Below are 72,089 nucleotides of genomic sequence, written 5' to 3'. Positions count from 1 at the left end.
GTCTGGGATATGCTCTTAAGTGGAAAGCAATTATCATTGATTTTATGTTTCAATTATCTCAGAATCATTTGCTCCTTTATGCTTTTAAAATAAATATATTAGGTGAAAGTCCTTTGGGATTTTATGCAACTTGAGATCAACTAATGTCTGTAACAAACCTTTTCCCTTCAGAACTGCTACCATGAGCAAAACTCAAAGACCTGAAGAGGAGAAAATTAGTTTTGTTAGAGGAACTGGTCAAAGACCATAACCCCTCACTTGTGAAAATAAGCAATTTGGAAATTAAATAAATTAATGGTATGTGGAAATTAAAGCAGTGATCCAGGTTCAAAATTAACCACCTTCTGCATATGCTGCAAATGACATTTCTTTAGACGTATTTAGAGGGGCTGGTAGAAAAGTACTGAGGCAGTGACTAAGAATAAAGGCAGATTGCAGAAGTGTTAATGTCAGCACCTTACCTTGGTCATCCTGGTGATTTCTATTAGAGAGCCAAGTAAGCCAAACCTGTGGATGGTCCCATTCTTGGTTGCTGAAATCAAACTCTGTGCCCAACTCTTGTGCTGTGTGGCCGTGTTTGTTGAAGGGTGTAACCCATCCCTGTGAACTGTGCTTGATTAGGGTTTGTGATTCTCTCTTGAAAATGACCAAATGAGAAAAGAACACAAAACAAAGTCTCATGAATCATCACAGTATACATTCCTATTTTTTTATCAGTCAAGAATTTATGTCTTGTGACACCCTTCAAAAAGCTGTGAGTAGGGCTTTTAATCAAGTTCTAGGAAACCTTCAAGGTTTCTTTGTCATAATATGTTTCTCTTTCTTGAATTAGGTGCTTTGTGGGGAAAAGGAGACAACGACTCTCTAAAATGTACTTTTCAAAACAGGTAAGGAATGACATCTTGTCCCTGACTAGGCAGAATCTTCTCTTGAGTTAAAAATTCACTCACGGTCAGCAGTGAAGCAATGAAGCTGGTGAAGGGACTGGACAGCAAGAGTTATGAGGAGTGGCTGAGGGATTTGGGTTTGTTTAGTCAGAAGAGGAGGCTGAGGGGAGACCTCTTTGCTCCCTACAACTACCTGAAAGGCGGTTGCAGCGAGGAGAGCGTCAGTCTCTTTTCTCAGGTGACAGGTGATAGGATGTGAAGAAATTGTCTCAAGTTACACCAAAAGAGTCTTAGACTGGATATTAGGAAGAATTTCCTCATGGAGAGAGTGGTTAATCATTGGAATGGACTGCACTGGACTGCATAGGGAAATATTGGAGCCCTCATTCCTGGTAGTATTTAAGAAATGTATGGACATGGCACTAAGGAATCTGGTTTAGTGACGGGATTTGATATGTCAGGTTGATGTCTGGACTTGATGGGAAGTCTGCTTTTTAAATTGTCTTCTACTCTACTCTGGCCTTCATACAGTAAGGTACTTCATGATACTTCATCAAGTTCTTACAGTTAAGTATGTCTTAAAGGTAGTTGTGGTGAAACAAGCTTATGTTCATACACTATTGAAATGTATCTTTGACTATCCATTCAGAAATGAAAACAAAACTTTCGTTTTACAGAGTGCAGAATGGTTAATTATTGGGAGAAGGAGATTATTGGGTAAGGGAGGAGATCTGTTATAAATTATTAGTAATATGAAATAATATCGCTTTAAAATGTTGGGCTCCAAGGCATTTCCAGCTCCTATGTTTCTAAGAACCTAAAAAGGCAAAAACCTACTTTAAAAACAACAGCAGAAAAAAATATATATCTCTTTTTAGATTATTAATATTAGCAGGATAGAAAAATGTTTGGAGACATGGTTTGAAAAGCTATTTTATTACCTGCACTGCAATCCAATCCATGTACTTATTTATCGGGATTTGAAAGAAGCTGACAAATTCAAGGCAATATGCAACAACACTCCAATTAGCCTTGACAGCATTAATAACTATAATGTGCCACTTGTATCTGCTAAATGTTTCACCATCTTAGATTAAGTTAATTGAAATTAATCAGCAGCATAGTGAGAAAAACAAAAGCTGAGAGAAATTTTTAAAAGATATGATGGATTCATACACTCATAGCCTTTACCTAATGTTAGGGAACAAAACACACATCTACATATACATGGAGTGATCAAAACCAATTAAAAACCAGGAAAATGGTTTGTCATTTGTTTTATTAGGATATAGAGAGAAACATGGAGAAAATGTGCAAGCGGCTTCATTCTTTCCATGCAGTTTCCCCAAGGAACAGGCTGTAATTTCTACCCATCCTCCTGCATAAAGATAAATATCCAAGAAATAAAAAGTATTTGTGTCATCACTTAATTAATATCAACCCTGGATAGCAAAATATCTTGCTTTGTTTTCCAGACTTTTAATGAGCTGTACATTTTGAATAGGGATTAACTCTTCCATCTTTCTACTTGGCTGAAATCTGCCATATATACATGTCTTACGTTTCAATCAGATAGATCTCTTTTTCTGTCTTTCCACAGTAGGAATAGTTATAGTGGGGTTTAAAAGCTCTCTGTAGTTACCTGGGAATTTATGGTGTGGAACAGAAAGTCTAGTGGATCTGTAGGTGACTCTGAACTGACAGGAAGACAGATGCATAAGTAGAATCTACCATTCTCACCATCTTGTATTTTGGGGCTTGATGCTCTTCCGGAAACTTCATTCATTTGACTATTTTTTCTTAATCACCTCTAAAGGGAGAAGCCGCAAGACAGACACAAGTCATATGTCACTGACAGAAATCCTATTTTCAATGCTGAGAAAATGCCTCAGCACCTGGTAATTAAAGCTAGAGACAAGACTACTTTCTATTTTTATCTTAAACTCCTGTTGCTAGAACTCTTTCAGTCCCCTTGTCAAACATTTCAGTGACAAAGAACTGGAAAGGTCATTGTATCCATCCCTTTGCTATCAGAAGCAATAATATAATCCCAGGTGGGAACAGATCAAGTTCTACCTAAAAAATGTAAACTTTCTTTCCCAACACTGTTTTCTTCCCCTCATATATTACCTAAAAGCCTGAGTGACTTTGTTCCTTCTGAAATCCTTGCTGGCCTCCAGGTAAACCAAAAGCTACCCCAAGAACTGAGAGCCTGCTGAAGTGCTCATCTCTGCCACCCATATGGGGATGTAGTTGTTGTTCTACTTTGCATGTGGAAATTTCTAGACTTGGTAATTACATGGCTTCAACCAATGTTATCTAAGAAGCCAGAGCAAAACCTATGCAGTTGACACTGGATCATTTAAACCTCTTTTAACCTGTTAAATCAATATTGGTCTAACCTAAAAATACCAGTCCAAAAAAGTCTAGTGGGTGACTCAGTGAAACAGACAAATTAGAATTGCAGTAACATTTTCATTTATCAGGCTTCTTCCTGATATCTCCCTTTCTTCTGCTCTCACTATTACTTATTTTAAAAAATACACATGAACTTTGCTCCTGTCTATTTTAAGCAAACACACTCATTCCAGCAGTGTGGGTGCTGAGGTCAGCAGAGAAACCTTTCAAAGCTGATGTAGTGAACTCTAATGAGACCATCAGCGGTAGCCTCATCCTCTCCTGCTCCTATACAGCGTGTTTAGTTGAACTTGACATGTATTATCAGTCTGTAATTCTTTTAGTCAAGGGATAATTTTCAACATTTAGAGGAATTAGTCTTCAGGAATCTGATGAGGATACAAAATTGAAACAGCATGTATTGAGCTCCATCATTCTTGTGGGTCCCTTCAAATTCAGGATATTCTATGATTCTACTGTTAAGCATGGGATGAAGGGCTATAAAGGCATGTGTGAGTGGAAGTGAATATTGTTTAATCATGGTCGAGATATGGAGAGGTATATACCAAACTTTTTTTTTTTTTTTTTTTTTTTTTTTTTGCCTCAAGAAACAGCAATTCTCTTTAACGTGGAGAGATTTTAAGGTAAAGAGGGAGAGAAAAAAAATCAGTTTGCTTTTGAATAAGTCCTGCAAAAGGTTTTCTTGCAGCTTCACTCCTCAGCACACTTTTCCACAAATAGATTCAGATATTGGGATATCACTTGTTTGTATCTGAAGAGCAATATGTTCTTGAGCTAAAAATGTAGCATTGAGCAGATGCTGACTTGAAGAGGCACATTCCTGAAAGCAGGAGAGTTGGATGCTGTCAACAATCAATAGACAAATGGAAACTAAAAAAAAAAAAAAAAAGAACAAAAAGAAAAGTCAGAAATTAGACATCACACATTTTTCATCACCGCCTTTTGACAGGGGATTGAGGAACAGGATGAATTAAACAGGTATTATTAACCCTACACACCAACTTATTTCTAATTTAGAGATGGACAAACTAAGTCACAAGTCAGTGTAACCACATACCTCACTGAGGGCATGGAGATGTTTATCTTCAGCTCCTTCCTCTGTGCAGATGTTCTACTGTGGGGCTTTTCTGCTCTGCAGAAGGCAACTTCTCCACTGAACAATGTCCAGATTTATGGTGCCATGGGGGTTGCAAGCCTTTGATAGTGGCATGCCAAGAAGTCTGAGAGATGACACTGTGAGTCTAAAATTCAACCAGAGTACATCATAGAGACAGATATAGGAGAGAAGTGGAAAAGGAAAAGAAAAAAAAAAAGAAAAAAAAAAAAGAAAAAAGAAAGAAAGAAAAAAAAAGAAAAAAAAGACAAAAGGAAAAAAAGGAAACGAAAAAAGAAAAGAAAGATAAAAAGAAATAAAAATGTAAAAAAATGGAAAAAAAAAAAAGATAGAGAGTGGGATTGCTCACGGTCTACCTGCTGGGTTTTCTTTTCATCCCTACCCCAATGGGATGACATTCTTTTGGAAAAAAAAAAAAAAAAAAGACCTCTCTCCTCCGTTACTCAGTAAACTCTACAGAGACAGGTTCTCATTGCATGGCCACAGGGTATTGAGAACCAAGTGACATGAAAACAGCAAACTGAGCTGGATAGGGCACAAAAGCCACAATCTCCTGTGTGAGAGTTTGGAAAAGTTAGAACCATGGGGACCATAAGCAGCAAGTCTTGTATGCAGATGTCATAAAAGAATCTAGTCTAACAAAATTTTAACCTTACAGATACCTAAAGGACATCTTGAATCTGAAGATCTGCTGCTCTTTCTCTGTATATTTTTGCAAATTTTTCAGATGGTATAATTTCAGATTAAGATGTTTTATCTGTGTGAAATTCACCTGTCATCTCACCTCCATGTGAGCTTCTGAAGAGATTTTCTTCCAGGCACTTGCCATTACTTATTTGCAAGATTAGATTTCCTCTTTTTTAGAAGGAGGTTTCTAAAAACATTTCTGTATTTTCTTATTTTCATGGTATAGTTTTTGACATTGCACCTTCAAGGACATGAAAATTTTTGTGGGTTTCAGTGATTTTGTTGTTGTTGTTGTTTTAAATCTACCTTCACTGCACTTCTTCCATTCTTTATCTATGTCTTTGCAGGTGATTGAGTAGAGGAACACTGTTTAACCTGAAATTTGATTATTCATTGTATTTCATGACCATACTATCTTTTTATTATTATTTATTTGTTTGTTTATTTATTTATTTATTTATAAGTAAATATGTCAATGTAGAGTAGTTTTGTCTTTCTTTATTGATGCTTTTTAATTACTTTGACATTGTTATTGTTCTGTGTCATTACGACATCCTGTAACACCACTAGAGAAATTTTATTTCATTTTCCTTTTTGAAAGGAGATAATTATATAATTTAAAACAATGTCCATCCTTACTTGAAACAAGAACCCTCTGTAATGACCAACTGTTTTTCTTAAGTTGTTGTTATAACTCCTGTCATTAGCTGTTAATATAATTCCAATATGTTGGATTTTGAATTCTTCTGCAAGAAAAGGTAAATTAGGTTTCAAAGCAAAGATGACATTTTCTACAAACTGGTAGGAAATAATTACCCATTTCTTTTGAATTCTTTGTCAAAAGCAAAAGCTCAAAGGAAAACAAACAAACAAACAACAACAAAAAACAAACTAACAAACAAAAAAAAACACAATATTTTGGACAGTTTCAGGGAAAAAGAAAAAAGAATCTGTGGGATAAACAAGTAGAAGGAGAACACGTTCTGATCAGACAGTTATTTTTCCTGTATAAAAATCCTTTTGCTTTCATCAATACTCACTCACTCAGGAATGTTTCAGTCTTCAGTGAGTATAGGTTGAGCAGTTTTATGTCTTTCTTTACTACAGCACACAGCACACTTTCAAGGACTGCACATATATCTGACTGGTCTATCACAGTCAGTCATTCTCTACTCTTCTGTAAATAAATGTTCATTCTCTCTACCCACAGAAACAGTCACATCACCAGTTCTGACTCCCTGATTAAATATGACAAGCAATTATTGAAGTGCCATTACAAACAAAGATATCCCATCCTGGTACATCCCCAGATAATGTTATTACAGCTCTGCAGCTTGAATGTAGCTCAGCTTTACAGTAAGTGGCACATTACAGCATAAAGCAAATATTCATGAGTAACATCAATGGATAGAGAAGTCATGCTCTACAGTATATAGTTTAATGAATTTGCATATGATGGAAAAGTGGAAAGATGCAATTTATGTTTTTGAATTAGAACTGATTTTTAAAAATGTAATCTCAATCTTTAAGGAAAACTGTTGCATTGCTATGTATTACGTTTACCACAAGCTGAAATGTAAAGTCGATATGTTGAAAGTTTCAATGGAATGGAAAAGTCTGACAAAACAGATTGAAAACAAAATTTTCCATCATCTCAGAGATATTTGTGCTCTGCTATGAAATTCATAGGAGCTGTTGTGCTGGTCAGTCATTCTTCTCTCAAGACGGGCCAAACTATAACTTTATGAATCACTGTCTTCAATGGGCTCCCCCAAAACCTTTGTGGTATATTTGAGGAGGCATGTCAGGTTTCCCAATAGAACATTTTGCTAGAAATCACTTTTTCTCTCTAGAACATTCATATTTCAATACAACATTTCCAGCAGGAAATTTCTAAGAGTTTCCATCAAGCTGTAATGACTCTTACAGTAATGGCCAGTGCCCTCCATCAGATTCAGGACAGTATTGGACCAATGACGCCTGAAGGAGCTCCCAATCTGAAGTCCTGATAAGTGCCTTAAATTCGTGTATAAAAATATTTGGTTTTCTATTAACCCATGCATCATGACTTTTAGGAGGCGGGTGACAGGAGGGAGGAAAAAGAGATGGCAGGAGGGAGGTGAAGTCAGGAGACAGGCAGACAGTAAGGAAGACAGGGTTATACTGATGTGGCAGCAGAGAGTTAGTGAATTGAAAGAAATGGCATTAAGCATGGATTGATTAATGGCAATGACAACACAGACAAACAGCTTACAGGCTAAATCCTCTGCTCTGTGCATTTCACTGTTCCTCTGCTGCATGGCACAGAGCTGTCACATCTGCCTGGTGGCTGTTTGCCTCATTTTTCAGCTGAAGTGATGAGCAGTTGTGGGCGCAGATGAGATGGCAGCAGTCATTCAGGAGAAGCTCAAGTGGGTGATCTCTTTCCTTCCCCCACTACTGTGTCCAAAGCAATGGTGAAAGAAGGTAAACAAAGTCACTGAAAAGGAAGATCACATAGCAGCTTCTAACATTCCTTTAGTCATTTATTTTATATTTATATATTATATTCCTCTTTTTATTATTCTGGTGTTTTGTCTATTTTCTTATTTGAGGATGCAAAGACATGACCAAAAGAGAAGAAACTGATCCAAGTAAAAGGTAATAACAACTGGAGTTGTCCTCATTGTCTTAGCCACCTGCAAAGTAGCAAGTTCTCTGGTTTCTCGCCTTGTACAGCGTGCTCTAGCTGTAAGGGTGAGCCTTCCAGACATTCCCTAACCTTAAGTCTTCTGCCTCTAGTCAGTGTGATAGTTGCATGCAGGGTTTCATCAGCTTGGGCACACTGAGTCCACATAATGCAGTTTTCCATGGACAAATGGAAAAATGAAAAAACATTTTGGATAATGTCTGTTTTGTTAGACGGGCAGGGAACTGTTGTTAAGGATGAATGAGATCCATATGCAAGCTGGCTCTGCAGTCTGACTATTTACACTTTTCTTCAATACACTTTTGTTGGTGACATCAATGGAAAAACAAGTGACTGCATAGCAATGTACTTCACATCCTTCCTTTTTCAAGGAAAAGCATTTAGTCTTAGAAGAATTCATAGAATCACAGAATATCCTAAGCTGGAGGGACCCACAGGGGTCACTGAGTCCAACTCCTGGCTCCACACAGGACCACGCAAAAAATCAGACCTTGTGTCTGAGTGCACTGTCCAAACACTTCCTGAACTCCATCAGACTCAGTGCTATCACCACTGCCCTGGGGAGCCTGTCCCAGTGCCCGACCACCTCTGGGTGCAGAACCTTTCCCTAACCCCCAGCCTGACCCTCCCCTGTCCCAGCTCCATGCCGTTCCCTCGGGTCCTGTCGCTGTCCCCAGAGAGCAGAGCTCAGCGCCTGCCCCTCCGCTCCCCTCGTGAGGGAGCTGCAGGCCGCCATGAGGCCTGCCCTGGGCCTGCGGTGCTCTGGGCTGAACAAACCAAGGCACCTCAGCTGCTCTTCGTATGTCTTGCCCTCTAGACACCTACAGAAAGCTCTGCTGAACTGTGTTGGGAAGCCTGTAGATGGGAAAACAAAACAAACATACAGAAACCCTTGACACTCGAGAGGATAATTTGAAGTAATGAAGCCCCTCCTCCCCCCCCCCAACATTTAAGTTCCCATAGTAATAAAACCTTGACTCATGAGCTGTATTTAAACACCATAAACTATTTCACCTATGGTTAGAATCATTAAAAACCAGATTTTTAGTCTGTCAAAGTCATATTTTTCAAAGATGGGGCTATTAAATTTTATAAAGATCATGGAAGGAGTATTGGAATGGACTGGTCCTTTCAGGACCAGTCTGTGGCCTTTCAGGCCACAGAAAACCATTAAAGTAATAGTTCAGTATCTAATCTTACACTAGCTAGTCATTTATATCCGCTTGCATCAGATATGTACATGTTAATATTTATATTCATAGCTGAATTAGATATTTATAAGTGCTATAACTGTATGTAATACGCTGCATAATGTAGAGGTTTATACAAACTTAATGCAGTTGTCAAAATTAATATATATCTTAACGTATAAAGAATTTCCTTATTCTTGAGATGCTGCACCTGTAATGTATTTCACTTATGTTAAATTTAGCTAGAGTACAATGTATTTTTCATTCTAAAAAGTGGTTATACTAATATCAAATCAGGAACAGTATGTCATAAGGTAGTCAGTGTAGATGTAACTGTCTGTTTTTTATATTTGTGGTACTGTGGCTCATTTAAGAAAATAGAGTTAGTTAAAATCAAGCCAAGATAATGTTTAGAGATTAGGCTATTCATTAAAAAAATACTGGAATGTTTTAAAACCCTAAGAATGTTCATTCTGGACCAGAGCTTGCACCAGGATTCATGTTACCTCACACTGGCTACTGAAACATCAGTTGGCTTCTTGCTGCTACTGGTCCACACGTGATCTCTACAGAGACGCAGAGACCCAGATGCACATTCTGCTGCAACTTTCTGTGCTGAAAACATCAGTTAGTTAACTTGCATGGCTCCATTAGATCAGATACCTCACTTTCAGAGAGATAAATTCAGGTCAGAAAAATCCTGCCCACAGATCAGTAAAAAGCCCCATCCATTATGACTTCTCTATTTAAAGAAATGTCTTACTTTGTTTAAAAGGTCCCTTCATTTGCTGTTAAAAAAAAAAAAAATGAATTTAGGTATCTAGAATTCAGTTTTCCAAATACTGAACTGAGCCTGTATTTAATATGTACCTGCTGCAGTTTATAGAACTACAAGTTTCAATGGGCATTAATGGAAATATATGGAGATTTTCTTAAAAATAAATATTTTTGTTAGAAAAGGAAGGAAAAAAATAAAAACACCTAATTTTACTCCTTCCTGGACTGCTTGAGAGCTGAGAATCATTTCTGTTTTGTTTGGGAGTGTTAGACCTGAAATATTAAAAGGTCTAGTCAAACAGGTACAAGAAAAAAGGACAACAGAGCAAGATGAATGCCAAAGTAGAGTAAAAATGTTTTAGTATTGAAAACACTATAAAAATGCAATTATGCTAAGGGAAAAAAAAATATAAACATATTTCTGAACATTCTAAATATTTTAAATATCTATAAATATTCATTATGTATCAATCCTCCATACATATTTAAAACCCAGAGTCTCTGCTTTCATTAAGTGAATGCTACTGGAGACAAAAGTATGTTTAAAAGAAATAGAACAGCTATTGCTGGAACAGCCATAGTGATAAATCACAGACAGGCATGGAGGTTAGGTTCCAAGAATGGAAACAAATGCACGTTCACAGTGGAGTTCCAGCAGTGAAGGAAAGCAAGACAGAACGGAGGCTTGAAAGCCAGTGTTATATAGCTAAAGACCTGCAAACAGAATATTGCAAAATGACAGACAAATTTTACCTCAGGATGCTTTGGACTTTGACATTTTTGAAAACAGAAATGGAAGGATACCAGTTTAAATTAATTAGCCCTTTAAATTACAACAGCAATGCAAGCCTGCAGGCTATGCACAGTGAATCCTTTTCTTGCACCATTGTTTCTTTGCTTTCCTGCCATCCTATCATGTGATATGTGAAAGCAATGTGGTGTCAAAGCCTTTTGTTCTGTGTTAGAAGAGGCAATTTCCTAAGCCAGAGCTGTGTTTATGAGCAGTCACCACTTTGCAAACTTTGCACCACTTTTACAGTACTAAGTAATAGTATTACATTTGTATGTAGAAATAAAACAGATACCTGATATGAACAGCAATGAGGCTTGTAGACATGGTTGGAAACCGTGGGAGTTTGTCTTAGAATCAACGTTTTTCCTAACTTCCTTCTTCTCTGGCAAAGGTCTTACTATCCCTGAACTCCCGTAGCCTCTCTCATGGTGATTCTCTAAGTTAATTTGGCTGCAGACTATCTGAAGTGTGTATTATGTACACCAAGCTATGACCATGATTGTATAGCAACAGTTCCCTGAAGAATAGCTACCACTACAACAAAGACAAGAAAGGGTCAGAAAAGAAATGGAGATAGGGAATTTATGGATTTAATCCACTAGGCCATTTAAAACTTCCCTTTTGTTCAGACTGAAACAGTAGTGAGTCCACTATTTGTTTTCTAGTAATGTCCAATAGTAGATGATTATGGAGAAATATTTACATAGAGCAGCCATAAAGTAATATTTCCCTCCATACTCATCCAGTCTCTGGACAACTACTGCTAGGATTGCTTGAACTGTGATAACATTGTTTATTTTGGTGAGATTTGGATGGCAGAATTTCCTTAAATCCGGGCCTAATTAGTTTGCAGAGGAAGGAATCATTCTGTCTCAGCGTGACACCACACTAGAAAGCAACTGATAAAAGTGAGAAATTCCAGAGAAGTACATTAATATGAAGAAAAAACTCAGCTGGAAAAGTAATGTTAAAACTCTGGTAGTATCCAGATTTCAACTTTATTAAGGTACAGTGAAATATTTTCACAGATAATGAAAAATAAATTGCACTTCTCATCAGTGTAGTTCTCTGATTCAGAAGTTATGAATTGAATGGACTGATGTTCCTTTTCCAGCTGGTTACAGCATCTAGTAACTCTATGGTCATTAACACTAATGGTGATAATTATTGAGTAAATGTTGCATATATCTATTAACAGATCTTTCGCTGTTTTCGGAACTACTGTGAAAAATCAGTCTAAATCTTTAAAAACAGATATGACATGCTTGAAACTTAAAATACCATCAGGCATTTGTTTAATCAGAGTAGTCTGGATTTTTGTCCTGGTGAGATTCTTTAAAACACTTGATAGTATTAAGGGCTTATGGTAAGAGCTTTAAAAGTTGTTGTGGTAAGGTGGACTGGATTCTGAATATTATATTGGGTATGTGATAGGTCAATAGATAAATACGTTGAAGAACATAATCAAGAAAATGTTACTGTAAGAAAAGGAAAAAAAAAAAAAGAGGTAGAAAGCATATTAGACCACTAGTCTCCCTATAAAGGAAACAAGCAAAACAAACAAACAAACAACAACAAAAAAATGGTTTTGAAGCAAAAAGTAAATTATCAGCCTCCAATTCCAGTGAGCTTCATGTTCTCATGTCAAGAATGGTGTGAACTCTACAATGTTAGTAATGCTTGAGTTACTTTTCTATTTTCTTGCTATGACAAGAATCCTTCGTTTTCCATATTTTAATATCTTTCCCTTCAGAGATTTGTTACTGACATACATAATGCAGTCCTCATGAATTGCTCTAATGGAAAATGGGGTTAAAAATGAAACAAGGTGTCTATCTATACAGTGCAAGAAAATGAACAAATCTGAATTCCCTTAATGAAAATGTTCATTTTGTGCAACAAAATCAGAGCCTGCTGCCAGGTGTGGTGCTGAGATCATCACAATGACATAGAAAAAGAGCAATGCCACCCAAAGCACCTTGCGGGCTGCAAGGTGTCACCATGATGGTCATGATAGGTCATATAGGACCCAAGAAAACATGTATGAGAGTGTATAGCCCTGCAACATGGTATTGCTACTGCTAGTCATGTACCATAAGCTTTGAACTGAGATGGCAAGGCTGTGTCAGGTTTGTTCAGTCTGTATTTTTCTTGAGCTGCTGCTGCTTTGTTTTACGTGGTTTAGGTAAAACAGCTGTGTTTATGGCTAACTTGTTTTGCTTGTGTTTTGCTTTGTATGGTGCAACAGTTTTGCATAGACAGAGATAAGAAGGAATTGTTCTAATTAGAATGAGATATTTATGACTGTAACATAGTGATGTAGTATAGAGAAATCCAGGCTTCTCAGGGCAGCAGAGGTCTTGAGAACTGAAGACACAGGATGTGGCACAAAGAAGTAATGGTATGGAGTGATAAAAGATGGGACATAAGCTTGGCACTGGAGAGCCCCAAATGCTACAGTTTCCCAGTAGTCTCTTAAAGAAATATAAAACCCGGAGAAACTGTGTATAAGGTTAACAAAGATTATAAAGAATAGTACCTAACTTACAAAGTGGTACTGTATATAGCAAATTTGACTATAAATTTTTTTTGGAGCCATGAAGAAAGATAATGGCAAATGTATAAAAATGACACCAAGCAAATCCTAGAGTGAGGGAGAAGAAACTGTCAATATTATATTCCTCCCAGTGAATTATATTCCTCCAGACTTGCCAGAAGAATGAATCCACCACCAGCAGTCTGAAGCTACCAATTTTAAGACCCAGAGGAGCAGTGAAAGGATGAGCATAACACCAGAAAAAAGGCATTGTATATGCCCACACTAAGAAGTGGGTGTATTAAATTTTTAATTGTATTATTACTATTATTGAGACATTTTCTGTATAGAAATACTTGTTCTTTTTTTTTCTATAATAAGTATAAACAAATAACAGTCCTTGAATTACACTGTTATGATTTTAATTATACTTACAATAAATTCTTGGCTTTTTATGTAAGATGTTTCCTCATTTTCCATAAGTAAGATTGTTTGTGGTGCCTTCTATCTCTTTTACGGAGAAAGAAGAAAATGGAGGGGTCTCTGTAAAGCAAAAAGCTTTTGGTGGTGACCCCTAATTGTTTCTCACATATATATCTGAGGCATATTGCCATCTTAGTCTGAAAATGAATCTTGCTTTTATGGAAATGTGATCTCTTTTGGCAAAGTCATCAGCTCACACTGATTAACATCTTTTATGGCTGATCTTATTTCAAGGAAGATGAGCTGAAAAGAAAACACCACTGATCACATCCAGATAGAGGAGATGATGAAGATGATGAGGCCTCTTTTCTCTGTTGCCCAGGAATTGCTGCTTCAGGACCAGAGGACAAGGCTACCAGTTGACTTGGTTCTCCAACCACTTGGCAATGCCATAAAATGTTGGGCTTACGCACAACAAACAGAAATTTGTGGTCCCGTTTTGTGGGTTCCCTGGAGAAATTTCTGTATGACTGGCCGCATATTTTTTGGGAGTTGTGTCATTTTGGTCTATGCTGATGTGAGCCCCCAGGGAGGACCTTGTGAGATATTCCTGAGACCAGCCACCAAGAGACAGAGATTCTCCTTTACTAAGCGTAAGAAACCAAGCACTGAGAAGAAAGCAGACTTAGAGAATTCACTGCAGAAGCAAAAGCAAAGCTCACCCATGTAACAACTATACTGCAGCAGACAGAGCCAATCCTGGACTGTTAGCAGCAATGACAACACAAAATCTGCTGCACCCTTACTGAATTTTCCCATCCCCAAATATATTTCTGTCATTTTTGGGGGTACATTTTAATTTACACATCTGTTCTCTCTCAGACATACTTTTGCAGCTCACAGAAGTTGGCTCCTTCTAATGATCTATGGCTGTACCTTGGGAAAATACGTTTTCAATTTGGCTCCTGAAACATGGATCAAGTGATACTGCCAACACAAATATTCTTTGCTGTCAAACATTTTTCTCCTCTGTAGAGTGGAACACCTGCACAGCAGCTCAGAAAAAAAAATAAAAGAAAAAATGATGTTGTATAGTGGTGTTTCCTCTTGCTTCCAATTTTTCACTTGCATTGCATTTAGAAATTAGTTGAGGCAGCCGTGAAATACTTTTACATATTGTTGTTACATATTGACTTACACACACAGAGCCAGACTCCCAGATAGTGACTTACACCTGCTGGATGACTGGCCTTGGGCATTGCCTTGCTAAAAAACTCTTACAGCCATATCACCTCTTTTTAGACTATTGGACTTGTCTGCAGTCCTCTGATATTAGGCAGCCTGGCAGCGTGCCTCCTTCTGCTTCTGTATTGAATCAGAGACCCAGATCAGTTAGTGGAATCCAGAAATGCTGAGAAATACCATAAGAATTCTAAGTGGTACTTGAGGATTCCCATTTTTTCAGAATTAAACCTTAGGACAAGCATATGTAAAATCCTGATATGTAGGCTGTCACTAAGGCACTCCTTATCTTTCAGAGTAGAAGTGTTCTTCAGTTTCCCCAAGAAAGGCACATTAAAGCAGATCAAAAGTAGGAACTATAAAATGCTATTGATCAGAAGCCACTGAGATGCAAAAATACTGGCCATCCTCCCAGAAAATTCTTTTCTTGAAGTTTTATGTATTCATCAACACTATTTCAAGCAGTATGTTTTAAGTGTGTGTGTATATATATATATACACATACACACACACACAGAGGCACTATATGAAAGCAACGTTATATAAAATTATGTATATAATAATACATACAATATGTTATTGTGTATGTATGTGTATATATAAATATAGAAAACATATTGCTTGGTCTGCTCAGATCTCATCAAGAACGGAAGCATCTCAGTTTCCCAGCCGTTCCACAACACCAACACCAGCAGGTTAATTCAAGAATATCAATTCCTGCTCTTGGACTAAAGATAACAAATACACAGCTGTTGGTGAAACTGGAGACAGTATCCAAATGGGACCTGGAATCTGGGGGGATTATCCATAAGGATCTACAGAATGCTATTTTCCTTCTGTAAGCTCTACAAAGCTGGACAGGATGGTGCAGACCAGAGGGACAGAATAATTCATGTCTTTAAATAACATGGTAGCAAGGCTGTGCACACATAATCAAAACGTAGAAGTTGGGGGAGAGGGGCTCCCACCCCCTTAGTTTCTTAGAAATTAGATGTTTGGAAAGTCTGGTTTGTCATAAGAAAAACTGAAATATCACTTTGCTGTAGGTATTGTATTGTAAATATAAGGACTTTGCTCTCGCACATGCACTTTTCACCAGGTTTTCTTCTCCAACTGCAAGTTATTTGTGGCAAAGTGTGTTTAAGTGGTTTCCATCTTTTCCGGCTCCCAGACATTTGTTCCTGTCCAGGACTGTATTTTACTAACTCCTTACCTATGTCAATGCGGCTATAAAGCAAGTCAATGAAATAAGCTAGCTCTAAAAATAAAAGATAGTCGAGTTTAAGGGAATTGTGTTATTTTGTTTGTTTTTCATCACTAGCAGTTGTTTTGTTAATTCAGTTTACATCATGACTCCATGAAGAGAAAGGAGCTCTATGATTCTATGAGTTAAACTGATGCCTGGGGCTGAAGGAAAACAGGAGTTTCCAACACTGCCGAAAATGGGCTCATGTGGACAGTGCCCTCAGCCCTGCAGGGATGGGATTCTGGGAACATCTGCTTGCCCAGGACTCCGGCTGGGAGCCTTACATCCCCCTATATACATGTGCAGAGATTGGCTCGGCGGTCAGGGAAAGATAGTTAACTGGATACAGACTGCTGACAATAACCTCTAAGGCATGGTTAATGTCTGTTATAGGATGGTTTGGGGCCTCACCAAGTGCACCAACTGAATTACCCTGCCATCATGCTCCTTTGTGCAGAGACAATGGTTTTTTGTTTGTTTGTTTTTAGACAACATTAATGGCTCCTTTCCGCACTTTGCTTCCCCCCCACCCCCCCTTTTTTTTTTTTTTGGGGGTGGGAACAAAGTTACAGTTTTGCTCCAGCAACAATGCTGCATTACGCAATGGATAAGTGCATTTATAAAGCTTGGGACCAGATTTTTAGCTTGTCCTCTGATTTTCAGTGGTGGAAGATCTCTTTCAGTAACACTGGGCATCCAAACTCAGTAATGATGGTCTCTTCTTAGAGGAATCGGAAGCTGTAGCTTTCATGTCCCCACTAAATCCACTTTGATTTGATTATCTGCATCCGATTTCCAATCTCTTGTTGCGACAGCATAAGAACATTCCTCAGTTCCTATCCAAGCTATGCTGTGACATTACTAACTACTATAAAACATCATCCCTGGAAGGAGTTTCAATTCTGTAGAGTCTAATAGAAAAAAAAATCATACTGAAGGTATTCGTGCTGGAGGAAAAAGAAAACAAAACAAAAGCATAATAAAAATTGCAAGAGACCACTGGATCCTATCCTTTAGCATCCTGTCCCAGAGGCTGAACAGTTGCAAACAGGCAGAAATGGAAGAGGTCAAATGCTATTTCCCCATAAGAGCCTCTAAGTCTCCAACAACTTGTGGATCTTAGCAGATCTTGCAGATCTTGGTGGATTTTTCTTTTTGACAGTTAGTCCTGCTTTTGGAGGGCAGACATTAATGATGGCAAAATGTATAGTTAGCTGTGTACACTGCAGAAGCTTTCATATAATGGAAAGTGACTGAAGTTTAAAATGTATTTTTTCAAGTTTTTCCCTATGTTCACTGGATGTCATTTGCTTGCTTACCGAAGAGCCAATTGCCTTTCACAGACAGGGCTTAACTGTCACAAAGGCATCATCCTGATAGCTCTGAGTATTCAAGTTAACCTAGAGCACTGGCAGAGTTTGCCCTTCTCCAGAGAAAGTGGATTTCAGGGTAAAATGGGGAGAAGGTTAGCCTTTTATGCTTGTTAAACCTCCCCCAGACTTCTAGGTCTGACACAAAATCCCATTAAGAGGCACCCTATACACAGCAACCCAGGAAAACAGCATCACCACTCCCTTCTGCGAGGAGGTGTCCTTGAGGAAGGTCATGGGAGACACGCAGAAAGCTTTGACGTGTGTTCAAGCAGCACCAAGCCCAGGCTGCTCCTGCTGATGAGGAAAGCTATATCGTTTCTGCTCTTCCCAGCACTTCCCAGTGGTGAGGAGCATTTTGTTGTCACCATAAATAAACACTGAGGCTGTATTCATTTTAAACAGCAAAGACCGTTTCAAGTACAAGAGATCAAACGCAGCTTCTTCAGCTCATGACTGGATACAGACTGATAAGTGCGAATAGTAAGGAGAAATATTCTTATTTGCAATAGATTTCTGCTTCATTTTCCCCCATAGCTTAGAGATATATTTAAAAACAATAAAACTTTTTTTTTTGTTTTGTTTTTAATTACATTGATTCCCGGGGCTGGTACTGGAGGGCAGCCGTTTTGCTGAAAAATAATCCCACTTTGACAATGGAAACTTGAGAGACTGCTGGAACAGATTGCAAACCATTTTCATGCCTGGTTTAACTGCTTGACTGCCAGTCTGTATAACTAATTTTCAGAAGGCGTTTCCTTACATATACAGCTATGGGGCTGCAAGTAGATCAAAAAAAGTCTATCATCCTGGACTGTGCAGGCACAGGAAGAGGTTTGGGATATGCAAAGAGATGGCGAGCAAACGTGGAGAGAAGGTTCCTGTACTCCCATGAGAGAACAACAATAAAAAGCATAAAAAGATAGGGATTTGGACTAAAACAATGAAACAAACAAACAAATAAAACCAAAAACAATAACAAAAAAAAACGGAATCTGTAGTAGGTGATCTTAATGATTGCTCACGTATCTCCACTGACCAAGGGAGCTTGTGAAAGGGGAATATCATAGAATATCCTAAATTGGAAGGGACCCACAGGGGTTATTGATTTCTGACTCCTGGCTCCACAACAGGACCACACAAAAATCAGACCCTGTGCCTGAGAGCATTGTGCAAACACTTGTGGAACTCTGGCGGGCTTGGTGCTATCACCACTGCCGTGGGGAGCCTGTCGCAGTGCTCAACCACCCTCTGGGTGCAGAACCTTTCCCTCACACCCACCCTGACCCTCCCCTGTCCCAGCTCCATGCCGTTCCCTCGGGTCCTGTCGCTGTCCCCAGAGAGCAGAGCTCAGCGCCTGCCCCTCCGCTCCCCTCGTGAGGGAGCTGCAGGCCGCCATGAGGCCTCCCCTCGGCCTGCTCTGCTCTGGGCTGAACAAACCAAGGGCCATCAGCCACTCCTCATGTCTCTTCCCCTCCAGATCCTTCACCATCTTGGTAGCCCTCCTTTGGACACTCTGTAACAGTTTTATGTCCTTCTTATATTGTGGTGCCCAAAACTGCACACAGTGCTCTAGGTGAGGCCATACCAGCGCAGAGCAGAGCAGGACAATCCCATCCCTTGACTGGCTAGTAACACCATACTTGATGTGCCCCAGGGTACCATCGACCATTTTGGATGCCAGGGCATGCTGCTGACTCATACTCAACTTGCTGTTGACCAGAATACCCAGATCCCTTTCCATGGGGCAGATCTCCATAGATACAGGAAGTGTACTGAATTTCAGGCTGATCTCTTAAATTTACGTTCATTGCACTGAATTTTGTCCAGGAAGAAGTTAGGCAGCTGCTCTAATCTAGACATTAACTCAGTCCTCATCAGCAGTAAGAAAGAAAGTAGCCCATAAGGCAAATCATCTGGTTGCTGCTTATTCTCTACTCCAGATGTGACTGTCTCTCTCCACAGATGTTTGTGGGGGTCTAGTTGCCCAAACACAATATATGACTAATTTTTTGACTGTTTAATTGAAAGGAGATGAAACTTTCTGTAAGTAACTTGTAAGTATTTCTGTAAGTATTCTGTAAGTATTGAACATGACCTGGCTGTTTGTCCAGGTGGCCAAGAAGGCCAATGGCATCCTGGCTTGTATCAGGACTGGTGTAGCCATAAGGACCAGGGAGGTGATTGTCCCCCTGTACTCTGCTCTGGTGAGCCTGCACCTCGAGTACTGTCTTCAGTTTTTGGGTTCCTCACTTCAAGAAAGATGTCAAGGCCCTAGAGCATGTCCAGAGAAGGGCTGCAAAGCTGGTGAAGGGCCTGAAACACAATTCCTATGAGGCTGAGGGAACTGGAGTTGTTTAGTCTGGAGAGGAGGAGGCTCAGGGGAGACCTTATTACTCTCTACAACTCACTGAAAGGAAGGTGTGGGGAGCTGGGGGTCAGCCTCTTCTCACAGGTAACTAGTGATAGGACTAGAGGGAATGGCCTCAAGTTGTGCCAGGGAAGGTTCAGGTTGGAGATTAGGAGACATTTCTTCTCAGAAAGAGCAGTCAGGTATTGGAAGAGGTTGCCCAGTGAGGTGGTGGAGTCACCATCCCTGGGGGTGTTCAAGGAAAGGTTGGACATAACACTTAGTGTCATGGTTTGGTAGGTAATATTAGTGGTAGGGTGATGGTTGGACCAGATGTTCTTGGAGGTCTTTTCCAACTGTTTTGGTTCTACGATTCTATCTACAGCAAGCTTATGCACCTGTGTAGGGAAAGTGAATTTGGCAGTAACAGCCAACAGAGGAGCATCAGACTTCATGCTCACCACGTGTAGAATGTATGCACGTGGAGTACAGAGTGAGAAGTAATATGTCTACATGGTGTTGAAGAAGTGATTCTGGCTGTGGTAGATAGAGCATGAATTGGTATGCATTGTATTGCTGTGGGACATAAGCCACACTCTGCGAAACCTTTAACAATGTTAAAGTAACTCTGTGCAAGACAAGAGAGAAAAGCATCTTATCCCTTTTGAAGAGGAAAAATAAAGATCCTCATGGGTTTGTGATCTTTCAGATCTGTCTCTCTCACTCTCCTCCAGATCTTGATCCAGGCTAGTAGGGCTAATGTTCTTGACCTTCTCTTCTCCCACCATGGACACAGAAAGATGAAGTCAGGGCAGGCAAGAAAATCTGACTGCTGTGCTGAGTGAATGATGTGGTGTTAATGCTGATATAGGTTGATTTTCAAACATTAAAAAAAAAAAAGGCAAAAAAAGACATTCTCAGTCCATTCTACTTTCGTCTTCACCACAACACCATTGGACCTTCATCTAGTTGATGGGCCATTGTAGCAGAATGCTGGTCTCTGAGCAGACATCACAAAAGGATGAAATTGTGGTTTCCCTGGCAGGGAGAAAAGTAAATTTTGAACCCCATAGGGTATTGAGTGCTTTGGCAATTTGCTTCAAACTTTCCATCATCTAAAGTGTGAGCACATGAAGGAGAAAGAACAATTATTTCTAGTGCGAAATTACTCAGAGAAAAAGGGTGAAAATTAACAGAGCAATGCTGTTGTGTGCAAAGCAAAAAAACGTGCCAAGGGAAATTTCTGCCTTCTGATACCAGCCCCCAGACAACCCTTTCATTAGTTGTAAACACTCTCCAGCTTCAACAATTCTCAGCCTGTATTTACTTTTTACTTTTTTTTTTTTTTTCCTTCTTCTTTTCATTCTGCCTTGTAACTTAGAAGTAAGAAACAAAATACAAATGTAGCAAGTCCCTTCCTTTGCTGGGGGCTTCCCTAATGTGATGGGACATTCTGTGATATTGTCTTATGAAACTATTTTTAGCTTATAGTTACGCACTTTCTAGAAACTGCACAAATTGCCAAAACAGGACTTATGTCAAGGCTGTTTAAGAGTGTTGAAAACTTACTCTGAACTCTCCTCTGTTCTGCTTATCACAAAATTACTTATTTTTACGAGGATGCTGACCCAAAATGAAACGGGTGTATTTTAGAAATGAATCTGTTTGAGCTGGAAATCAGAAGAAGGTTCCTAACTACTAAAGAAATGAGGTTTTAGAGGAACAAGATGCAGCTTTGCAAAGCAAAATACTTAAATGCTCTAATATGGAACTTGACGTGATTTTAAAAGGAGTATATCACACTTGACTTAGGTCTGATTGTCCCTCGAAGTTGCTGGTCTGTTCAAAGAGAAAATGTCAGAAGGCTCTGTGTCTGGACCATATAGGACTGGATTGAACAGAAAACTTACAACAGTGCTGGAGAAAATTCAGAACTCCCTGAGCAATAGGAAAATCATCAGTTTCCGATATTTTGATACATCCCTGACTGCAGGATTCAGGTGGATGCCTTCAGTTCTCCCAGTTTGTACACACAAAGCTTCAGAAAGCTACTCCCTCAACTTATAACTTTTTAAACTTTCAAGAAATTATAAATGAAGATGACAAAATCTCTTCCTTGAAGGATTATATATTCCTCGTTAAACTTTAACTTCATTTAAAATCCATCCTTGATCCTCTTAAAGTATTTGCGTAAGTGAATGAGTGCTGTAAAGCACGACTGAAGCTTTCCTCCTTGGGGAAGCAGCTTGACCAATTTACATATTTATTAAATATTTTATATTTTACCCGATTGTATGCTCTTCAAAACGTCACATCTTATTTTTGGTCTGAGCACCATATAACAGTAATGGCTGTTTCCAATCCTAGGAAGAGAAAAAAAAAAAAAAAAAAGATTGCATTTCCTGAATTGGTCACTTCTCAAGAATCTGAGGTTTTTTTTTATTCATTTATTTATTCTATCTTTTACTCTGTTCTGCAAAATTTTAGCTTTCAGTGTTTTGAAGTTATGATAGTCCATAGTGCAAATGAGTCTCTTGTAGGGCAACACAACCAGTCTCACACTTTTCCTCTGGAATGAAATTCAGCTTTCTAAGCAGCCAGACTGAACTTCTGATCCTGTTTGATGGTAAGTTTGCCTTAAAATAAAGAAAACCAAAGCTGTTGCAAGGCAGAAAAGCTTATGAAGATATGCTTTCCCCAGAGGTACAGGGAACTATCAAGAAAGTGTTGATATTTCATTTTTTTTTCATGGGCCTTGGTTCCTGTGTAGTGCATAACAGTTTTGTAAATATTTTCCCTTACTGTTCATCTGTCAGGGCCTGGAACAGACTTTATTTCTTTGTTAATAGTGTATAGGATTAGTGCCTGCATGAGAGATCCTAACTAGGGCTTCCTATGAGCAGCCTGGAGTCTGGAGACAGAATGAAGTAAAGATCCATATCTATATCAGGATGCCCAAAATGGGGTCAAAATCCCGTTTTGGTTGCTGGCCTCTTGAGAACTGCTGTGGAACAAAGCCTTGATTCCTTGGTTATATTTGCGACACTGCAGTCCATTATATTATCCTTTCTGTGGAAGACGGTATTGCTATCACAACTTTCCTCCCCATTTGAATTCTTGCATGGCCCTTTTATGATATTTCTTAAGCTTGCCTTGATGAACTGAGATGGAACTTCTCACTGAAATCATTTGTGTTTCAAGTGCAGAATCTTAGAATTATTTAGGTCAGAGTCATAGAATAATTTAGGTTTCTCCAAATGGGCATTAACATTAATAAATAGGTTTATTTTTTTTTCCCAGTTTCAACAACAGTAGGTAAAAATTGGGGGAATAGACCTTATTTAATCCTAAAGAAAACCTTCTAGCACTCAAGGCACCCTTTGCTCTGTTAGCCACCATAGTTCTCTGCAGTGGAGACAGAAACTCCAAGCTGTTTGATGGAATAAACCCTAGACTCAAATAACCCTCTTTGAAGAAAGACCCAGACAAGGGTTTGCCCCTGTTACTATTTCCTCAGCCTGGCTGAAATATGGACAAATCTTTTTCAGAGTCATATCTTCCCTGGGGAGACTCCACATTATTCATTCTTTCCTCTTCATGGGTCCTCTGACAGCCTTACCAGTAAGGATTTCTTCCAGGTCACTGCACAATGAGCACAAGAGACTCCACTAGAAACACTCCATGCTAAAAACATGAACTTATCTGCTGGCCAGCATTTGCTCCATCTGATCTGTGCTATGTTGACTTCTGAACTTTCTACTTTCTTAATCAAATAACACAATGGAAACTCTTATAGAGGTTGGGTATAAGATATATTAAAAAAAATCCTATAGGGTGATACCAGAGGTCCATTTAGCCCAGGAGTCTGTCTCTAACAGGGTCAGTGGCAGATGCTATTTAAACATGTATTGTAGATTAACTGCTATTAGTTTTCTCACATTATAAAGTCACATTAAACTGCTGGCATTTCTTTTCCATAGATTGATTGCCCTATTATTATTTGCCTTTATCTCCAGATGCTTTGTGAATTTGACTGCAGTTGACACGGGTCTTTTAACTTGAGAGTTAGTCAGGTGTGCATCTACACTCACAGCTTCTTTCAGTGATAAAGGTAAATCATATGCTAACTGAGCAAAACTAGACACTCTCTCGCAACGTGTCAAAGCAAGTCAAAGAAAAGGGTATTTGAGATGTTCCTTTCCACCACCCCCTAATTTCCTTCAAGCTGATATGATATGTTGACCTCAGGAGACAGCAAATGACAGGACAAAATTTGAGATGGTAACACCGCCTCAAGGGCATGAAAAATTATTTACATAAAAAGGAGCCATCCAGGTATTTTAAGGCCCTTCTGAGTCAGTAAGGACACTCTGCTTGCCAAACACTGTGCTTTCATCTGGGTATACTAAGGAGCATGGGTAAAAGGGGCTATTGGCAAAGAGCTATTAGGAAGCATCACTGTGGAATGGCTCTGGTGGTTTAACACTGATGGGCAGTACTGAAATTTAGGGTACATTTCCATTTATTCATACCTACTGATCTGTAAATTGCTGATATTCCCTCCCTTGTTTAGAGGATTTAATTGACCTCTCCCAGTACATCCTTAAATTTACCATAATATTCCCTAGTGTGGTGGCTTCATTCTGATGAACAGCTAAACTCTTCCAAAACTGCTCTCTCACACTCCTTCGTCAAAACAAGGGGAAAAAATATGATGAAGCAACTGAGAAAACAGATGAAGCATAGGAAAATTAATGTAATTTATTACCTATTACTAACAGAATAGAGTAGTGAGAATTAAAAACAAACTAAAAACACTTTCCTCCCCATCCACCATCTACTTCCTCCTCCCCTCTGAGCAGCGCAGGGTAATGGGGAATGGGGGCTGACGCTTCATCTCCACCACCCCTTCATGATGTGAGCTGTCACAGGCAGCAGCTCTTCAAGTACTGCTCCCACACGGCTCCATCCCACGGGGTCCATCCCCCAGGAGCAAACTGCTCCAGCACGGGTCCCCCACGGGCGGCAGCTCCCCCCAGCCCCCCTGCTCCTGCGTGGGCTCCTCTCCACGGGCTGCAGCTCCGGCCCGGGGCCTGCTCCTGCGGGGGCTCTCCATGGGCCGTGGCCTCCTCCAGGCCACATCCACCTGTTGCAGTTACAAGTTTAGATGCACTGTGTTGATATCCATGTGATCGTTTCCTGCATCCTCCAAATACAGAAGGAGGTTCTCTTTTAGGGGGCATTATCATTATTATTTTTTGTCTCTAGCAGTTCCATAAGTGTATTTTCATAGCCAACAAATGTGTATTTTGCTGACACCATGCTTATTAAACCTTCATTGCTTTTGTGCTGGCAAAAGCGTGGACAGAAAGTAAACAAATGGAATCTATGGATTACAGAATAATAAAATCATAGAATATCCTGATTTGGAAGGGACCCACAGGGGTCATCATGTCCAATTCCTGTCTCCACACAGACCTACCTAAAAATTAAGCCATATGTCTGAGAGCATTGTCTAAACACTTCTTGAACTCTGGTAGGCTTGATGCCATGATCACTTCCCTGGGAAGCCTGTTCCAGCGCCTGACCACTTTCTTGGTGAAGAATCTTCTCCTAATATCCAATTTGAACCTCACCTGATACAACTTCATGTCATTCCCTCAGGTCCTATATATTGCCTCTACTCTCTGACAGATGGGGCAGCCTCAGTCCATGAACTCAGCTCTGGCCAGAAGAACTGCTGAAGTAAATAGAGTGTGTCACATAAGAAGAGTTGTTCCTTTGCATTTAATATCTCACTGTTAACAGAGGAGGTGGAAAGATCAATATCCTTTAATTGTTAGGCAGGGAGAAACCACAGTGTCTCTTAGTGAATTGGGTAACAGATGTAGGTGAGCATTCAACCTTACTGCTGTACATAGCATCTGAGTCGTGATCCTTCCAGGTGTTGCTCTTGGCAAATTACCCTGAGAACGAGATGAGAATTTGGCTCTAATGGGTGTTTTATGGTTCTTGGTGCAAGAATATTAATGCTTCTTACTCACAACACCTTAAAAAGTCAAAGAATCATAGAATGGTTTGGACCCCCCTGCCATGGGCAGGGAAAGGACCTACCAAATTTTCCTTAGGGTGTTTTATTCATCTGTTTGAATATCATCATTTAATTTGAGTCCCTTTAGATTGTTTGAGACACCTCCGCACGGCTGACAGATAAAGCAGAAGATGTGAAGGAGAAAAACCTTTCTGGAGCACCCGTGGGAAGGAGGTCAGGAAAGATAGCTTTGAACATTTCCAATGGCTCTAGAGAGCTATGTCTAGGTACATGAATCATACCCAGAAGGGACTGAAATCAACCTGGGTCCTTTTGTGCCATGTTGTACACCTGGGATGGCATTAATTTCAAAATAAGGATACTAGAAGTTGCTGTTTCCAGCAGCTTCTTTAAGATAATTAAAAGTCTTTTGCACTTGACCTGGAGCTTGTTGTTGGCCTCAAAAAAAACAACAGTACCATGATGTGGGTGATAGATCCTATGTGCTGCATTTTCTGGAAATAGGCATAAAAGTTTTCAACCTAAAGTGTTATCAAATGATGTTGCTCAGTCCTACAGCCCTATGCAGAGGTAGTACCTAAGGATGTAGTTGTGATTCATGACCTCCTCTTCATTTACAACAGCAGAAACCAAACTCGTGTTTTAGACTTTGCAAGGCTGGATCTGAAACTATCTCAACCTGCAGTGTCCACAGGAAGAAAGAAAGAGAGAGAGAGAGAGAGAGAAAGAAAAGAAAGATGGGGGGGGGGGGGGGGGAATAATGCATTGATACTAAAATAAATTATAATTCTTATTTAGAAAAACATATATATGCTTGTGTGTCAACAACAATGTCCTACCATAATGCTTAAAGCTATACAGCTACCGAAGGACAGAATTAGAGCTTATAAAATTAATCTAAAATTTGGAACAGCGCAATCAACATCAAACAGTTATGCAAAGTATCTTTTCAGTCCTCAGAAGCTTTCTTTGGCTTGGATTTCTCCTGCAGACAGCAGATCGGCCAGATCCTTTTCCTAACTGAAAGGTGTAATTAAACTTTGCCATGTCTCCCAGCAGAGCAATGCCACTTTTCTCAGAGCATTCATTCCCTGGTGTTGGAAGATACACACTCCCCTTAGGTTCCCCGTGTATTTCTGTATAAATAATACAACGATAGGTTGTACCTCCTCTGGCCCTGGAGAGCACATGAATTATATTCGGGTATATAACTTGATTTTTCTTCTCAGCTGACTGAAAAGCAGCTAAGGCCTTGATAAAGGGATCATTGTCTACTGTGAAGAGACCTCCTCCAACACTGCTACCATAAAGTCAGAGGATATAAAATGTGTGAACTTTATCCAGATGCATCAATGCCCCAGTGAGCAAAAGAACCATCTGAATATTAGAGGGAAAAATTTTCTTGCCTTAATAGCATCTATTATTTTATGCAGGGTTGTATTGAGGTGCCCTCAGGCTAACGCAGGCTGTCTTCATCAGCAAAACTTCTTGCCAGATAAACTCCTTAAACTGCTTGATTTTCCCCTTCTTTCAGGCAATAATGAGACTGGGAAGTTGATTCTATTACAGCTAACTATGGGACAAATGCTTTTCTAGGACTCCTTTTAAAGTAACCATAATATTTTGGAGAAACAGGGTACTCTTGGCAGCTGTTCTTACCTACAATGTTTTCAGGCACCATTGTCAGCTATTGCTGTGCATCTTTTTTTACCTAGTCTAAATCCAAAACTTGCATCCCAGTTGCTTTGCAGGTGATGGGGTTTGTGCCCGGGAACAGCATGATGTGCAGATGTTAATGCTCAGAAAGTGTGCACACAGGGCTTTTATGTGCTAAAGTATGTTTTGAAAACTGGTCCCAAATATCATCGGAGTGATTAATCTGTCTGCTCTTCTCAGTTTCTTTAGTAAATGCTCTGTGACAAGCCAATTAAATCCAGTAATAAAATGTCCTCCACTGGGATGTCTGGAATGCTTGAAGTTAACCCAGTGTTGGAGGGTTTCCTTAGCTCATGGACCTGTTACAAATTCATGGGGCTTGCAGGCTTTCTGTGAGAGGTGCAGGAGCTCAGCACCTCTCTTGAGGTGGCTTCTGGCATTTAGAGACACACAAAAGAAAACAAGGAAAAAAAAAAGAAAAAAAAAGAAAAAGAAAAAAAAAAGAAAAAAAATAACACCAAAGCAAAATACCCCCATGAAACCATCAGTAGACCGTATGCTTAAATCGAAGGTTAAATAATTTCTGCCAAAATATTCCCTGGTGCTAAGTCCGGATCAGTTTTACATGCTTTAAGTGGTGACACGGACACATTTGCCACTTCCATGGGGCCATCCTCGCTCAGGCTGATAGATCAGTCCTGTAGTGCCTAATGCCTGTCAGCATAAGCTGTGTTCTCAGTTTCTCAGCCTTATCTCTGGTGAAAGAAATGTACTTATCCTTTTGCTTTGCTAGTGGTTGACAGAAAATTAATTATAGTCAGAAAAAATCTTTTCCACAAAAAAAGTTCACCAGGAATGTTTTTTTTTTTTGACTGAGTGAGTCTAATTAGTACTTTCAATACTCTCAATTTAGGCAAAAGTGCTGAAGTTTCTGATATACATATTTTTGAAGGAAAGCTTCCCTTTTATAAGTAAAATGTGCATGAAATAACATGTAGCATCTTGAGTCCCCCAGGAAAGCAGCAGTGTGCAGAATTAGCCTCTACAGTGAAGCACAGCTAAGTTTCAAGTTATTTCATCTGCCTCTTCCATTTGCTGAATTTCATTTTTGAACTGTAGCTTCAAATCCAAGCAGCTTCATTGAAAGCATGATGCTGACACCGCAAGTGTGAATCTGCCAGGAGAGTAAGATGGAGCTGGGCTTCTCCCATTCCTCTACCTGTCCTCTCAGAACTGCTGCAGCTTCTCATCCTTATTTCTCCAAAGCTGTACACAGCTTCCTTTTCTCCTATACCCATCTCCCATACTCAGATTTCTTGCTGTTTCAAAGCATTGTGTAGAAAATAATTTTTTAGACTACAATACAGGTGAGGATGTGTTAAGGGCTGTATTATCCCCCCAAATGCTCCAAAAGATGCTGGTATGTCCTAGAATAAACTCTCATTATCTAGACATGCAAGGAAGATAGGTCCATTTTCATCTTTATCAAATAGTTTGAACTTTTGAAAGGGTTCGCAGGACCTGGTGTTTTCAAGGCAAGTGATGGAGGTCAAATGTGATAGTCAGGTGACTGAATTATTCTGCTAGAAACCAGGGAGATCTGAGTGTGATTTATTCTACCACAGAAGCCTATGTAACCTTGGCCAAGTTGCTTCATACCTTGGGTTATACTTTGTGTGGGTGCCAACAATGATATTTTCTTTTTGTACTTTTAAAAAAACTCTTAAATTCCTGTGTCCCAAATAGGGTTACAGTCTCTTACTTTGTATTTTCATGTTGTGTAACATGAGAGCGACCTCCTCGTTACTGCAACAATCCCCTCATGTAACAACAGCCTCACACTCACTTTTGGGAACTGTGTCCACAATAGTTAGAAATAGTTCTGCCAGGCTGTAACAGCATAATGCAATAACTGGAAAATGGGCAGAAATGCCATGAACTGCAATCCTTCTGCAGACCGTGCCATAGGAATTGAGCACATCCCCTGGAGCTGCTCTGTCCCAAGAGGTATTTAGAGGTGGTGTGCGGCAATCCTACATCAAACAGCTTCCAGCATTTGCACCAAAAGAAATTGAGTTGCAGCTCCTCTGCTTTCTGCTGAGGGAGCCTGAACCACCCGTGTGAATGGGGTGTTTCCATGCCAGAGAAGAAAAAGGCATGTAAAGGACAAAATGCTATGACAGAGGCATCAAAGTGACAGCTGAAGGCCTTGAAGAAGGCCTTGAAGGAGGAGGGTAGCGGAAGCTGTCTGATGAAATCCTCTTTCTTGATGCCTTCTGAGGAAACGCCACTGATATCTGCTCTGGTTTGGAGGCAGGGATCATTACCTTGCTGCATCACTGTCACTCTGCCACAGATTGTCCTCTGATGAGAGTTAAAGAAAGAGGCCAAAGAGTTTGTATTACTTTTTCATTATTATTTTTATTTAAACTTATTATTATGATTTACATCTGGAATTCAAAGCCTACTTTTTAGCTTGTAGTCACTTTCCCAGACATAAAGCGATATTCAAGTAATTATAATATAAAGCTGTTTGCAAATATCTAAGTCAGCTCCCGACAAGCACCTAACAATAGACTTACTCCCTAATGGGTGGCATTCAGGACTGGTTTTCAGTAGGTTTTGAGCATTTCAAAGAGGATTCTGGCCAAAGACAGTAGCAAGGCTCCTTCTGCGTGTTGGCAGTTTAAGGGGGAAGGAGATACACCAGAATGCAGATAGGGGTGTGGGTGAATAACCCAGGTCCAACTGAGGGCTTCTGTTGGTGGCCCAAAGACAGAACAATAACCAACCCCAATATTTAGAAGCCTGGAATGAAAAAGAGTGACCCAAAAAAGCCCTTTTCCAAGGTGGTATCAAGAAATGTCTAACTTCTCAGCCAGCAGCCGTGATATATGAACATCCAAAATCAAAAACCAAGCTAAAGTCTGAGGCCTGGAGCTGTTGCTCTAAGAGAAGAGTTGACTGGAGCCATGAGAGCACACAGAAGTGAGAGGTGGGCTCAAAGGAGATGAGCAGAAACCTGTTACATCAAGAAATGGTTGTGTTCAAAGACCTTGAGGAAGATCTGCTGCCTGTTTGTCCCCACATCTTCTGCAGAAATGGGCAAAATGATGACATTCCTGCTGTTATTTTTGTAAGCACTGGTAGTCATGCTGCACAGTGGATTGAATAATAGCAAATTATCTTTTTTTTTTTTTTTTCCCTCTCAAAAACTCAGAAGCTCATGGCTCTTTGTTGATAGTTTTAAGATTACCTTTCAGAAATGAGCATAAAAATTAGAGAAATGTTGCCTGGAGGTCACCTTCCCTGAAGTTTTAACATGTGACATTTGATGGATGTAAAATGCTTGCTCTGAGTTTGATTTAGAGATCAGCTTTAATATCATGATGCTGATGTCTTTCTTAAATGTCTGCCAGGTTTTATTGAAGTAGATTTTATTATTTACAATGAGACATTACAGGTATGTCTCAGGGAGGTGTTAATTTGAGTGAAGGCTCTGTGCATACCTCTGTACTTCCATCAGCAGCTGCCAGGGCTGGAGGGATAATGCTATTATTCTGTTATTCTGCCATTCAGCAATATTATTCCTCAGGCCAGTAATAATTTTTGCCTTGAGCAGCCCAGCCTCTGTTTAAGCAGCGGACCATGGAGAAAGGTGAACTCCCCAAGAGTAAAAATGCTTTCATGGCTAACTATTGTCTCACAGGAATTTGCTGAATGCAAGTGCAAAGAAATAGAGTGTAGATTTTGTGAAAGAAAAAAAAAAGAAAGGCAGAAAAAATGGTTAGTAGAGTTTATCTGGGAAGGATTCCTCACACAAAGATTTTTTACACAGTGGGATGGCTGGAAGATGAAACACATTTGCCTGAGGGTGCTGCCTGGGAGAGTCTGATGGAGGCCGAGGAAAGGGCTAAGGAAAGGGCAAGCAGCATCTGGAGATTATGCCAGGGAGAAGACCCATAGGGTGGTGTAGAAGTCAGTCAGATTTGGGTTTCAGCACTATTCCAGATTCTACCTTGCCCTCTTTTCTCTCCATATACAGTGACCCAGCGCTGCCCTGAGCCCAAGTCATGCCACATTGCCTGGCACATACTTTCAGCTTTGCTCTAGAAATATTCAACCACAGCGTGCTATGACACAACTTGAATTATTTCATAGCCTCTGGACTGAAAATAAAAACACAAAATGTGCTCATGGATCCTAAGTTCAGAGGCCTGGGAAAGGATTCAGAGGACACCTGAAGTGAAGTATCACCAGTGCAGAGCAGAGAGCCTGCTGTGCCAAAGAGCCAGCCACGTGTATGGACAGAGTTTGCTGGAAAGGTTTTGACCAAGCATTTTTATTTCAATAAAACAACACTTCTGTTGAAATACTGCAATTTTGAGCTGTAAAATACAGATCAAAACCCAATTCTTTTTATTTTCATATAAGCTGTCTCGTTTTGCTAAGTGATTTTAATCATTCTAATTTTGACTCAGAATTATGTTTAAAATCATTTCTTTTCCTGGATTAACTGTATATTTTACTTCACAAACTGAAAATGTTTGATGGTTGAATCAGTTTTGATGGGCAATTTACACTATGTGGTAAATTTTGAAATTTTCTTTGACAAATGAAAACTGTTTCCTGAGAGGCTTAAATTTCCCAGGGGACAGAAATTCTATTTCCCAGTCACCTCTGGAGGAAAACTCATGTGAAAATGACAACTTTCCCTGCACTGTAATAAAACATTGTCTCAACTGAGTGCTATTTATGACCAAGCCTATGAACTGTGATTCTTTTGGGGAGCATAAATAGCATCAAATAAAAAACTCTCATTTTTCCTTTAAACTAGACAACTTACTTTCAACTGATTTTTCTTTATTAGTATAATTCTTTTTCAAAGAAAACCCCTCCTATGCTGTAAAATGAATTAGAATTTCCCTATGTTTGGTTTAACCGTGTGAGCTTATACAAGGGAATAACGTAAACATGGCCAGCCTTAGGTCAGATCAAATGTTCATCTAGCCCAGTATCTTTCCTCTGACATGGGCCAGTAGTGCCTGCTTTGGAAGATGAGGACAGAAGATCTCATACTATTTACCCTCCTAGAAGTCAGTGACTTGTACTCCAGTTAAACTGAGAGGAAATGGAAAGAAAGAGAAGCAAGAAATTCAGTATCTCCCTCCTTTCCCCAAGCTCCAATTGCCTTAGTTCACTTTCTTTCCCCTTTCAGGGTGAAACGGTTAGTGGAGAACATTTCTTACCTTTATTGGTACAATCCCACCATTTAAAGCTCCAATTCAGAAAGTGTCTAAGCACCTCCTGAAGTCCCAGTTGCATGCTCAAATTGAAGCTCCTGCTCAGACATGTTTTTTCTAATTGATGTGCATAACAGAGGGAGTGTTCATTACAAGGTCTGAACTATGTACAAAGTCAAGAAGGGGTAATAGCAAGAAAATAAGTGCAGAGACAATGTTTGAAGAAGAGCAAATGAGGTATAAACTGCCCATGAATAAATTTAGGCTGGCAATTAGAAGAGCATTCCTAATCATTAACACACTCATGTTCCAAAAACAGATTTTCAGTAGGAACAATGGTGCAAAAAGAAACCAAAATGGGGCTTCATGAAGCTTGATATATGTCTACGAGGAGTCAGGTGATATAGGTTTGCTATAGCAAAACTAGATTCTGTTACCCGGAGGGTCTCAGAAAATTGCCAGAAATTTCACGCGGAAACATCTCTTAAAGCAAATCAAGGTGGTACAATATGGTACCTCACCTACTGAGTGTGCATCAGATGAACTAAATTTCAGTTAGGGTATAAGTGGTAACAATCCGCTTAAGTTAGTTTACAGCAGCTGCAGATACGGTTCTATAACTTAGAGTACAGACCCAATAACAACCACACTGAAGAAGGAAATATGGAACACATTTCCTTTGAAGCTTTATTGATTTGCAGCCTTGTCTTGATTCAGTATCCAGTACAAATGGCCCCTTCACTGACAAACATGAAAGAAAACAAAAGTGTCCTGGTACAGAAAAGAAATTAACTTTCTCATTTCTATGTGTCAATCCTTTGAATCCCATAATTTCGCTATCCAGAATGGTTGCCTCTGAAGTCAACATTCTTTTACCAATTTTACTTCTTTCCAAGTATGGTACAACTGGGTAGAAGTGACTGTCACTTGCCTTTATTTGTCACATGCCTTAAAAATTTGAGCACACTGGAGTTTCAAAGCATTGAGATGAAATACTGGTGCTGGAAGCACATCTAGTGACTTGTCAAAAATCAGCCCACCTCCTTTTTTCACACAGGGAAAATATTGTAAGGATGGCTGCTTTATTTCCGTTAGTGGCTGAGTTTGCATAGGTAAACAAGAATGGGCATATTGAGTCAAATCAAGGCATGTTTCAGCTCATTCTTTTGTCTTTGACAGCACCAGAAGAGTACAAGCACATGTGCAATTTCCTCGGAGGGAATAGTCATTTGTGTCTCATGGACTTTCTGAATTGGTTGTGATTTCTGTTGTGTATTTACTACTTCAAATTTGACTTTTCTTTCATACGTGTATTCTGTCTCCCCTTGAGCCCACGTAACTTTCACGATATCCTATATCAAGTTATTCCTTGGATGACCAATGCACACATACAAAGAGGGCATGTGCAGTTAAGTTGGGGCAGTCCATATCAAAGGATATTGTGTTGTAGTTTGTAAAGAAATGGCAGAACCAGCTTTGTGCTAGCTATTGCAGATACTGCTTTATTTATTAAAATCCACCCAGGACCCTTAATATTTACTTTGATACCCATCCTGGTTTTGTTATCACTTTATACCACTACCAGAACCCAAGTCCCCCAGTCTTTGCCCTACATATTCCAGTGTTACTTTCACAAGAACCTTTTCCAGACATTCACCTTTAAAGAGTCTAGAAAAATTCAGCTTTATTGTCTTTCAAATGTTAAGTGCAAAATTCACATTTGTGGAGTCTGGATGTCTTAATGACACAGTTTCCCTTACTGTATTTCTTCACAAACCACGTAGTACAAGATCTGATGATAAGAAGTATGGAGAAACAGGAGGAGCATATGGACACTGTAAAGTCAAAGTGACTTTAGATCCATTATAAACTTTGGGTCATGCCCAAAGTTACTTAATGAACCCGAGGAGAAATCCTGCTGTATGACAATGCTTTGTCCTCATTGCTGCTTCCTCTTGCTTTCCCATATAAAATCCTTTTGCTCAGGATTATGAATAAAGCCCAGGGTTGGGTGGAATAACGCTGTCAGGATCACAAAATGAACACACCCTATGCTTAAAATCAAAACCATTGCAAGTTTCCCCCAAATGGGATTATTTTACAGGCAGACACTCTACCAGATAAAACCTTGAATTCCCTATAGACTCTCTGGCTTAGTTCATCTGTAATTTCTCTGCTGATCAGTAGAGTTAATAAAAAAATAAAAATCTCTCCCTTTAAAGCTGGAAGATACTCACATACCTGCATATCTTATCTCCAGGATAAAGATTTAATTACCTCAAGAAAAGGCTGGAAGAACGATGTAACACTGGCACCTGTTACAGTTGGGAAGATGGTGAGGAGGGCCAGCATATAATAATTAAATCTTTATCACCCAGAAAGGAGTTTGCAGCCTGCAGTGTCTTCCTGGTGAATATCACTGTCCCAAAGTGATTTTATTTACACAGCTGGCTGGGAAAAGGCTGGCTAGAGCTTGAAAAGACAAGAGCTAAAAGGAGAGAGTGGCCAGCTAAAAAGATAGAAGAAAAACGGCTGGGATGGAAGTTTTCTATGCTCAGTGATAGGTGATGTACGTTTTCAGACCTGCCTGAAAAGGAAAGATCTTCCAGATCTCCTCTTTTCTGCAGATGCTGTGTTGGATCTGGGTGTTGGATTTCCTTTGTACAGAAATCAAACTTTGTGAATGGGAATTATTCTGTTGAAGTTTATAAAGACAAGTGAATATGCATCACAGTAATTTATTCACTTATTTAACATACATGTCCATGTTTCCTCAATGGACATGCAAATTTATATCTGTGTGTATGCACTTTGATATGTGAAAGCAAGTGTTCAAAAACTTCTCTACTGAAGAAATCACAGCTAACCAGCTGCATTAAGTAGCCCAACGCCTGAGGTCAAGGGAGAGATAATTCCCTCCTGCCTAAATTCGGGTCTTCTCATGGAACCCAGCTGCACCAAGGAAGGTTGTGAGCTGCATATAACTTTGAGGCTGGCCCTACTTCATGTGACAGGTTGTATCAGAGACCTTACAGCATCCCTTACAACATAAATGGCTTGATCCTCTGGCTGCTTTGTGAGCAATTAAATTTGTATTAATGACAAGGGGGACCTTCACAACACTGCATGAGTTGGAAGCACTGCCCAGCAGCTCTGGGCTCCCTTGGAGAGCACGGCCACAAACATGGCTTAAGCAGCTGAATTTTAGCCAATTAATTACCCCCACCTTTGTTTTCTTCTGTCACCTCCCTACTTGTTGCCCCCTGAGCATACCTCTCCTGCCTTCAGTGATACCTTCTTCAAAAAAGCAGGAGGAGGATCCTAAGGCTGTGGTCCTGAATTATTTGAATTCCAGCTGCTAATGACATCATGAATGTCTTATTATTCTTTATAGTGAGCTTTTTTGCCCCTGTCTAGCTTTGGTATTTTTAGCTCAGCCTTCCCTTCCACAAGACGCCTGTGCTGGTTTTTGGTAGGGTTTGGATGTTCATTTATTTTCCTAACAGAGTGATAAAATAAATTATTTTAAAACATGCTTAAAAAAGGATGGACAACTTACCACCTGGAGGGGTTAGCTGCAATCCTGAGTATATTTGCCAAGAACTGAATATATTTCTAAATATAGCTATGTTGTTTCATTCTTTACCTTTTTCTCTGTGTGTGTATATGTGTGTGTGTGTATGTGTGTTCCGCAGAGATTAGTCATGGTTTACAAAATGAATTTTCTCAAAAAAAAGATGCTTTCTGCCTCTTGTTCCTTTGATACAACTTCAACATCTTTTTTTCAATATAAATTTTTCTCCTCCTCCTCTCTGTACATTTGTGTGTGTGTGCTTGTGGGTGTGAATAAATATATACATATATTGTGGTTGGCTGGAAGTAGGAAAATCCATTTTCTTTAACAGTCATATCTCTGAGAAGCAGGCTCACAGAAAATCTTAAATGCTAAATTAAAAGACTTGAACTGCTTGGCTTTTCTGGTCAGCTTCTCCTTAATTCTTTTCTCTCTCCCTCTTGCTCCCTCATTCTTAGTCTTGCACTGAGTTTTCAGTTTAATTAGAGGGGGAAGAAAATAGTCACATCAAGTCAAGGACATAATCTTTTTCCAAGCTGGAAAAGTCAGAGTTTAATCTTCCTGGCATGGTCCCATTCAGAAAAAGAAAAATTCTTCCGTAAGATATTGGTCCCAGTGTAACACCTGTTGCAGACTGTGGGAACCTTTCTTTCTATATATTGGATGCTGAAAACTCTGGAAATTGAGGATTGACAATACCCAGAGGTGTTGTGCTGAGATGTCTGCAGGACCTGGGCCTTTAAGCACAAGCTTTGTTGCTTAATATGCAGATCATTTGCCTTAAGCAGGCTCATAAAAATTCTGTATGGTCCATCCATTTGGAGAGGGCATGACTGTACTCCTGTGTAGTTTATTTTCTTCAAGTTGGGAGCCAGCTTTTTCCGTTTACTCATGCTGTGCTACAACAACTCTATGTTCATTTCTACACCCTGTGTTTTGGTTCACATCCAAGGTTTCTGCATTCTGGGTATAACTCATCTTGCTCAGCATCAGCAACGGGCAGTCCAGTGTCTTGCATAACTTGCCTATTGCAACTTCAGGGACTGGAGAGTATATTCATATTCTTGGACACAGATCTTAAGAAGGGATGATTTACCTACAGGAGTCCCACTCTACTGATGGCAGAAAAGATATTGCAATTTACTTTAGGTAAGATGTAGATCTTTAAATTGTCTACAGTTAGACAAGATGCTACCCACTCCAACAGAAGAGGTTTTGCAGATGGGGAGTACAATTTCCAGGGTGAATTCCATGGAGATGGTCTGAAAAGACACAGGGAGATCTGCCCCCATCATGCTCAGTGTGAAGAGGACTCGGATCTTCTCACAGGAATCCACAGCAATATGATGCACGTTGTGTTTACGTGAAAATATTTTCCTCTGAATTCTGGTATAGCCATTTGGGGTTTAAGAGTAATTAATTATAATATTTTACCAGAAAGAAAATTAGTGATATAAACTGTAAACTCTATTTACCTCTAACTTTCCAGCTAGAAAGAGTGGCAACTACAAGGTGCCTATTTGCAGCAGATGACAGAAGACTGCAGTTGTGGTTTTGTGAACTATAAACCAATATTCTGTACACTTCCTATAGGAGTCAACCGTACACACCACATTGAGGGCTTCACCTGGGTGCGTACTGTGAGCAGGCAGCTTGCACGCTGCGTATTGGACTCAGGTGCACAGTGTGGAAGTTGGAATAGCAGCAAGTCCATAGAAAACAGTTCCTTGCACTAAAAATGCAGCAATTTCCTCCGTGCAATGTGGCAGCTGAGATCACGGAGCAATCGTTTTCAGGCGGAGAAGTGTGGAACAATGCCTCCAAATGAAATTATAGCTGGAGGAAAGGATTTCTTTGAGGCAGGAAGGAATATAATTACCCAAGTTGGACTTTTGCCAGGACACTGATGTTTAAAACACTTTCTGCTCTTGTGGAAAGTGCCACAGGATCTTTTAATGACTGCAAGCGAATGGCTTTAGTTTTTTTTTTTTTTAATTTTATTTGAGTGTCTCATTCAAAGGGCAGAATAATAAAATGAGAAAGAAAAAAAAATCAAAGAAAAAGCTAATCTTTAAAAAATGATGGAATATGTAAATCCTACTTTGAAATGGTAATATATTAACTTCTTTTTAAGATAAAAATGCAATTAGTTCATTCTTTCATTTCCCCCTACCCCCCCTCCAAATGCACATATATTGTTATCATGTCCTTTGCTCTTATGTCAAATCTGAATCATTTAATTTTGTTGTAGTGAAACTTGTGGGTTTTAAAAAAATGTTTTGTTTTTCTGCCTTGTTTCACTCATGACTGTAAATAAAAGAAAATATTCCTAAATACAATAATCATTGCTGTCAAAAGTCTGCACTTTGTTGAATTTTATAAAGGCTATGGGCTATTTTTATATTACATGCAGTGTCAGTAAAGAGTAATCAGGGAATGAAAGGGACTTTTTATCATTCCCAGTTTATGCACAGATCTTTTTAGCTCTGAAGGAAAAAAAAAAGAAATGTTACATGTGATGGAAGAGTAAGCTTGCCTTATTTTCCCCTTGCTCATTTTTGGTAAGGGAACGAATGTAGTGACATCTATATGGATCTCTATTCACGGAACACTATTTATTCCTAGCTGGCCAATCCAGCATAAGTTTTCTGAATGCACTGTAGTTTTATCATCGTGGTTTTTTTTTTGCCATTTCATCAATATTTTGTGAAGTTGGGTTTAACTGTCTGGTCATTGTCTCTATTTGGGTAAATACTTGTAAATGTTAACTAAAGGGTATAAATAAATATAGACTACAAATAAACAAATTAATTAAAGAGACACTGGAAAAAAAATATTTTAAAACAGAAGAATCTGGAGATTGCAGTGTTTACTAACCTACTAATTTCGGTGTTCATGGAGGGTGCAGTAGCTTCTGTTCACACTGTTTTCTCTCTGTGGGAACTTGAATTCACATCTGGCCCCAGAGAGAGACTTGTCATCGCAAAGCTGTTGAATAGCCTCCATTACTGTTCTCACAGTCCTTCCTGCCAGGGCTGCTTCACATTGTTTAGGATATTTCAATACCTATCAAGTCTAAAGTAAAGCAAGCAGAAGGGAGTCACTTGTTAAGAACTGATACATTTCTTTGGCAGGGAGGAGACCAGGGGTGGGATTCACCTCCCCTGTCATTAGGAATCTATAAAGTGAAAATCTCTGTCTGGATTAAGTAGTCCAGGCTCCCATTGAGATTAATAGAAAATTAGTCCATAGAGTTGAGGGATTGTAATTCATCCCCTCTTAAGCAGACTCTTGCATTTAGAGGAAAGAGATATGGCTCTTCCGTTCTACATGTTTAGTTTTCAGGTCTTACTTCTCATGGATTATTTAATCCTGAAACAGAATGCAAAAGGAAATTCATATTTAATATGTGGTGATTGAAACAAAGAAAAATTAAAACTGGAGATGTGTCTCTGGCCTTGAGAGCTGGGCTGTTACTTAGCTCAGAAGAGAAGTCAGTGTAATAGGACAGACTTGTGAGTTGAGATCTCAGTTTTGGAGAGAAGTAGCCTGCAGCCCGCTGAGATGTGACTTCAGCCTCTGCTGGGTTCTGGCAGCAAGATCATGTCTTTGTAAGCATCATGGACAGCTGGTTAGTGGCAGTCTCTTACCCAGGGTTCACAAGGATCTGCTGACTTCTGGCAGCATCAGGGTACCACCAGTGGCTGACCCCTTTGAACAATCAGAAGGAAATAACAGTGCCAAGAGAAATAAGCTAAAATTTCTTCCCCTTTTCTGGTTGTCTTGTGTCATCTTATGGACCAACAAAACCCCGGATGGATTGTGTAAGATGCACACCATCTCTCTGCAAGTGCTAGTTAGGCATTTATAGGAAGAATTATTTCTGATTTTGATCTATATTTTCTCCTTACTCTGAGCAATGCTCCCATAAATATTTTCTTATTTCCTTTTCACTGCTACCTCTGGTGTCAGAGTCAGAAAGAAGTCACACCAGGTTCAAGTCTACAGAGCCTCTAATTCCTCAGTTTTCCTCCATGAAATGTTTACTGGAAAACGAATGCCTTCCAATTCATCCTGCTGCTGAAAATTCCTGATCCTTCTAATCTAACACACAATAATTGTCATTTCACAGGGCAGGATTTTTAGCTGCTGGCATGATCTAAACACCCCACTTCCTTTCATCATGTGTAATGATGAGTCCCTTAGTTCGGAGTGAACCTACTCCATTTCTAAGGACTGTGTTGGTATTTTAGTAATCGCCTCACTGAGGAGATGGAAGCTTATGTCTGGAAAAAGGATACAAATCATTGATCATCCTGCTGGCTCTGACAGTGACAAGAGCTCTGTATTTGTGCTCCCCACCACTATGCATAGCATTGCTGGTAACCATGGTGTCCGAATGCGTGAGAACGGAGCCTGGCTTCTTATATGATGCTTGCAGTGCAGCAGCACCACCAGACTTACCAATTAAAGATTTGTCTTGGCGAGAAGGGATTAAATACTTTTCATTAGCAAATTTAGAGATTCTAAAGCCCTATTATAGAGATCTGCCACCCACATTGTGAGCAAAACAGCTGTACAATGGGTGATTACAAAGCAAGAAGATGAAGTGACGTTTTGGCTAGGAACTTTATTGTCTCTACACTCTCAGCCCTACAATCCCATGGAAACAATTATCTTTAATAAGAAGTATTGTTATTTCCTTCTGAGCGAGTGTGCTATTTGGTCTATATCCCCAGAAAGGTTAAACATAACAATGAGTGACTCTTTGTGCTTTGTTAAGATAACTTCACATTTTCATCACCTTCCAAAAATCACATGGAATACTAATATCATACTATATAAATCTGAAGACATAGGAAAGAAAAAAAAATTTTATTATATATTCTCATTAATTAGTAATTAGTACTGTGAGAGTTTCTAGAACGAAAAAGTCAGAAAAAAAAAATGACACGAAATAAACAGTCACCTTCTTTCCAAGTTTGACGCTGTAGAGCTTTAATTCCAATGAGCTATATATAACAAAGCTGATGACAGAAAGGGCTTTTTTTCATTTAATAGCACAGCAACACACTGGGTGTACTTCCAGATCTACTTGCTTCATGATGCTTTGATCACTTCCTATTCTACATGGAAAAAGGGCTGTTTCATGAAGGCAAAACCCAGTAAATAGAAGACCTATGAAAGAAAATCCTCACCCCCCTCTCCTCAGATATCCTCCATTTACCTGAAGGAGTGTACATGGTCTGGAAAGATTTCTGGGAACTAGAACTTGCTGATACACATTTTTACAATGGTCGCTGGTGTGGTTTTAGCCTGAGCACAGTCATTGCAATTCTTGCACACCAGCTGAGAGCTGGCACAGCCCCAAGAGCGTTCCCAATAGGCAGTCTGGATGCAGCCACTTCACAGACTAAAAGAGTTTAATTGTATAAACACAGATCATTGCTGGCCCCAGTGCTGGAAAGTGCTCTCAGGCTTCCTTAATTTACTTGCGGAGATGTCGCCTCAGTGGAGGAAAAATGTGGTTACTAATTTAGACGCATGCAGGACACAGTTTTAGCGAGAGCCCTTGGCACTTGGATATGCACAGTCATTTCAGCTGGAATTACCACCAAACAGAAACAAAACACTCCACCAGTGACCAGAAGGGGCTGTAAAGTGCCTGTTTAGTGGCATAAGTCAATCTCCAGTGATGGATGGTAGAAAGTTCCCTTCCTTCAGGGGCTGCCTGCTGGGAGATAAAAGCCAAGTGCGTGGGTGTGCGCATTTACAGGACTGGGATTTACTGCTGGGACACAGAGCGCTGCAACCTGGAGCTCAGCGCTCAAAGAGAGAATGGCAGAGCCTTTTTCAGCCCAAATTGCCTCTGGGGATGAGATGGCCAGCGGCGCAGTGCAGACACTGTTTGGAGCCCGTGCTCATCCTCATAGCCCTTAGATGTTACCCAAGAGAACTGAGGCTCAGACAGGATTATTAACTCAGATTCAGTGACAGTAATGCAGATGATTCACCCCCCCCCCAAAAAAAAAAAAAAAAAAAAAAAAGAGCTGGCTTATGTTTGACCAGCCTATGGTGAAGTCAAAACAGGCACTCAGTTCCTGAGAAGGGGAAGCCTGTATTATCCCACAGCAGGACTTTTAGAGAAAAGCTGATGTATTTCATTTTAGATGTGACCCAGAATGTTCAATATACAGGTAAAAATTTCATCAGCTCATCCTATTAACCAAAATACCAGGTTTTAAAGGATACTTCAGCCCTTAACCTCCTTTGTTTTTAACCTCCTCTGTTTTTCCCAAAAGTTAAGCACTTTTTAATCAGATATCTGGCCAGAAGATCCACAATGTTCTTTATTTTAAATGAAGGAAACATAACTAATCATTACAATATGATATTCATTATCAGTACGATATGATATAAATATGATATAAAATATGATTAATCATTATAAATCACTCTAGACTTGTAGGATACTAAAGAAATATATCATCTTCATTCCATCTTTTATAAGTTACCAAAGGTGGGATGTCTTGATTTCTGGAGATACCTCCTTCACTCTATTGCTTATATTAGATTAAGGATAGCAAACATCTCACTTCATTTTAGGTGTCTATATCTAAGCTCCCTTTATAATTATAAGAGATTTAGTTGCAGTGTGCTTTTGTATTTCATTCAAACACACGGAACTATTTAGGGAAATCAGGGGTCTGTTCCTGGTCTCTGCTGACATGGGGAGTATGATCAGCTAATTACAGAAGGATGCAAAGGTGTTTTGTAGATGTTAACACCAATGCTGGAGACGATGCATGTAGTCAGGTGAGAAATAGGCAAGGTCCTTAAAGTCTGATAAGATGGCCATACATAGCTGAGATAAATTTGGCAGAAGCTGAAATACCACTTAATTCAGCACCAATTTGACTTTCCATAATGTGATAATATAAGACATCGGGATAGCCATATGGGATGCAGTACTCAGTTATCTTGTCTGTCCCTTACTGTGGCTGGTAACAGATTCTTAGATGAAAAAAAGTGTAGGAAGAATGCGTGTTTTGAGTATAATATTTCTTCCCTGGTATAAACCCTCCCAGCTTCTTTGTGTAATTGCTTTGGGGGGTTGTTGAGCTCTTGGTTTCCTTCAGATCACAGTGTTTAATAGTCTGATGAGCTTGTCCTTCATGACTCTTGCTTTTTTGTATCCAGGCACGGATGCAGATTTTGATTACTGTCATCCCAAAGAAACACAGAAGCATATGTTGTGTCTTTAGGCAGCAGCAACACTAAACACTGGCATAGCAAAAAGTAGGTTTAAGAAGAAAATCACATGAATGAGAGAAACTGGGGTGTGTTTGAGACTACATGAGGGTATGTCTATATTGGATTTATATTGCAAGGTTTTGATAGCAGGGCCCTATAGGGGTGTAGCCTGTGTGAACAGAGCTCAGCAGCATCCCCATGTCAGATCAGAGCCAGCTCCAGCTGGCTCCAAATGGACCCACTGCTGGCCAGAGCCGAGCCAGTGAGTGATGCTGGTTGCGCCTCTGGGAGAGCAGAGATAAGGAAGGGGAGAAAAAAAAAAACAACTGCTGTGCCACAGCAGCTGGGAGAGACAAGTGAGAAGCAGCCCTGCAGACACCAAGGTGAGTGCAGCCGGAGGGCAGGAGGTGCTCCAGGTGCTCCCTGCGTCCCGTGGAGAGGCCCCTGGTGGAGCAGGCTGTCCCCCTGCAGCCCACGGGTCCCACACGGAGCAGATCTCCACGCTGCAGCCCGTGGAGGAGCCCCCGGTGGAGCAGGTGGATGTGGCCTGGAGGAGGCTGCGGCCCATGGAGAGCCCCCGCAGGAGCAGGCCCCGGGCCGGAGCTGCAGCCCGTGGAGAGGAGCCCACGCAGGAGCAGGGGTCTGGGGGGAGCTGCCGCCCGTGGGGGACCCGTGCTGGAGCAGTTTGCTCCTGGGGGATGGACCCTGTGGTACAGAGCCATGTGGGAGCAGTTTTTGAAGAGCTGCTGCCTGTGGGCAGCCCACGCCATGAAGGAGCGGCAGAGACGAAGTGTCAGGGACTGACCGCAGCCCCCATTCCCCATTCCCCTGTGCTGCCTGGGGGGAGGAGGTGGAAGAGGGTGGTTGGGGTGAATGTGTTTTTAGTTTGTTTTTAATTCTCACTACTCTATTCTGTTAGTAATAGGTAATAAATTACATTAAGTTGCCTAATCTTCGTCTGTTTTGACCATGATGGTGATTGTTGAGCGATCTCCTTGTCCTTATCTCAACCCTTGAGCCCTTCCCATCGTATTCCCTCCCCTATTTCTTTTGAGGAAGAGGAGTGAAAGAGTGGTGTGGTGGAGCTAAGCTACCCATCAGTGTTAAACCACCACAAGGTCACTAAGGATGAGTGGGATTTTGGATGGGTGAAGACTTTGGATTTTTTCTCCCTCTTCTCCATCATTCTGCTCCCCAGAAATGACCTATCTCTGATGAAAATTTCCTTTCCCCCAAATATCCCTTCCATATTGGCCATCTCTTCTGCTGCTACTGGGGACTTCTCACCAGCTGCTCAGTTATTTATAAAAAAATAAAAATAAGTCCATCCGTTGAGTCATTTTACACGGACAGTGTGATTTGTGGGTCTTCCATTTCAGCTGACTTCTGTAATTGGAAGCATATGGCCATAAGTGCCAGTATTATTGACTGTGTGTATGGGATTGGAGACAGATGTACAGTTACACGTACAGGAGTGTTTGTTCTAGCTGTCAGGTTAAGTTAGGCATCTATGAGTAAAATATGCCTAATGCCTTCATGTTCTTTTTGCATTTGGTTCTTACCTTGTACAGCAGTGTTAAAGAAAACAGTCAATACTTCAGCAAATAGTGGAGAATGTTTGTAGAATGTGTAATGTATCCACTTGCAAGAATAAATGGGTTACATCCTTCACTTTGGGAGTTTAAAGAGCAGGTTGCCCTACATACCTGGGTGTATTTCAGCTAGAAATTATTATTTTGAGTTTTGCTAACATTAAAGGCATGGTCAAGGACAAGACTGCTACTGTGTTGGGTGCTACACTGACAAAGAAGGAGAAAAAAAGTCTCTGCCAGAAAAATGATTTCCAAATGTCTTTTTGCTATTGGAAATCATGTTCTCAGTTATTTTCATCCAATTGGATGACACAAGCAATGCCATGTGAACTGCAATGCTAATCAAAATAAATTTCTGATTTTTATCCTAGCTGGTCATGTGATGGTAAGAGATGTCATTATTAGCAAAACTCTACAGATAGTTACACTACTGCAGCACATGGAGCATGAAAAGGCTCTGAATTATTTATAACAACTGGGTCATCTTCTCAGCAGGAATAAACTGACAGGGCTAATTAACAGATATACCCCAACTGATGATCAGCTCCATATTTGAAGAATATCTCCAAATATGAGAAATTCAAGGAAATCATAAGCTGCTTTGCTTGCTACAGACTGCTAGTTTAGTTTTACTATCAAGCTTGCAGGAATGCATAGCAGTCTATAAAAAGTGAGTCTGCTGGCTGGTTTGTAACCAATATGTACATGTGCAATTCTGTGCAGGAGGGAAACGAGTCGAATTGCATTTGCCTTCCTTACCCCACTACAGAATAAACCTCGAGTGCTGAAATAAAGGCCATATTTTATGGCAAGTATATTGCTAGGGTCATTAGCTTTCCCATTCGGCTTCATCAGATGGCTACACAGCAGGATGCATTCCAAATTTATTTGATAGCTTGTCAATAAGCAGCTTCCTTTTAATGGCTCTTAACTTCATGGAGTTGAAAAACAAAATGCCTCATGCTCACATTAAACCAACTGTTCCATAAGAGGGATCTCTTTTTTTCTGGCATGCAGGACAGATTGGAAACTGCCCTCCGAGATGGGAAACTGTCCACTGTATTCTGCTTCATCCTTAGACAGAGAGGCTTGTGTATACGTGCAAGTTGCACGGGTTTGGGTGGTTGGATTATCACAAGCACACTCTCAGCTGGAAACTTATGACCAAAGGTCAATTCTTATGAGATCAAAACACAAAAACTTGACATTTTGTTATAAAAGGGTCAAATGGTTGCGAAACAACAACAGCACAAGGTAACTCTGTGAAGTATACTGCTTGCAGGCACTTTTGAGTATTAAATTCTTTCCCTTTCTTGCTCTCCAGTCTCTAAAATCTTTGAAGACACGGGCTTCTGCCCTTATGCAATAAAAAGTCTTTAGATGGAATCTTTACCTCTAAAATTTTTACCCACGGAGGATCCTTGAAAGATTTGACAACTTTGTGACTAGTACCCAGGTCTGCTACCTAAGTACTACCTGGATATCAGCCAGGGTATTTGAGTGTGAACCCATATTTACTTCTGTCAGAACTGACATTGTTTTTAGCAAAGGGCTTATAAACAGTGGAATTGTGTAGAGGAACAGTATATTTTTACAGTGAAATTTCTAAGCCAAATATCCAAGAAGGACTAAAATGACATTTTTGGTTTTGTAAAATCAGAAAGTATTGGGAGGGTGGTGTTGGAGCCAGGGGGATTCCTTATTTTGCTGGTGAACTGTGGAAGAAAAAGGTAGGGAGGGCAGAAAAATGCATTGCTACCCATTGCTGTGTGTCTATGGTATCCAGACAGACAGCAGACTGTTTTTACTATAGAAAAAGGTAAATTGATTTGCAGTGTCATAGCTAGTGTTAAGTCCACTGGTTTATGAATAACTCATAGGCATCCTCCAAAAGTTAAGCAAACTGGTTTAGTGGAAGGTGCCCCTGCCGTGGCATGGGGCTTGGAACTAGATGATCTTTAAGGTCCCTTCCAGCCCAAACCAATCTGTGATTCTATGAAAAAGAAGGATTAACTACTGTCATTCTCCTTTTCACATACCAGTCTGACCAGACACGAGTCAGGTCCTGTGAAGAAGTCATGCATTTGTGGTAAATTATGAACCTCTCTTGGACTTTGTTGCTGTTGTGAAGCTGGCTGGCATGATTTACAAGCTGAAGAGCTTGGGTATGTCCCTGAGTTGTCAGGCCCCTCTATTGCAGATGTGTGTTTCTCTTCTGGGCTGAGTTTTGCTTGCATATGCCCAGCTGAAGAGCAAATTTGCATTCTTGCTTTTGCAGCATGCTCAGTGCCTTGAGGACGCTTCATAAACACAGAGGGACTGGAAAAATAAGTGAGTGAGAGAAAAATGAAAAAGAAATATTAGCTACATCTAGGCCATTCTCCTGCTAGTGTTTGAGTGCTTTCCAAACTATTTTCTTTAGTTGCAGCTTAAATGACTCTTGTAATTGGCCTCCTACCATAGAGAGTGCCTTCTACAATATAATTTTATTTATTGTGATTTGTATCTGTCATTTGTTGCAGGCACTTTTACCCAAGCTAAAGTACTCACTGAAACCATCTATCCGTTGAGGGGAAAAATGCTACTGATTTGCCTTGTGGTGGTTATTTCCCCTTAGATAAAGTCACGGTGGAACATGACTGTGTTTGAATTAGCAGCAAAGTACCTTCTGGCTGAGGTCGTGTTTGAAAAAAAAAAAAAAAAAAAAAAAGAGCACCAATAATCAGGTGCTTCTTGGGCAACTCCAGAACTCCAGCACTCCTCAGAAAGGCTCTGTGCTGTACTGTGAGTACTAACTTCAAAAAAAATTCGCAATCAGCTGAAAAGCAATATATGAGGATAAAACTGTGTTATTTTTTAAACGCAGGTCATATCCTCATCCTCCTCCAGCACTATCCAAGGACTCAGTTGATTTATTTGCCCCAGAGCTGCAACCCCAAAGCCATTACTACAGGCCCCAGTGGCATGAGGCTGGGTGAGACCTTGGCAAGTACAGAAATTAAGAAATAAACAGTGTGGCTCAGGATGCACATGAAGGTAGAAGAGGGCAAGACCTCGTAAAATGGTATGTGATTATTCCCCCTAAATCACCACCTAAGGTTACACAGCATCCCTTTTTGTTCCAAGCTGTCCTTCACCCCAATTTTATTCTAATTATTCTTTCTTATTATACTGTGAGTTTTTATCACCCTTTAAACCAGCACTGAATAATCTTTACCTGAAAGTATAAATATACTTATTAATCTTTGGATTTATTTGTTGCTGTACTTTATACCTTTTGAAAAATCAGCAAATGAAACTCAATTAAGCTTCAAAACAAACTCAGCTATGTCTGATTCCCCACCCCCTGCCCCTTTCCCAGTTTTCTCCTTTCACTTCTTGTGACCCACCTGAAGGCAATTAGTATTCTCATCTGCTGTAACTGGGGTTAATTTAACTTCTAATTCTGAAGGACTCTGATAAAGTAGGAAGTGCATCGAGTAAGTAGGCACAGACCAAAATGCAGCCATTACAATTCATAGCTGTTGTTTACATCATGTCCTCCTCCTTTGGGAGGGTGAAATTCAAGCAGGTATCAGACGTCTGTTGTGCAGGATGCACTCCATGAAATGAGGTGTGAATGTCTCATTGCCTGAAAGCAAGTTCATGACTGTTTCAGCTGAACAGGTTGCAGAAAATTTAGAAATACGCTCATTAAAAATTCCATGTAGAAGTAGGTGCTGACCAGTGTTTTTTCCTCTCCTGTACACTGTGACATAGACAACACAGGGAGGCATCATTGAGCTGTGCAGTGGAGTTCTTACAATGTCCTACCAAATGAAAAAGGATCATGTCAATACTTATTAGACTTTCCAGAAGCTTATTAAGTCAGTAAGGGAGCTGAATCCCAAACAAATTCCAATTAGATTTTGTTTCAAAATGAAGGCTCCTTCCTGAACTATCCTACAGGGAAGTGCCACTGGCATCGGCACTGGCTTCTTTCTTAGGGAACTTTTAACCTTTTTTTTTTTCTACCATAATTCCATCGGTCAAGTTACTGATAGAGATAGTACAGGAAGCATTGCTATCCAGAGATTTGTTGCACAGACTTGTATGGATAAAGTTTTTGCTAAAATAATAAATAAAAAAATGAAACTAAATTTTGTGTATCTGCATGAGGTAATGCTCATATTGGAAATCTGATCTCCCAAGGAGGATGGCCAGTTACTGCATGGATGGTGATAGTTGCAAAGGTCATTGCAGTGGCATCTTCAGCTGGATTGAATGAGACTTGTAGTAACCAAAACTTACTCTGCTTGTGGGTAAATTAATTGCAATCCAAAGAAACCTAACAGAATCCCTTTTCTGGTCTTGTAAAGGGCAGAACAGCTGTCCTAAAGCTGTACCATTGCTCCACAAAGCTTGTCTGAAGAAGGAGTGGTGGAGATCTTGGAGGAAGAAACCAGTATGAGACATCTGATTTCTGAAGAACTTTCACAGAATCACAGAATCACAGAATCGTCTAGGTTGGAAGAGACCTCCAAGATCACCTAGTCCAACCTCTGACCTAACACTAACAAGTCCTACACTAAATCATATCACTAAGTTCAACATCTAAATGTCTCTTAAAGACCTCCAGGGATGGGGACTCAACCACTTCCCTGGGCAGCCCATTCCAATGCCTAACAACCCTTTCAGTAAAGAAGTTCTTCCTAATATCCAACCTAAACCTCACCTGGCACAACTTTAGCCCATTCCCCCTCGTCCTGTCACCAGGCACGTGGGAGAATAGACCAACCCTTACCTCACTACAGCCTCCTTTAAGGTACCTATAGAGAGCGAGTTTTCATCAAAACTTTGGGAGTTTTGATGGTAAACGTAAGATATATTAAGCTGCTTTCCTCAACCTGCAGCTGAGGCAGGAAAGGGTTCAGAACACTTTTTGTTTCTTTCTTTCTTTTCTTTTTGTTTGGAGGTCTCTGTGAATTAATTGCAAGAGAAATAGTCAGGGGAAAAAGAAGGGAGCAAGCAAAACAGCAAGACCCAACTCCTCAAAGAGTTACCCCTGGAGACAGTTTCGGGGCAAAATGCTGACACTTTGCTAGACAGAAATAACTGTACTCCTCTGCGTATTAACAAGACAACCTGGGCATTCCCTGGGGAAAATAAAAAACATGAATTCAGATCAGCAGGTGTTTCTTCTAGTCCTGTCTGTCTTGTCACTGAATCCTGATGTACACATCAATAGTCAAAAATATTGCAATGAAAATTTCATACCTCACTGCCTAAAAAATCATAATTTCATAGAAGTGCAGATTCCTTTCCAAAATGCACTCGGTTCCCTTGAATCTGTTGTCCTAAGTCACTTTTGAAAGCAAAATTTAGCCATTTCAGCCAAATGGACCTTGCATTGCAGAATGAAGCTAAAACTAATAGCCCTCATGTTTACACAATGGGTACTTCAAACTCTTAGACTAAATACAAACCAGGAATTTACATTCAAACATCTCTTACTTGGCCTTTCATTTACATTATTATATCAAGTCCACTACTACAGTAAAGAATGTAACCTGTATTTCTTTTCGAATGTCCTCATTTTCTGATTTAAGACAGGTTTACGTGGCCCCAGAAGGAAGTCTTTAAAATCAGTTTGAGACTCATCTTTTTCAAATGTGCTTGTTGAGATTGGTCTATCTTGCTCCCTTTCCAGGAGCATAAATAGAGCATATAATCTACCTGGGAAGATATATTTCTATAGATAGCTCTGTTTAGTAGCCCATTTACAAAAATCCAATTCTTTTACAAATCAGAATATATCCTCTACTGAAAGTAAAAAAAAAAAAAAAAAAAAAGAGAGAGATTTCATACGTTTAAAATTTCACATGTGTAACTAAACCAATCAGGAATCTTTATCTCCTTCTGTCCTTCATATTTGCTTTTCTTTTTTCCTCCTTTTTTTTTTTTAACAAAAAATGTGATTACTGAAAAAGTTTAATTAAATTGTGTCATTAAATTGTGTCATTAATTTTTTTTTTTTCCTATGGCAATAATCCAGATACACTGACAATGGTATTGTAGTATCAAGGCTTGATCCTCTCCATTACACAATCATGCCCAAAAGATGTCCACGTAGAAACACTTGCCATAAGAATTTAAGTACCATCCAGCATATATATGTATCTGTATCAACGTATGCATGTTACAAATTTGATTGTCTAGAGCATGTTATAACTTCTAAAAGGAAAAAAGAAAGAGAAAGAAAAAAGCCTATGAGGTCTGTTTTTTAGGAGCATATTTCCACATAATATCATGTTCAGAGTGAAGAAGTTATTGTGCTTCCTTCCCCTTCAGCCAATGATTTCTTAGGAACGAAAAATAGGGGAAAATAATATGATATAGGTCTTGTGGAAGGAAAAGAAAAAATAAAGCTGGCAATCCTGGCACCAATCTAATAAATCTGAATTCAATTTAACAGTTCTAGCTACTGCCTGTGGGAAGTATCAGGTTGAATTTTATCTGCTAAATGGAATTAAAACCCAGGTTAACTGTTCTGTATGGTTATTTTGGCCTTGGTAAAGATTTTTGTCTTCCTAATAGTATTCATGACCCAGCAAAGTTCATCTCCGGACAGGTGAAACAGAAGACAGCAACTAACAGAGTATTGCCAGTTTCTTTCCAAGGCCCAATCATTTTTGACTGAATTCAACCTTCAGAGTCATGACCAAACATGATATGAGTCTTTTGAAAGCTGACTAAGGTCTAGGATTAAATGAATCAATATAATACAAGATGGACCAAGGTACCAGGACAAAATCCTGATGTAAAACCTTGGACAGAATAGCAATAGACCAGATAATGAGTACTGCAAATTAAGGATGTGAACTGTAAAACTCCTAAAAACCCCAAGACTAAAACAGTAAGGAAGCTGTGCAAGGAAATTTACTTTACCAAATTAAAACAAACAAACAAACAAACCACACCCTATTGTAGTCTATTTAAAATATTTATTTATTTATTTATTTATTTTTGCCAGATGATGTTAAGATGTACAATCAAAGTAAGCTGGTGCTTATTACTTTAAGTGTTATAAAGATTATCACTCATGTTTGCAAGGTGAAAGGTAGCTCTTCCAAGTAGGCAGAACAATGCTGCAGAGCCAGGCTGGAGCATCTTACTCCATGGAAAGTAGAAGTTAGCAAAATAATTTGTTTTATTTTACTAATTGGCCACTGCCATATTAAGTTTTCAGCTTGGTGGCTGACTGCTCATCTGGCTACAGCATGGTGATACAAGAGGCCACCTGGAGAGGAACAGACTGAATAGGCTTGTATTAGATGATTATTATTTATAGTTGTCTTGGAATAGTAAATAAAATGAAGGTTTTACTAAGTAGCAGAGCAATAAGTAGCTTCCTGCTCTGATCTATCATGGCTCAAGCTGACATAATGCAAAATTGCTCCTCAATTTTATTTTATTTTTTGGCTTGTTTTGCCTATTGTGTGAGAGGGTACACCATGCAAGAGCATCCTCTGTTATATGATTCAGCAAGAGGGTAATAATCTACTAGTGCTGTCGGCCAGTGGGGTTTCTTTTTCAGTTTGCATGGTGGGGCTGACAGCTCTGGGCTAGGGATCTGCTGTGCGCATGTAGTGAGACTACAATAGCTCCCCAGAGTCCTCTAGAGCTGGGAGCAGATAAAGACAAAGCGACTGATCAAAAGGGAAAATAATAGCGACAACAGGAGTTCCTCTCTGCAATGCCAGAACTTCTCAAATGATATGTGCTGGTGAGGTTTGCAATGCCAAGAGTGAGTCTAATGGATTTCTTTTATTCTTATTATTATTATTTTGGCATGCTATTGTAACATATATAGATGCATATATATAGTGGATGGCCCCTAAACACTTAGTGTGTTTCTACCTGGGCATCATTTGGGCAGGATTGTGTAATGGAGAGGATTGAGCCTTGACCTTGTATTTTCATTCCCGGTGAAGCTGGATTGTCCCATGACCCATTACATTGTGACAGACTGGTGACCTTTATGGAAGAGCACTAGGTTCTTATGGAAATACAACTGAGCCAGTCCTAAAGATCAGAACTTCCACCACCCACCCTAATAGCAGCAGTGTATTGTCCAACTTGTTGATTCAGCACTGGTTCAAGCCACATCCATGGGGAAACGCGATAATGTCATGTGAGTACCATGTTTCCTCTCAGATTTGTGTCTGCCAGCTCTTTGGCCCTCTTTTCTTTTTGGGAGAATTCTTTCTCTGTGCTTGCAAAATATTTTCCTTATTCTTCAAAATTCTCCATTGTTTTGAAACTCATGAAAAAACTTGAACACAGGTAGTTTGTCAACAAGTCTTTCATCTCCAAATAAACAATAACTTCTCATTCTTCCCAGTCTCTATCTCCACCTGTTTATCTTTTATTAACTATTGAGTCTATTAGATTTCTAGGACTGTAACTTTCTTTTTATTTGATGTTTATACAGCATCTTGCACAAAGACTTTGTCCCAAGGTTAGGATTCTCATTTACTGTAGATAATTTCTCTTGTTTATTTTACCTGGAATGTGAGGGATAACAAAATAATTTGGCTCAAGGCATTTATTAATATTGAAGTTTTGTTATGATTCAGTTTTTCACTGTTTCTCCTCAGCAGACAGGTGTTGGTAAACTCCAAATGTTCCAGATAAATGAATTAGCATTATGATGGAGTTGCTACTTCCAGTTCTGGTCCTACCAGCAGATAGAGACATTTATGTTTCATGACATGTTGATCTGTATGTTTAGGCAAAAGACTTTTTCCTCATGTATCTCCCATGATATACAATAAAAATGTCTTTCACAAGAAGCAGGTATCTACAAATAGCCCTGCAGTACCTGGGGAAAGGTTCAGAAGAGTGCCCCAATTCCTGTTCCACCATGGTCAGACAGCTTCTTCTGCACAGTATCAGCTTGGCTCAACTTTCTATCTAAATTTAATTTTTTGGTAAGGATATTTTCAGCCAGGCTTAACTCTTAAAATTTTTCTTCAAAACTATTGAATTAGGATTTTTGGGTCTGCCTAAAATTCTGTCTTGGGGCATCCCTACTTTCAAACTATAAGTCTGGAGAGGAAGAGAGAACAGGAGAAGGACTTGTCCCCTGAGACTTAGGCAGAACTACAGTCAATCCTGTTGGTTTTATTTTGTTTTGCTGTTATTTTTTTGTTTGTTTTTTTGCTTGTTTTTTTGTTTGTTTGTTTTTTGGCGTTGAGTAAATTGAGCTGAAGATCGTTCGATCTGAGCAGATTAAAAATCACTAAACCCACTCCACTCGTGGCAGGAAGATTTAAATTTCCACAACCAATCTTCCAGTATAGGGGTCCAAACTTCAAATAAATGGAGCTCTGGAAGTGAAATCGTTAGATCTTTTGAATATTTTTTAACAATAGGGATATTCTCTTGTTTCTTTCTATTTTTCTTATTTCCAAGGCTCCTGAGTGTGTTTATTTTCCTCCTTTTATGTGTTTTTTTTTTTTATTTTATTTTTCCTCAGACAATGTGGAAGAATCTTAAAGATGAAAGTCTTGTGCTGTTATGAAATTCTAGTCAATCTAGTGAGAAACACGATGAGATCACAGAAAAGGTTACCCAGAGGATGAGGTTTCAATTTTCTTTCACTTTTGAGATACAGGGCATCAGATCAGACTATTTGGCTCTGCTTCTTTTCCTTACCAGGGTTTTTTCTCACAGACAAGGTGGCTGTATAGCTCTTAGATTAGAGCTAAGGTATTAGCCTGTTTCTGATTGATGTTCAAGACAGAAAAACAAAAAACAACCAAAAAAACACACAGACAAAAAGAAAAACAACAGCTTTTCAGCCCTTTGCATCAGAATTAAAGTCAGAGTCAGCAGTTAAAAAAAAAAAAAAAAGAGAGAGATGTTGAGAAAGCTGGGAAAAGATGCTGCACACCTAATTGCAACATTAGCTAGTGAAATATTAGCAAATTTATTGGGCTTTTTCTATTTAAAAAAATTAAAGGAAGTTCATTATGCTCTGTAATCCTGCTTAAATATTCATCATGTTGTTAATGAACCACATTCATTTTTAAAATGTTCAACCTGAGACGCCGTCTAACATGATTTGATAATAATATAATTTCTGTATAACTGTAAAAGGGACAAGCACAGTAAAAATAATTGTATCTCTAAACATCCTACCCAGTTTTCTCATGACTAATGAGCAGCTGTTTTTCATTAGCAGCATCGTTTTATCTCTAGCCTATCAACCTGCACAGCTGGGCATATTAGAAATAGCTCAGTGCACTGTGGAACGTATGTTCCCTAAATTGCAGAAACAAATGAGAATGAGGTATTGGAGCTTTTTAAAAAAATGTTTTGGGGCTGATTTCTCTCATACTTTATATTATTCACCACGGCGTAATACCTGGAGCCTAGATGTGGGAAAGGGATACTATTGCTGTCTGCTATAAAGATAGAGAAAAGATAGTTACGTTACCTAACTTACCTTGCTTGTGAAGAGTGGAAACTGAGTCACAGGAGCTGAAACCTTCTGCTCAAGGTTATGCAGCAAGGAAGGAGCAGAAATTTATCAGAAATTTCTGCTAAAGCATAAATTGGTGCATTTGATTCTCCCAAGCCTGTAACCTATCCACTACTATTTGTTACCCATCAATTAAGTCAAAAGAAGAGTAATGACTTTGAATTTGGACATTGAATGGTGCAAAATAGATCAGAGCCTGGTCAGAAGTATTTCTGTTTGCAGCTTACCAGGGAGTTAGAAGTCCAACAGATACCATCAAAGTAAGATTTCTGATGCTTCTCATAGTTTAATTTGACTTCTGTCTTGTGAAATAAACAAAGCATAAAGCCAATTGCAGACAACAAAAGACAATTATGAAAAAAAGGAGATCTTACATCACTTTTATTTACTTTGTTTATATCTTATTTATTTGTCCTTTGCCTCCCTCAGTAAGCGCAATGGCACAGGCTATCCAAAGAGGCCAGGAGGCATATTTTGCTCTGTGGCAGACTGATCTGAAAAGCATGTTGTCCTTTTCAAAGGCCTCCATGCATTGGTTACTTGCTTTAGTCCAAATCAGCTTAAAAATAAATAAATAAATAAATTCATGATTGCCCACAGACTAAAAATATCAAGTGAAATTTGGCAAACAAATGCTTTCTGGTCTTTATGCTGTGGTTATTACAATGTCAGGAAGGGAATAGGCATGATAGATTTTCGTGGCTTAGGATCCAGTATCTTCTGCTCCCAGGCATAAAATGCCTAGGACAGGCTTTCCAGAGTGCAGGGATGAGCATCAAGCCATAGAACACAACATCTGTGTTTCTGGTCCTCCCAGAAACCTGCCTGGAAAAAGGCTCTGAGAACCCAGTCTGAATTCTGTAAAAATCCATTGAACTTCCTCAGTGGTCACATGTCTCTAGTCTTCTAGTTCTGCAGAATTGACTGGATCTTCAGACTTTTTCAGCAATGCAAGCAAAAATTTGGGGATGGGTTATATTGTAGGTACCTTGTTAGCAAAGATTAATGAAACCTTTTTTGTTGGTTAATGTGTTATGAAATCTTGTCATTTAGATGGTCTGAGCAGTTTGCTGAAGCTGATTTTGGTAGTAGCAAAAGGCAGGGTTAAGCTGTAATAGCATTAAAAACATGATGCTAAGTGCTGGTATATGTTTGATTTTTGTAACCGATAGGAATTGTACTTGGGTATATTAACCAATGGCTAAATGGTGCTTAGAAAATGAGAATGCTAAATAGATCAACAAAGGTAGGAAAGGAATGATCTGATGCTGTCCTCAGAAGCTGTGTCTGGATATCATGATATCTTGCTTTTACCTGGCCATTAGGAGAAACAAAATAGACAATTGTTTTATTTTAAACTACAAAATATATTAATTCCTCCTTAAGGTATAAACTGATTTTCTGTAATGAGTGCTGTGTGACTGGCATCAGTATGTGCTGCAATAGTAATTTGCTTTCCATGGGGTCTGTTTCACGTTGGTTAAATCTGCCATTAACTCCTCAAATAGTGCAATGTCATTTAAAAAAAAAAAAAAGTTCTTTTAAAATGAAATAATTCTGCCTTGGCTCTATAATAGGACAGTGCCGATGAGCAACACTTCTAGATATTCTTTCTTCACCCATGTGTGCCTCAGTTTCCCCGATTGTACATTAACAAATGTCTTTATCTGATATGTAGAACCATTGTGGGCTATTAATTCTCGGAAAAGATCTGCACTCTCAGCTGCTCTACAACAGAAAATTAAAGATATAATAAAAACTTTAAGCTGTTCACTATAGTGGATTAAGTTCATAGCTGTTCTCATATATGCCCTGCTTGGGAACCTGGTTTCTTATTTTGAAATTCATAAAGTATTGGCTCACCAGAACAAACCCTGCTGTGTGCAGGGACCTTGTCGTGGTTAAATTGCATGACCTCTCTGGAAATGCTGATTCAAGTAGGTTCCCACCTCAGCCCAAGGAACGCCTTATATCGTACAGTATCTCCAGGGAAACCCCTGGAAATGGATGAGTAGCAGTAAATAATCCTCCACTCCTGGGACTTCCAAGCCGCACATGTAAGAGCAGCAAAACCTCCCGAGAGCAGCGGTGGAACGCCTATGGAAATGTTCACAGCAAGACAACGAAATGCTGTTAAGATACAGCTAATCCTTATTAATTGACTCCAAACAATCTGAGTGTGTTCTGTCCTCCAAAGGAAGAGTTTGCCCTGTCCTGGCAACTAAACTGGGATCTTGGAATTTTAAATAAAAATTTTGTCTTTTGGACTGAAAAAAAGAAAAAAATAAATCTTCAAAGCCAGACAGTTGCACAGAGAGCAGTAAATGCTGTTGTCCAGTCTTTCTATTATGTGTTATTTTAATACCTTGTAGGAACAGTATCTGCAGGTACAGTAACTGTGTTAGAAAGATGTAGGTGTCCCTACATCTTCAACAGGAGTTAGTGAAGTGGATTCAAAGTCACAGTTTCAGTCCTGTATATTCACTAGTCCAGTATTTGTATCGTTGTTGGTTTTTGTCTTGCACTGTAATATTGAGAGGACAATGAGAGGACTTAATCTACATAATTTGTATTTCAAAAGCAAGCTTAATCTTTCTAGAGGTGAAAGTATTTTTGTGGTGCCTTCATGTTGATGGGAAGCCAAACTCCACCACACCTCTGCACCATGTCACCGTGTACCTTAGATATAATTCAAACCCCTTCTGTGTACTGTTGGCTACAGTACATGTCCATGTATTTTCTTCAGCAATGCAGTCTAATAGGGGTGATATAGTCTATCCTATTTAAACTTTTCCTGGGGGAAAAAAAATACTGTCTGACAACTCTCTCTATGGAGCCATGCAGCCTCCTGGGAAATTCCTAAATGGTCCTTACAAAGACAGTGGTTTAGCTGCAGACTATCTGAATGAAATGAAACAGTGGGATGTTCAGTAAAGCCATGTCCTGTCCACAGGACATGATTCTGCTACAAATTAGTGCTCTGGAGGGAATCACTGGGGCTCAGAAATTCAGATTACAGCATTAAGCCTTGGAAGGGACCTCTGGATCTCTCGAGTCATGTTTAAAATAGGACTGTGCTTAATGGCAGATGTGGTCAGCTGTGGTCTCGTATATATGAACTGTGAAAACCTCTAATGGTACAGATTCCACTGTCCCTCTGGTGACGTGTTTCAGCGTTGCCTTTCCTTCTAGTAAAGAAGATTTTATTTCCTTATGTTCAATCCAAACCTTCCCAGCTGCCCAGAAAGCCTCCCAGCATGGCCCAGAATGTGTTTTCCTCTGTTTACAACCAGAGCAGAGTGTTGACTCACCGCTAGCATCACATAAACTGTAACCACCACATTCTTCTCTGCAGGGTTGCTATTCCACCACTTGATTCCCAGCCTGGTTTTGTGCATGGGCTTGCCACACTGAGATGTAGAGCTTTGCGTTTCTCTTTTCTGAACCTCAGAAGTTTCTTTTGGTTCAGTTGCCTATTTTATTTATTTATTTTCCTCAGGATCCTTCATGATCGAAATGCTATTTTTTGGAGAGCCAGTTGTTCCCCTAATATCATCTATAAGTTTATTGAGGATACATCCTATGTATTTATCCCGATCCGTGATGAAGAAAATATTATCTCTAATAACAACTTCTGGGATACTATGATGGATATAAGATAAGACTGTGCATGGAATAGTATTGAGTCAGGCATAGGTAGGGAGAATATCTTCCCTGTCCCATTTTCAGAATAATATAACTTTCCTTTTAAATACAGTGGTAAAGTAAGATTTTATTCAAGAATAAGTATACCAGTCAACCTCTCCATTAAAATAAATAAATAAATAAAATAGAAGAGGTCCCTACTTCTTAGCAACCCCTCTTACTGGCTGCTTGTTTATTACAGCTTGCTGTGTGAAGTTAAGGTGTCATTATTTACTTAATCATTACTTGGTATTCCTATCTTTAAAGATAAATACATTTAAAGAAGACCTTGAAATAGTCTTTTGCTTTCACTCAAAAGTATAATGTACTTGTCTCCCTGCATACTCCCTGCTCCAGGAAAGCAATCAAAATCTTATTATAGTGAATTAACTAGCAGCTGCCAGCTTCGTTGACCTTGTTTGCTTGGAAATTGAAAGGCAGGCCATGACAGAACTGAACTGAAGAACCTGGTAGCACAGAGATATAGGCTGAATAGAAGTGCTGTGCTTATTTACAGAGTGTCAGGCAGATTACACACTGATTTTGGAGGGGAGTAACATTTGGAATCAGCAGAGAAGTGCAGAAATTTTGTATTTGCATGTGCTTTGAAAGAGCAGCATGGTTTTATGTTTTCTTGTTTGTTTGTTTGTTTTCCAAAAGACTCATGAAGCTGGGTTTATACTGGGCTTTATTAGCACCCAATAGCGTATTTATAGATCTATATATACATTCTGCTGCTAGATGGCAATATTGAAAGCAGATACCATGCTTACATTATCAGGAGTGCCACAGAGTAGTGCACACAGCTCTGCTAACCACTGGCACCCAGAAAGATGTAGTACTGTATTTTGAGAATGGGCAACTGATGGTGTACAAAGAAGAAAAGATTTAAGAAGGCAATTTGTCATAGCAAAGCAGAATAGTAAAGAGCTCCAATAAATTAACCACGAAGTAAGAAATTGCCATCTGTATTGTGTGGGAGAGAAAGAGGAAGAAGTTACATTAATTTACATCAGAGAATCCACAGCCCCTCCTGAATGGAAATCCAAATGCCATGGTGGTCCAGGTATTAGTTTCAGGTAGAAAAGTGATATTTAATTAACACTTTTTCACCTTGTTTCAGGTGAAAAAATGGTTCTCTGTAGGGACTACACATAGACTTCTATGAAAGACAGTCCTAATCATCCCTCAGGGCTTGTTCCAACTCCAGATACACTGATGCATGCACAAATTCAGTGCTTTCTCCTCCTGATAAATCAGGATCCTGACTCTTCTCCTGTATTCAAGTAAACTAGGATTATTTCCATGGGACTAGTGTGAAGGAAAAAGCATTAAGAAGGCATCCCCTGTACATAGCTGCCCCAGCAGTTGGCTTCAGTCATTAATCTTGGTGTAAAATTGATTGGTGCAAAATAGTTCAGTTGAATGGTACACTGAAAAGGTACCTTTCTGTCCCTTGCTTTATAAAATGAAACTGGGATGACTAGGTAGAGTGTAAATACCTGCATTCTATACATGTGAGGTCACATGAGATAAATTCCACCTGCATTGTCAGCTTTGGGCATCCATGGACTGACTCTTCTCCTTCTATCTGCTTCTCTCCAGATTGCTCGGGTCAGGGGCATCTGGGGACATTTGCAGTCTCAGAAGAGTTATCAGTTGGCATGGTCGGTAAGCATACTCCAGGATGACAGACACCATTCAGAGAAAGCAGAACTGCTCTGTTTTGCTTAAATGAAGTGGAGGAGAGGAAGATGGCTCATATCTATCGACAGAGGGAGGGAAATGGAGCAATGCATCACAGAATAAAATGCTTTTGGAATAGCTGTTCCTCCTAAAATTCTCTGAATGATATTTTCCAACTGAGACTCAGAGTATTGGCTAAATCCTCTTTAGAACTCCCACGCTCATTTTTTCTTTCAAATGAGTAAAAACTTCAGTACAAGAAAAACTCAATGATTAAAAATTACAAATGTACTGAATATGTAACACTTTGATGCAAACATTTTTATGGTAAAAAGGCCAGGTGTTAAATTAAACAGTGTTTTAATCTGATCCCCATGGAAATAGTCCCTTTAGAAATCTGGCAAATATTTCATTTTACAGAAGTTTGTGAATTCTGGGGAATTACATGTTTGCAACAATTGCATTTAAATGCTAATACGTCTTGGGTTAAAGCTGTAGAATTGCCTCATACTTGACAAGTTTATATGGAGACCAATTTTCTTCTGACCTTTCAGAGTTCCTTACAATAGCTGAGTACAAGACTCTAAACTTCATCACTGGTAGGGCTTGACCAGTGATATTTAATTGAAGGTGATGTCTGCTCAGTCTTGGCTGGAAGAAGTGGTCATATACATATATGAGGGCTGAAACTGCCAATTAATCTACTCATTATTAGAGATAATTCTGCCCTTTTGCTTTCACCGTGTATGTATTTTACAGCTATACCTACCAGAAAGAAAGATTGCCTTGAGCAGGGATATGAATGCTCTATAAAAGATTTTTCTAAATGCATTATATTAAAAGGCAGACTTATTTATGATCACTTTTTATGCCATGTTGCCTGCATGGCTCGCTTAGCTTCACAGAAATTCAATTTTCTTGCTGGAAAGATTATATTTAAAAAATATTTTAAAAGATGTCCAGAACTGGAGCAGATTTTCCTCTAATACTTTTATGGAAAGTTCTTCCGGAGGCTGTGTAACAAAGCCCATTCATTACCAGACCACTCGCTGTCACATGAATGGGGCAGTGTATGCATACATGCCAAGAATCTGAAGACTAAGTCCACTCCAAAAGTCAATCACGGTCATTAGAAGAAAGTGATTAAAAAAAAAATTAATCAGAGGCTAACTGCAAAGTTTGCAGAGAGCTTAGCATGTGAAGTATGAACTGCCACTTGCATTTTCCATCAGTGTTTCCTATCATAAGAGGTGTTATTCACTAAGGAAGCATGCACAATTAGCTGGGAGGTGGCAGAACGGGATATAAATAGAACAAGGGCTCAGATTCACAATCGAGGTTTTTATGGCGTATTAAGTTCCCACACCTCTGCTAAATCTTAGTCACTGATTATGCATGCAGTTGCAGTGCCAGGCAAAGGCAGGAGGGTGCATCTTAGCTTAAACCTCTTCCACTGTGGGCTGAACAAGATCATATGAGGTTAGCAAATGTGACACCTGTCTACAAGAGGGCCAGAAGAAAGGCCTGGGGATCTACACGCTTGTCAGTGTGACCTTGGTGCTGGAGAAGGTTATGGAGCAGATCATCTTGAGTGCCACCCTGTGGCACCTACAGGGCAACCAGGCGACAGGCCCAGTCAGCATGGGTTTATCAAAGGCAGGTCGTGCCTGGCTAACCTGATCTCCTCCTATGGCAAGGTGACACAATTGGTGGATGAGGGAAAGGGTGTGGATGTTGTCTACCTAGAGTTTGGTAAAGCTTTTGACACTGTTTCCCACAACATTCTCCTGGAGAAACTGGCTGCTCGTGGCTTGGACAGGCACACACTTCTCTGGGTAAAGAATTGTCTGAGTGGTAAAACCCAAAGAGTCGTGGTGAATGGAGTTAAATCTAGCTGGAGGCCAGTCACTAGTGGTGTCCCCCAGGGCTCAGTTTTGGGGCCAGTTCTCCTGGATCTATGGTCATCATTTGGAAAGAGATCACATTTTCAAGAGTTACTCAGAGGGATCCTCACTGAAACCTCTCTTTATCATCTTTATGACCCCCCACCACAGCTGACCATCACGTAAAATCAGTGGTACCCAACCACTGCCAGTCCTTAACATATTCAGAGAAAATCCACAGCAGATAAAATCAGCCAACCAATAAACATGTGTAACACCTCCTCACACATGCAAACAGAGGAGAGAAATACATACTAAATAAGAAAAATAATAATAATAATAAAAGATTTGAAAACGTGAAAATCATTTGCCAAGCACTAGCTATTAACGAAATAAGATGATTTTCAGACTTTTTCTTTTCGTGTAGCTAAAAAAAATCCCACTGGTCTTGTTAATTTCTGAAGTCAGTCATTTGGAGGGAGGTCCAGGCTTTTAAAAAAGATGGTTTTCCTTGGCATCTTATTTCTATTTCACAAACTGATGCACAGACTCTGCAGTCATAGAGACTGTGTGGGAAGGTAAAGCACTTACTGCACCAGTGGAGGAACTGCTCTTCCTGGTGCAGATGTGCACACATTGTCTACCTTAGATATGTTGATAAAGGCTTGCACATGCTTTTTAACTAAAAGCTCAAATGGGTGGAGCTTGTCTGTTTTCAGCAGATTTTTAGCAGGCTTTAAAAAAAAAAAAAAGTTCAGTTTTACTGTTTCCACTGAAATGACAGATGGTAAAAGAGCAGGAGGGTTAGCAGGAAGAATATTGTAGGAGTCTGTACAGATATAAATACTTAGCTAATAAATAAGGTGGTGGTAATAATCCTTATGAATATAAAAAACCTGGAAGCAAGATTGTTAATATCTCTCTTCTTTTTAATAATGATGCCTAAATCTAGCAGAATTCTTTTCGTAAGTATATTTGATGGAGAAATCACGATGCGTTGCCATGGTGTTAGGTTTTCTTTTTCAGGGAAGAACCATGCATTTAAAAAAGAAACCTTTACCTTGTTGCTATGCAAACACTACATTGTGTTATTACATCCCCAGAAAGTAGCACAACAGTACTGCAAGAAAGTCAATATCCTGATAAGATAAATGCTCCTTTTCTTTGGCCTTTCACTCAAATACAATACTGCAATAATTCTTAAATCTGATGAATCCTCTGGAGACCAGGCTGCATAACTTCAAGTGTGCATGCCATTTATGTAAAAAATAACCCACTAATATCACATCTACTGTTGTATTCAGCCCCAAACTCCAACCTTGTGATAGAAAGTTTCACTCCCAAGCAAGAAACATTACTTCGTATTTAATGGGATTTTGTTCCAAGTGGTTGGGAAGCTTCTCTTGCTAAAACAGGATCACAGGTCCTTCCTGAGTGTTTTATTTATACTGGTCTGTGCAACAGCTGACTATCGTTTCTCTATCCAGCATCTCACAAAGCAGTGATACGTTTGCTACACTATCCATCATCTTGAGCTTCCCCTGTCATCCCTACTGAAATATGTGCAGGGCCGGTTACTGTCTGCTTCTGGCCAAATCCTTACACCCCTTTTCCATAGCCCAGTGGAGCTGAAAGAGACAATTAATGATACCAGTTTGCACAGCTTTTCCACTAGTTTATGTATGAGAAATTTATGGTGCTCTATGTGTGACACAGGCTTTGGAGGTGGGTGGCTTGTTAAGGTTTCCAGGATGGAAGATCATTAGCTGAATAGAGACTGCTAAAAGAAAAAAGTTGAACCCTATCCTCAACTTAATTATTATATCTTTAGCTTGCTCAGATGAGAACAACATTTAGCCTGCAGATCGGTTCAAATTTTTAATTATTAGAAATGTAGGAGAGCAGTTAATTGCAGTATTCATTCTGATAAATCATAGTAGCACAGATACAAGAAAACAGTTTTAAAGATAATCATAAGATGATGTTTCCAGCAGCCTTTTATAACTTGATTTCAATGGAAACTTAAGCATTGCCTCCTTTTCCCCTTTAAAACATACGGGGCTCTGTTATATCACATTTGTGATACTATATTATTATACTATATCATACTGTGTCTGCCAAGGCAGTTTCAGCATGTCACAAAATATGTCACCATTTATCCCAGACACTAATTACATTTTTCCTCTTGCTTTCCACAGGGACAATAACCGGGCCATGAAGAGAAACTTCCTACTCCATTTTAGGAGTTCATGAAAGCAATGAATGAGATTGGTTCCATAGCCAATCTCCTTCGATTTACTTCATTAACCAATGAACTAATTAGATTCCTTCCTTCTAAAAACACTTTCTGAGAGTCTTATTTTGGCAGTTACAAAGTCTGTCATGAATTTTTCAGAGCCTCTTTAACCCATTTAATAATGGATTAACATTTTAATGGTTGAAAAGAATAATCAGTGCTTAACTAGTTTAAATAGTAAATACTGGGAAAAAACTCTCAGACCCAAAACTTTAAAGCTTATGATTCAACCAATCTCTCTCTCTCTCTCTCCCTCCCTCCCTCCCTCTCCTCCTCTTCCCCTCTCTCCCTCTCCCTTTCTCTCTTCCTCCTTCCCACTGGGGGGCAGATGTTTTCACTTTGAGGTAGTTATTTTCACATTCCTTTGAAGTGTCAACTCAGATGCATCACTGGAGTTGTGGGGCTGCTTATCTGAGTTTAAGTGGCAGCTGTTTTTCGGGGGGGGGGGGGAAGAGACAAAAAAAAAAAAAGATTGCAAAAATCAGAAATTGAACTTACGTTTCTAAATCTCAGTGTGTTTAGATTAACTCTCTCTTCAAACAGGCTGCGTCTTGCCAGTCCTGAAATGACCTTCTCGTGAACATAAAGCTTGCAGAGTTGGCATCACAAGGTCCATCCCTTCTGGTAAATTAAAATCAGGAAATCGTTCTTGGACATAATTGCTTTTAAGATCTCAGCAGTTCTGAAGCAAGATGAGAAACAACTTCTCTCAGCTAAATGCTAGGGCAAGACACAGCTCTGGCATGGCTGGACAGCCTCATCCAGCCCTGAAGCCGCAACTCACAGCCTGGGAGGTTTCTGCTTACAGAAATTCCTTGGAGAACCCTGAAGTTCCAATAGCCCCCTAACATCCCAGCTCCATAAATGAATGCTGGAGGATTGTAGGATTTAACTCAAGAAGACAGTCCTTAACATCTTACTTCTTTCTGTTATGATATTTACTATGACCAATATCATCACACATCTATCTTTAGGCATAGCCCATCTACATAAGTGCCAAACAGGACTCCAAAGACACCTCCTTCTAATCCAGCCCCAACTTGGTCATTAGACAGAGGTATATAATCTTGTTGTTGTCTATTCAGCCAGACAGTAGTTCAGTAAGATGATAGAACACATGACAATCTAAATAAAGATGTAGGTGGTGTCTCTTTCTAGAAGTGGTAAGCACATAGGGAAGTTTAACAACACCCATCACCCTGTTTTTCAACTTCATTGATCCAAGCAGCATCCATTTCGTTGGTGAACACAAGGCCTACAACATTCTATTTTACTGGGGAGTTTTTGCAGTTACTTTTACTAGTCTGCATTTGAACTAAATTAACTACCCGTAGATAATGAACACCAAAACATGACTAGCTTAGTGTTTGCTATGTATTGCAGCCTGGGGAAGAAAAGTAGCTTTTGTGTGCATTTTTACCGCCATCCACATATTAATCTCTTCAGTAAGTTCTGCACATGATTCCTGCAATTTGCTACATCACACATTCTATGACTTTGCTTCTCTTCCAACAAGCTGGCTCTCGAGCAAATTTCCTTTCACGAAGTCTGCAAGATGCATAAAGTCTTGGATTCCTTCCCAAACATAAATCATCTATTCAGAGAGACTGTGAAATAAAATTTCTCTTTCTTTATTTTTAATAAACAATTTAAATCTTTCATCTCAGCTGCCTATAAATTCAGGAGTAAATGTCATAGTTTTGATTCCCCAAACTTACTGGAAGATGAACAATTTTCATTGCTTTCTACATTTGTTTCTTTCTCCAGGGCAAACTCTTTTGACTGCTGTTTTTCTCATGATGTTCTCTTCTATTTCTCCTATGCCACTGATCTGATATTTTGTTAATTAAATAGTATGATGGTTTGGTGTTTACACCAGTAATAGAACAAAAACAAATGTTCTGAGCCCCAGTACTGCATTTAATTTAATGTTGTTTCATTGAAAGCAAACATGGTCCATAATCATTTCTATGTAAAAAAAACAAACAAACCAGTAACTGGGAGATTTCTAAGCCTGATGAACATACAGAATATAGGGTAAGTAGTTCCTTTCTTTTAAGTGTTTGGGTGCCTGCATCGAGAGCTTTTCCCACTGAATTCATGATGCTGAAAGCAACTTCTAAAGAGTACCTGGCTTCTCTGAACCTCAATTCTGCTGCTCTAGGAGAGAAATAGCAACACTGTCCTATCTCATCAGAGTAGCATCTGAGAGGTTTTATGTGTACCTAAGCCAAGTGGATAAAATTTGGATCAATGTTAAACCACTAAGAAATGGTCAGGAACCTGGCAGTGTGAAATAAAATACATCACGGAGAAACTGCAATGGAAATCATAAAATAAGAACTTGATTTCAGGCTGCTAACTGCAGTGTTCATCTTATAGTTAAGTCGGTGGTAACTATCAAACATCCACTAGTGTATTTCAGTTGTTTGACAGAAGGTTTTGAAATGGTTCCCTGAGTTCTTTTTAGAAACAGTTCATAAATAAATCTTATCTATCATAAAAACAGATAAATCACAATAATTTGTGTTTTTCTTAGGGATTATCTGAAGGTCAATATGGTCATATTTTACCATGCAGATTTCTTTTGTAGAATATCATCAGCTTTAATGATTGTAGTTCACCAAAAGCCAAGGGTAGGTTTCATAGGTTTTTCTCTAAGGTTGTTAGAAGTGTCATCCAAAAACTACAGTCTGCAAACTACTCTCAGTTATACTGTGCCCAAGAGGAAAAGCCTGCCATTTCCCAAAAAGAAAAGGGCTCTTGTTATCCTGTGCAATGTGTCATAAATGATACATCATCCAAGCAAACCTAGCAGTGCTCCAAGTCTGCTAATGAATTCCATGATAATAAAATGATCTGGCTGTGTCCCAGCAAGCACATGCTGATGTCAGTGGATTCCCTACTGTTCATACCAGTTGCACTAGGTGATGCCTTTTTTAATCACTCTGCTTGCAAAAATGAAGCCTGTTTAGAAGAAGAAAACAAAAATGCTACGCAACAATTAGCAGGCTTAACCTTTCTGTGAAAAGACTAAAGCAAGAGGCTTCTGATAATCTTGCGTCATCTCAACATTGTGGATAACATATCCAATGATGGTAATCAGCCTATTGTAAGGAGTTCCTTACCCACTGATTGATAGCATTCATTTTTACACTACTTGAATCTGATAGCTTAAAGCAAAGATCTTACTACTGCAGCTGTATTTGTAAAGTCCTCGAAATATGGGGAATGAGAGACTCTGGGTTCCCTTATGCCCTGTTTTACTCTTTACTGCTACTAGAAGAATTTTTCTCCCCTGGAATTGGAGAGATGTTGCTGGATAGAATCAGAGTTATGCTTCGGGGAGCAGATTTTACTACCTAGGCTCTATTTGCATGACCCTTTGGCCATCCAAATAATAGGAGAAACACAGTGATCAATAATGCTGTATGAGGACTGCAATATCAGTGTCAGTATCAGAGATAAAGAGATCCTCCTTGATCAGTCTGCACTATCAGATATAGTGAACTTTAATACTTAGTTGTACAAAACCTTCCTCAGGATTACTGTTAAGAGATCACTTTGATCCTGCTTTTAGCGTTGTCACATGGCTAGCCATCTAGAAATGAGACAAGTGCCAAAGCATGACTTGTTTACTCCCTGGATAGGGAGATGGACATGTTTGACTGTAAATTCAGCCAAATTTCTGGGATATGTACAAATACCGCTTCTTCCTACAGCTTGGAGAACGCAGGTTTTCACAGAGCTTGTTAACTCAGTACTCATCCCCCTGCATTCTGAGTAGTAAAAAGTCTTTATGTTTGTCAGGTCAGTAAAAAACAGAGCATCATCCTGTTTATTTTATAGCCAACTTCATTAGCAAGAAACAGCAAGGACTGAAATACAGGGCTGTAAAAACCCAGCTTAGGTTTGTAATGTAATGTAATTCAAGTAATTAGTCCACTTAAACTTTTTAATGTAGTCTCCATTTCCAAAGTGCTAAAATGGTTTTTAATGGCTTTTCTACAGTTTTTCATTGGCTTGACATGCTGGGTTTTGTCATCAAACATTAGGCTGTATCTTAATATCTCTGTTCATTATGCCAAAATTTCATTCAGTACATGTTGACATGACACTCAAAGAGACAATGGAAATCTGTCACTTTTCACTAGCTGAAACTTGTTGCACTTTTCATTAATGAGTTTAGAGGAATTCAGCCATAGTACTGGTTCACACCATCTTCATTCTTGTCTAATATTAGAAAAAATGGATTAAAGAAACAGGCTTATAACATTTTAGTGAATTGTCTTGCACTTGTACTGTGTAGTTCCTCTGGACGTGCTTAATGAAAATGAAAATTCAATCAGTAAATTTTCTTATTGCAGATATTGGGATTCATTAATTCATTCTAGTCTAACAGGCCTTCCTGACCATTCACAGTAACAGCTGACCTAAGAATTCTGTCCAACTGATAAGCATAGGCAAATGGATAAAAACTTCTATCCACATTTGAAAGTGTGGTCACACTCAGGAAAATTCAGGTATATGGTCTCTGTTATGGACATTCATACAAAGACTAGAGCAAAATCAACAAACTACCAAAACAATTAAAAATGAAGCTACACTCTGAAACTTGGATCACTTCAGTCCAGTTGTCTAAATTAGAAGTTTCCCCAGAATTCAATTCCCTGGACATTTCTGTTCAGGCAAATTAATATTTTCCTATTAGAATATTTGTCTCAAATAGACCACATATGACAAATATATGATGGATAATGTTCATAGTAATTCTTAGAAACTTATCCTTTCAGCTTCCTCCTAAGTTTTTGAAAGAGTTGATTATGAATTAAAGGATGTCAGGATATAATATTAGTTGTTTGACAAATTATTTCCCTAAAGAACATTGCAATAAATTTGAATTTCCTGTATTGTTTATTTGAAAATGGCCAGAAAACAATTTCAAATCTGTGGGGGAAGGAGAAAGGAAAAAAAAAAATTAAAGGCAAACAACAACAAAAGAAAGCAAAGGCATTTTAAAACATTTTATTTTTAATCCCAAAACAATTGTAGGCAAAGCTTGATAAGAAAGTGTTAATGTTTCCTAGACAACTCTCAGAGAAAGAGGACCACATATCCCCTAATCAAATAAATGTTTGAAGTATCTGAAAAATAAGAGTTCAAAGCATCCTTCATAGACTTTGGAAAAGTACATGTACTTTTAGACATAGTTTTTAAACAGTTTGCATGGGATTCATGTCACCTAACTTTATCTAGCAGGAAGAAAAGGCTGTAGGCTAAGCTGAACTTTCTCTGCAGTCATCAGGAAGAGAACATTATTGCTGCTGTCATGATTGTCTGAAGATATAGGGAAGACAGAGTTTTTAAGAAGAGGTAATATTTTTATTATGGCATCATGTGTACTTGGAAACACCTGAACATATCTTTCAGTTGCTCATATTGCTCTTAAGATCTGAAACCAAAAATGGAGAAAGAGATGCACTTCTGGTGGGTGATTCATCCCTCCCTAAGATAGATAGGATGACTCACCCTCTGTAGGTGCCTATTCATCTCTATTGACCATAGAAGGATTCTGGATGATAAGTTTACACTACACACCTAACTTCAAGATGGAAAAGAATAGATGACATGGACTTTACATTGTGATTACAAAGGTTTCTTACATGAACTTTCTTCCTTCCAATTTTTGTGTCAGTTCAGGTGCAATTTGGGGGTATAATATTTATAAGTAACTCTAATATAACATAAATATAATATTTATAAGTAACTTCTTTAGATAATGACACGCCATGCTTTCCTCCTCGGTCAGGCATATCTCAGTGTTCAGTGACTGAATTATCTAGAGTATATCCCCAGAGAAGAATAGCAGCCTTTTTGTCTCCAAACAATTTATTTTTCTCCTGGGAAACAGGTCCAGGGAGCTTCACAGATTACAGCATTTTATGTTAATATCTGTTTGATTTTTAGTTGATGGTAAAATGACAATATAGCTATTGCTACAGAACAATACAGTTAAAACATTCAGCATATGCTAAATATATTCTCATGATCTCTCTAAGGTTTTCAGTATATTATCCCATATTGTCCAGATGGCATAAGGATGCAAATACCTTTTCTCTTTTGTCTTCAGCTGTACCAGTTGCATTAAGCCAGTCTTTGCTTGAGACTAATCTTAAATCATTTTGGCAGAGATGGATGAGTCACTGTTCATACAACATAAATAAATACGTCAGCGTGGATAAAACACAACACTAACTGCTTCTCTAGTATGTGAAGCTGGAAGTGTGGTCAGCAAATGCCAAGTGATAAGGGCAGGCGTATTGTCAGAAATAGCAGCAGCTGTTCATTTAGCTGTGCCTGAGATTTTTTTTGATCCTTCTCTTCCCCCTGTTGCGGTGTCAGAGCTTCTGTGCAGAAGAAAGTCAAGAAGAGACAGAGGAGAACCTATCATCAAAGCCACACAAGGACAGCACAACTCCCAGAAGTGAGCAGAATCATTAGACATTCAGATTTCATGGACTCATCTAAAATAGCTGCCTCAGGAAGTAACCAGATTTGTTTTTTAAGGACAGACCTGACTGAACTGACTCAACAGAAACTGGACATTGAAATCCAGCCCTTGAAACGTGGACATCTCAGTCTTTCCTCAGTTGAGATGTTTTTTATTTCAATACTTACTACCATTTCCCCCTCACCGTTCTTACTGTGGTTGGTTCAATTCCCATTTGCTGTCTGGGAGGTGACAACAACATCCTTTAAAGTTTCAGCAGTTCTTTCAGAAAATGTTTGGTAACTGTCTTACTCCATTTCAGGTCCCTTCTAGGTATTTTTCATGCTATGCTCATGCATGATAGAGACAGAGATAGAAGCCCAGGGAGGCCACATAACTGTGTGAGACTAAAGCCTGGATTCCATCAGA

This window comes from Anser anser (genome assembly GCF_964211835.1).
Source record: "Anser anser genome assembly, chromosome: 2".
Taxonomy (NCBI): Eukaryota; Metazoa; Chordata; class Aves; order Anseriformes; family Anatidae; genus Anser; species Anser anser.
This window is presented reverse-complemented; position numbering follows the sequence as displayed.